Source organism: Oculina patagonica, chromosome 9 (assembly GCF_052425735.1).
Source record: "Oculina patagonica isolate OP01 chromosome 9, crgOcupat, whole genome shotgun sequence".
Taxonomy (NCBI): domain Eukaryota; kingdom Metazoa; phylum Cnidaria; class Anthozoa; order Scleractinia; family Oculinidae; genus Oculina; species Oculina patagonica.
This window is the reverse complement of record NC_135766.1, coordinates 19,927,630-19,990,569: the sequence shown is the minus strand read 5'-3', so window position 1 is coordinate 19,990,569 and position 62,940 is coordinate 19,927,630. Positions and strand designations below refer to the sequence as shown.

The window sequence follows — 62,940 nt, the reverse complement described above, 5'->3', positions numbered from 1 at the left end:
ACCCCTACCCCATTATAGTCTTATTCTATGGGCAATTATAGACCCCATCTTAGTCACTTTTGGGTAAATTTAATTTTTACGACCCCAACTTAGTCACTTTCTGGGAGCTGTTTGTCAACAGCAATAAATACAGTAACATTTTTTTCGGCGAATATTTCCGTTCATAAATTACAACTTGCCAGATTTTCGTACTCTCAAAATCGATCCCGGAAAAGTGTGACCCCATTCTAGTCACCCTATAAAAAATGCTTGAAATGGCGACCCCATTATAGTCAGTTTAGTCGTGAAAATGCGACCCCATCCAGCGGCACATCCCCATTAGCCCATTTATAGGAAGTGCCCCCCCCCCCCCGGGCAACAGACTCGGGTTAATTGGAACTAAGCTCAAAACAATGTGTGGTAAAAATCAGAAGTCATTTAAATTAAAGCTCTTCTTAACAGCATACTAACTTTTCTTCTTTTGTTCTTTTAGGGAAGCACTGATCACACGAAGCTACCCCGGCAATAAGTGACAAACCACAGTAATATCAGCACCTACTGTGATGAGTGACCACGTGTCAAACAATTCCAACACGTCTACCAGCTTGGAGACCGAGCCTCTGCAACCTACTCTTCACGGGACAGCAGCATCATTCGTCAGTGCTTCATTAATTTGCCTTCTGATAATTGGCGCAATGGCGGCGAACGTTTTTGTTTGTTTAGCTGTTTATAAACAACGCTCCGCCAGGCGCATAACTCGGTATTTTATCATCAACCTCTGCATGGCCGACATATTCATTACAGTTATCAGCATGCCTGTGTGGTTAATATTCCTGCTGTACGACAACAGGTCAGCGGTTCACCTCCTCGGGGTAACGTTTGTGACTATTTGGAGGCACGTGGATATTCTGTGCGGGACAGCCTCGATTCTGAGTTTGACGTCGATCAGCGTAGATCGCTACATCGCCGTGTCCAGACCGTATTCCTACGTGCAGTGTATAACGTCTAGAAGAGCGCTGCTCATCATTGGAGGGGTTTGGAGTTATTCCATCACCATTGCTGTTTTGTTTAAACCATTAAGAGAATTTCAAGGCGGTGAGTAAAGTCACGCAAAGTAATGAGCTGTTCAGGTCGGGTAAACTGTTAGAAATCATGAGAGGGGGTTTTAAAACATCTTATAAACCACCGATTAATTTTCGCGAGCCCTCATTGGACAAAACGCATGACGTGCTATAAAATCGGACAACGGGTATTTAACAATTATTCCACGAGCGCGCGTTGGCTATAACGATTTCATATCCAACAAGTGCGAGTGGAATAATTGTTTTATTAAAAACGCCCAAAGAAATGCAATATTTGAGCTCCCCAGCTGTTTCCGTTGAGGCGTTTCGGCTACCATATTTGTGGTCAATGGTATATGAGCTCATATACCATTGCCTGTAAACCAATCAAAACGCAGGAATTGCAATATACCATTGCCAATTTTTAATAAAAGACAATATACCCCGTCCGATTTGATATCCGTCGCCCGATTTTATAGACAAGTGCAAAACAAACGAACGAAGTCATCTTTTTGGGTTTAAGTTTTGAATCGAATCACAGTGTTAAAAAATAAATGAATCTAATCAACTTGCATTTATTTTAACCACAGTTACGCCGTGATTATCACTGAAGGCTTTTCTCCTATTTACCGTCGTTAACGTGCGTTGTAAAAATTAATCAGAGGGTTATAAAATGAATAAACTCCTTTCTGGCTTGCTGGTATATTGGAGGGTAATGCCCTTGGCTGAAGGTTTGTCGTTAAAGTTTCACATTTGCCCTCGAAGTAGCCTGCGTAGCAGGCGCCGTAGTTTCAAGCGCGCGTATGGGAAACAAAACGCAAAAAAAGTACACAGGCGCCTGCTACGCAGGCTACCCTCCAAGCTTCGCTTCTTGGCCAACTCTACATTTTTCGGACAACCTTCAGCCTCGGGCATTATCCTCAAATATACCAGCCGCCTGAAGGGGTTTATTTCCTAAATATTCGCAATCGGGTTCTACCTTTTACTTTCAAGCTTTTAGCATTGGAACTACACTGCATATCCAGCTGACATATTTCTCTCTTTCAGGTTACGCCATATTTGTCATGTTTGCAAGCTTTCTTTTACCGCTGTTCATAATCATCGCAGCTTACGGGAGCATGTTTCGCGTTGCCATGCGACACACACGTGACCCGGCCCGCAGACAAGAATCGAAAAATCACCATTGTTATAAAGAAGTTAAACGCCACCTCAAAGCCGCCAAAACCATCGCTTTTGTCATAGGAACGTTCTTGTGCTGTTGGGCGCCGTTTATAATCGTTAGTGTTTGTTATGCATTTTACGAGTTGGATCCAAACGGCGCAAGTGTCGCAAAGTGGCTAGCATACCTGAATGCTGTCTTAAATCCAGTAGTTTATACGTGTGTGGACAAGCAGTTGAGAAGACTGGTGTGGAAGCGTCTTTCATTTTGTCTTCGCGGAAGGTTTTGGAGTTTTTCCAAGGGAAACCAATGTGCTCACACCAGTACGGAACATTCTTGTCCAATGAGTTCAATTTAAGTCAGTTTTGTGGTACGTTTAACAACAACAACAACAACAATAATAATGACAAAAGCAAAAACAGCAACAGCAGAAGCAACAACAACAATAAATCAACAGATTTTAAAAAATGATCTTGAAAGAATGACAAAGGACGTTGAAGATCGCGATACTCTGTGGAATCCGAAGTATTTAACAGCTAGAGAAAATCCTTACGGCATAACATATCCTACGCAAGCTATACTTTATTCATCGTTACTCATACAGAAATCATTCGTAATACCCAAGATGGCACGCTGATGGACTATATCCAAGCCGGCTTGCATTGTAAAGAAAGGACGCCGGACTAAAGAAATAACAATGACATTTTTTAGCGTAGTAAAAAGTTAAAAATATACCGTGAGATTCCTACTCAGTTTACACTACATTGACAGTCTTTGAGATCAACGCGCAATCTTTTCTTAGTGAAGAATCCTAAGAAAGTCTGTATAGGAGGCTTGAAATTTATTTTTAAACGTTTGCACATTTTCTTAGGCTGTTGGCTTATTCACTAGACTCGCGAGACTGTGAGAAATATTTATTTCGTTTTAAAGCCCTCGCCAAACGGAGACGCAATTGGACGCAAGTTGAAAGCTTGCGTCTATTTGTGTCTTCGTTTGGTCAAGATTTGCATGCACTTGTGACTTGCGTTCACTTCAAATTTGCACTCACATCAACGCATTTAGCTTTTCACCGTTTGGCCACCCGGCCAACGCAAGTCAACGCAATGCAAGTCTTGCTGTTTACTTCAAGTACTGAATTGCAGAGCGCGCAGTAGCATTTTCTTACGTGCACTTGCGAGGACACTTGCGCGTCCGTTTGGCCAACCAACGCGACTATTTGCGTCTACTTGCGTCCACTTGCGTTGTAATTACCATTTGGCCAGAGCTTAAGTCTAGAATAGGCCTTTCTCGATTATGCTAGTAAAACTGGCATTTAATGCTACTAGAAATTCTCGCATAAAGCCAAAAAAATGCTAAAATAATGCCTGATTTCCTTAAAAAATGCCACTTGAATTCCAAAAAATGCTTTGTTTTATTTCAAACAAAACGTACAAACTCTCACATTATATGCTCATATCAACAACAGGTGATACTTAATAATTGTTTGTTTATATAAAACAAAAATAAAAAAAAATTTAAAAAAATAATAAAAAACACACACACAAGTAACACAACGCACAAACAGTCGAAACAGACAGAAAACAATCAAATTATGTAATCAAAATTGTGAAACTTTAGGATTATCTATCCTTCTGAGTTCTGAGTGCTGAAAATCTGGATCACAGTCATGAAAAGTGACAGAAAATGCTAGCAATTCTTTTTTGAAGAAAAAAAACGAAAAAAATGCTCGTTTTCCCAAAAAATGCCGAAAAAAATGCTAGCATAATCGAGAAAGGCCTAGTCTAGAACACATCAAGGTTGTCATGTCATTTTACCAGTTATTTTGTCAACCAGTGTGTAATTTTATTGCTGGGAAGAAACGAAACCGAAGGGAGGGGAGGGAACGAGACGGGGATATGGGGGAGCATTTATTCAGGGTGGGGGGAATATAACCGGATGTTTATTTCTTTGTCTTCAGGCAGATAGGCCTTAAAACCAGAGGGGCTTATATTACCCGGAGGCTAATAACCCGGGTACGGTATATACTTATTACAACTTTTAATAAACGGAAACAGGTAAAGACGGATATGGTATCCGAAACATGTGTTTTTTTTTTTTTTTAATTAAATAGTGTGTTATTTTTTTAAAAAAATGTTTATTTACAGGCGTTCTACTAAGAAATTTCGGTACTAACAATTAAAGTAACAATAAATATAAGATATGATGGCACAGGTACCCCAAGCCTTATGGGAGATATAGACCGTGTGACCTTTGTTCAGCGTTGTGTGAGTGTTGTAATTTGAGCATGGTATACGAGCAAATAATTCCTGCACAGGCAATGGGCGTAAAAAGAATTCGTGTAAGCCGAAAATCCCCCCCCCCCCCCCATATCACTTTTCTAATGGTCCGTCCCTTATTTGACAATGCTTTCTCCTTCGATGTTTTATCCTTAAAACTTTTTAATAGGTACTCGTATGAATAACATCCTTGATGATGTTCCAGCTTGTTTTGTGCCAATTTTCTGCGAAGAAAACCGGTCAAGGGCGGCGGAGTGTTTTGAACCGTTGGGGGTGTTAGGGTTTAGGGTTGGGGGGAGGGGTTCAGACTATTCCAAAAATACTCGGCAGGTTGTCATGTTTGGTTCAAATTTTTTTCCGTTCCAGTGACGGTTTGTTCGATTCTTTGAGCAGTTTCTAGACCAAAGATTTCCTAAGATTCTCCGATTGTTGTTCGAAGGCCATACAAACGTTTCCAGTCATTATTCAAACTTTTTTCGAAGATAAACGAAGTTTCCGAAGACTTCCAAGGAAACTTCGAAGATGTTTGAACTCACTCACGAGGCGGAATATCTTGACAAACCAATACTGCCCCCCCCCCCCCCAAAAAAAAAAAATCGTTTAATGGGGGCTACAGCTCCCTGCCCCCATGCTTCGCCGCTTATTCCTGTACTTGAAATGAAAGAAAAAGAGTTTCAGACCTCTGCAACGCTCGTCCGCTATCATAGAACTAGAAATATCTATTTTATATGAACATAAACCTAATTGCAATAACGTTGTCATAGAAAAAAAGAAAAAGGGAAAAAAAAGGTGAAAAGGAATTTATTAGCGAAGCCTCATAAAGCCTGGTTTTCACTAGCGACGCAAGCACAAGTGCAAGCACGAGAAAAGGGAAAACATTGACCGCTTGTGATTGTGCTTGCCGCAAGTACAAGCACCAAAATGCAATGCGTTTGTGCTTTTGCTTGCGTGGAAGCCGTTTTCACGGTGAAATAAAGAGCTTTTATCCTTGCGCTTGTGCTTGCGTCGCTAGTGAAAACCAGGCTTAACTGGTTGCATTTACAGAAAACTCACGAGTTTTTATCTGCACACTTTGAGTTCACTTTTTAATGCTGTAACAAGATAAATTGATATATTCGTATTTTGAGGCATTTCGAGGCTATTTTTACGGAAATTCTTGCATGCGCTTAATTAATTCCTATTTGACTTTTTCCTTTTTCCTTTTTTCTATTATATGACAACCTTATTGCGATTAGATGTATCTATTTTATATAAAATAACTATTTTATATGAACTTGAATTAGCATTTTTTTATTATCTCTTTCCCGGATATATTTAAGGGGGTCAGCAGGGAGTCAGTGTTTTATCGAAGCCCTCTGTAAACAAGCGACTGGCTGATGTTTCGAGCGACTTTCAAGGGTTGATGAGCGGGGTGGGGGATATTTGTTTGACCAATGTTCTGATTAACTAATTTAATATGCTACAACCAAAATGAAAGAAACAATCGGACCTACTGTTTTTTAAATAAAATTTGAAATAGTGTATGTCCCAAAACTGCTGACTCCGCAAACTAACATTCATCCTCGGATACCCAGGGGAAGTAAGTTAGTGGGGCGAGGAAAAGTCTATATGACGATCGTTTGGAACTGATCCTGTAAGAAGTTGTCCTCAGAGGCTCCTCTTTTCGTTCTTTAATTTTTTTCGCCCGCGATACACTTTCCCTTGCCCCCAATAACTGTCCCTGGGTATCCGAGGACGACTTTAACATTAGGGAAGGACCATTATTTGCTTGGACGAGGAGGGGGATTATGAAAAATTTTCCTCTGCAAACTTTTTTTGTAGTTTATGCTTGCGCCTCTGCAATTGTTTTTCTTTTCGAAATTCCACCTATGTTTTGTTATACATATCGTGTTTGCAAACAATTTATTGTCTTTCTAGGCCCTGCAACATTTTTTTTTTTTTTCAAAAAAATAATGTTCCGTCCCTTGGAAACCTCACGGTAGTCTAAAAGAAGTACTTAATTGTAATGAAGAGCCCGCTGACCTGACTTTTGGACCTCTTTTCTCTCCAACCTCGTCCCCAGGGCCTTTTCAAAATGGCGACGAGCCGCCATTTTGAAAACTCGTCCCGAGAAGGCCCTGGGGACGAGGTTGCTTTTCTCTCTTCCGCCTCGAACTTTTCTAAGAATTTGACTCGCTTGTGTGCAGCAGATCATGATATTGCATTTATTTCCTGGTGGCATAATTGCTCACTACGCAGCTCGTAGGAAATCGTTTTTCCCGATCGAAAACGTTCCTGTTCGATTTTCTAATTAAGCAGCTTTGCTCTCCCCTGGGTACCCCCGTAGATGAAATCGAAAGCGACTTGAACACACTGTGGTAATTTACCCGGAAGTGAAATTTCCAGTCACGCAATCTGGGGGCAATTATTCACTGATCGTGTTTCACTATTGCCGAAAAAATGGCCGTCACTTAAATGTTTTGGATTCGGATCTCATTCTTGATGTTGGGACCTTAAAAGAAGTAACAAAATGGAGGTTGGTTTGCGAGTAGTTCGTGGTCCTGATTGGATGTGGGGAGACCAGGACGGAGGCGAAGGAAATGTTGGAACAATCGTCCATCTTGGAGGAGACGGCAATGTGCCTGATGAAACAGTTTTGGTTTATTGGGACAGTGGAAAGCAGGCGAATTATCGGGCGGGATACTCTGGGAAGTATGATCTTCGAGTCTTTGACACCGCTCAAACAGGCAAGTACATTTGTTTATATACTTTTGTGGTCAAGAATTCCCATAACACATTTGATAGATGCATGTTCGCTTCGCCTTCGGGTATTCATGCCCGAGCGAATTTTGAAGTTGTTGTTTATGGTCGCGTAAGCTTTACAACTCTGTTTCCTTTCTTTCCACTTGGTTTCATTTAAGACTCGCTGATTCTTAAAACTTATGGTAACGAAAATCTATCGGCGAAAAATCGAAAGCTTCATGTACGTCAGAACTAATTATAAACAAAGTTGATTCCAACTAACCTCGGACCAACTTTAAATACAACTGATCATGAGTTCTAAAATTACTGTAAGTAGTATTTTTGTCTCTGAATAAAAAGCTGGATGTGTAGATTAATTTGATCGACTGTTAGCAAGAGATCTAGACATAAATTCAGGAAGTTTTGTGGAGTCTTGTTTTTAAAAATTATATAATAATAACATCAGGTTATTTTGAGTAAGAAATTTGGGGTCAGCTAGGGATTTTTGCATGTTTCATTCACGACAAAATGATAACAAAGGAAATTAGTATATTTAGGAGGCCTTCCAAGGGGGGAAGCCGTGCCGCAATGTTGCCTGTTTCTGAGAACCATGTTGCCTAGCCAACAGCTGTAAATGTCGCTGTCGTTTTCTACCCTATTGTGTTGCTGTCGCATTTCAGTGCTGTAATGATGTCGCTTGTCGCCGTTGAGATGTTCCTGTGCCGCCAGTATTCAGGGTCATGTCGCTTGTCGCTTTTACCCCTTGGAAGGCCTCGTTTATGGCAAAGAACTGCTAAAAAAGGGAAAAGAAGGCCATGGTAATGTACCCCCCCCCCATCTCGGGCCATACCCTGGGAATTTGACTTGTCAATTAATGTGCCTTGGGGAAAGGTGGATTTGAAATCAGTGGTTGTTGTTGGGGTGGGGAATTTAAAAGGGGTGGGAGGGGGTATTTCAACAAATTGCTTTGGTGTTGTGTTTATAACTAGATCCTCGTGGCTTCCTGGTTATGTTTGCAGCTAATCATTGTTTCAGGTTTATCTGATTTGCACAAAAAATGCATAATACAATAAAAAGAAATACACTAAACATTTTCTAGATTTGAGTAGTATTTAATAATAAATACCGTAAAATTCCGGTTATAAGCCCCCCCGCTTATAAGCCCCCCGGCCCCCGGTTATAAGCCCATCTACCTGGAAACAAAAAAATACATCCGATTATAAGCCCCCCTCTACCCGATGACAGTACTGAACAGGGCTAAATGTTGCTTTATTATGTGTTTTTAACCAAAAACCGTATTTCGATCAACACTCCCGAGGCTCGTTTTGAAACGTTTTTTTCATTCCGCTTATAAGCTAGCCCACCCAGAAACCCTTACAAGTTGTATAAGCCCAGGGCTTATAACCGGAATTCTATGGTATAATAATAATAATAATAATAATAATAATAATAATAATAATAATAATAATAATAATAATAATAATAATAATAATAATAATAATAATAATAATAAAATAAAATATAATATAATAAATAAACATATTGATACGGGATAGTAATTCATAATAATTCATTTCTAGGGCATTACATTAAAAAATCTCAATGCTGTTACAAGTAATATATCTAATATATCTAAGTACTATATAAAAAAGAAAATGATAACGAAAACAATATTAAGAGAAGTAAATTAAATATTTTAAATTACAATAGGATGATAAAATACTAGTTTATTGAAATACTAAAATTCATTATAAAATACTAAAATCCATATAAAATACTAAAATTCATTATAAAAAATTAATATTAATACTAAAATTCATTAAAAAAGGATGACCATTTCAGTTATAAAAAATGCTATCAACATGGGTCCTCCGTAAAAATAAATAAATGAATAGTTAAAAGAATAAAATACTTAAAAAAATAGTAAATAAAAAGCGACTAGTATATTGGAGGATGCGGAGGCTGACAGATTGTCCGAAAAATGAACAGTTTGGCCAAGAAGCGAAGCTTCGAGGGCAACTGTGAAATTTTGAGGACAATCTTTCAGCCAAGGTCATTATCGGCCTCCAATATATCAGTAAGCCAGAAAGGGGTTTATTTATTTTATTACCCTCTGATTAGTTCCTACAACACGCTTTATCGTCAGTAATTAGGAAAAAACCTACAGTGGTAATCATGGCGTAACTCTAATTAAAAATAGTGCAAGTTGATTGGTTTATGTAATTTTTTAACACTGTGATTTGATCAAAAAGTTAGACCTGAGAGGGTCACTTTGTTAATTGTTAGTTTTGTACTTGTCTATAAAATCGGGCGACTGATATCAAATTGGACATGATATATTGTCTGATGCCCGTTGTCCGATTTTGTACCACGTGATGCTTTTTGTCCAATGAGCGTGGGCAAAAATTAATTGGGGGGTTATACATAATTACAGTCCCCTTGTGTAGTCCATTGAAGTAGTCCATTTGTCTGCATCCCGCTACGTTTATGACCTCTGCAGTGCTTTCAGTTCTTATATAGCTATATTTCTTACTGCTGTCATTGACTTTAATTCTGTTGTAGTGACTTAATTACCGTATTTATTCGATTAAGCGCCCTGGGCGCTTATTAAATTTTTGGACCTTCAGGGTGGGCGCTTATTCGAGGTGGGCACTTATTCGAGGCTGGGCGCTTATTGAATTTTCACCATTTTCAGCAAGTAGTATGTTTATTTTGCAAGAAAACAATGTATAACAACTAAACGTGAAGGTGTACGAAAGCTGAATTTTAAATGTTCATTGAAAGTTTCGGTAAAAAAAAAACTAAAAAAACTCGGTCTTAGTTGTACTTAGTCAATTTTGATCTCAACTTCAACAATAATCAAGTTTCCTCTTATGTTCTCATTTTATTGGGGTGGGGGTGGGCCCTTATTCGAGGCTGGGCGCTTATTAACTTTTTCTACCTACAGGCTGGGCGCTTATTCGAGGTGGGCGCTTATTCGAGGTTGGGCGCTAAATCGAATAAATACAGTACCACGTGTACTATCGAACCTCTCCTTACAAAAACATTTTTTAATACGGACACCCCCGGCTCCCTATTACTGAGACAGCTTACTTGTTCCTGCAAGTGAGACCAAAATTTATGTACAAGTCTACCTCTGTTATAGTGGACACCACCATAATAGTAATTTTAAGAAACAGAAAATAAGTGTGGAGATAAGCTTTTAGGCTTGCCTAAATCTTAATATATTAGTATACAATGTTGTTACTTTTTGTTGTTCGCATTTTATGCTGATGCATCAAAAATAAAAAAATTCCTCTAAATTAAAAATAAAGATTATTTTTGCCTTGAGTACTGGCGTCTTTGAGGGCAAAGCAATGATATTAAGTCTTCGTTTGATATACATTGCGTCTAGTGGTGCATCAGGCAAGAGCTTATCCCGATTTCCATAACATAAAGCAACAAGGAGTATTTCTTCTCCCCCCTGGATGGGATGCTACTCCATCATGATTGCCGGGCTACCCCCAGCATTAAATTTGCCATTGGAATGGAAACATTGTAAAAAGTTTGTTGTGGATTCACAACACTTTGGTAATGTTATGTTGCAATTAATCATTAATAAGAGGAGAGAAGCATAGAAAACTTACGTCAATTTGTAAAATTGAAAAAGGGATAAAAATAATAATCTTGTGCCTAGTTCTAATCTCTTTCACAAAACTATATTGTAACAAGTTCTGTTGTACTTGTAATTAACTCATAACACTTTATTTTCACAGTGGGAGGTGCAGTGCCCTAATGGTTAGCGAGCTTGACTCCGAGTCGAGCGACCCGGGTTCGAGCCCTGGCCGGGGCGCTGCGTTGTGTTCTTGGGCAAGACACTTTATTCTCACAGTGCGTCTCTCCACCCAGGTGTATAAATGGGTACCGTCGAATTTACTGCTGGGGGTAACCCTGCGATGAACTAGCATCCCATCCAGGGGGGAGTAGCAATACTCCTAGTTGCTTAATGCTATGGAAACCAGGATAAGCTCCGGCTGTACGGGCCACTTGGCTCGGACACAGACTTTACCTTTTTTTACTGTATTTTCACAGGTTTAAAGCACGGCCGTATCACTTGCGATGGTTGCAGGCAAAATCCTCTTGTTGGAACACGATGGAAATGTGCTGATTGTCATGACTATGATTTGTGTTCAACTTGTTACATGAGTGATGTCCATGATAAGCAGCATGCATTTCTACGTTTTGACCAACCTCGTGCAGATGGGTGGGTGCATTTACTTATTTATTTTTCTTTCATTCTCCCTCCCTCTCTGCACTCCTCCCTCCCTCTCTACACCCCTTTTCTTTTTTTTTTCTTTTTTTTTTGTACACCCCATTTCGCCCCTCCTTCCCTTCCTTCTCTACCCTCTACCCTCTCCACCCCTCCTTTCTTCTCTAAAACCCTTCCCTACCTCCCTCATTCCCTCCCTCCACCCTTTCATTCCCCTTCCCCTCTCTCCGTCATTCCTCACTCCCTCCACTAACACGCAAAATTCTAATTAATATCCAGACTTCAAGTCAATTTCGTCTCGTAAACATGACACTTGGGTCAGACAACTTTTCTTGAAATATAGCTCCACCCAATGTTTCTTGCTGAAACAATACACTAGTGAGGCGTTTTTTAACGTTACTGTTTGATTACAGCCATTGTGGTTTCTAAATGAAATAAAATATGATGCAGGTTGTGAAAAGTGCTCTAAATAACCCTTAAATTTCCTTTTGAGCGTAAATATAAGCCCCAATAAACTAGAGAAAACCGTCAAAAAAGGACATACAAAATTCAATTACTTTGCCAAGTTTTAAAGAGGCATTTTTCACTTTTTTAAAGGATTCCTGTTGGAAAACGTACAAATTTCACTAAGAAGCAATCCAAAGGCTTTTTCGCTGGAGCCAAAGTGTCGCGCGGAAGAGACTGGAAATGGGGAGACCAAGATGGCGGCAATGGACGGGTCGGTACACTGGCTGAGATCACTGCTTGGAGTGGCTTGGAGAGGTCTGGGGCGAAGGTCATCTGGAACCTTCTCAGAAATAACACTTATAGAACTGGATATCAAGGTTCGGTAAGTTACGTTGTTAATTTGAGCTAATTTGGTATTTTCATTTGTTTTATCTTTATACCAAACGCCAGAAGAAAGGAGAAAATCAAATTGTACCACTTGTAAAACTGAAGAACCACAACATATATATTAGACCAATTGCGAACGAAAGAAAATATTTCATGGGTTATATTGCTCACTGAGACGGCGTTAAAGGGACTAGGTCACGGTATTTTAGGCAATTCTATTTATTTTGTTATTAAAGAGCTCTAAACTTCAAATTGGCAAAATCACGGCCACTAACAGACAAGGATGATTTTTTAGGATTGTAAGTGACACTTTCGTACAAATTGAGATAAACTTTCCCCATTTAGCCCCTTTTTGGCTTTTCTGTGTTTCTTTTAATTTCTTCTGCAGTTTTAAGCTGTTGTTGTGATAGTTCAGTTAATTCTATGACCGGTTGGACAGGTGCCGAAATTGCGTGACATAGCCCCGTTAATGTCTTTCCTTTTATTAAAGGTGGATCTCAAATGTATAACTCCAGCGAATGGACCAACTTATTACCGTGAGTGTTTAGCGAAAGTCGGAGAGAAACGACAACAGGCCAATGCCAATCGATTGCAGGTCGGGGACCGCGTGACTGTTTGCCTTGAAGCTGAAGTACTAAAGGCTATGTCACAAGGACATGGTGGCTGGATTGACGATATGGCACAGGTGAGAGTGTTAATCCCCTCCCCCCCCCCCCCCCCTACTCCCTCAACCTTGTCGTTTGGACGTTCTAACATTGTTATTCGTGATAGGCACTGTTCTCAATGAGAAATAAAAATGTCAATATTTACGAATTCTTTCAGTACTGTTCCCTTAAGGTTAGCCTTGTTTATATTGCTTGTCCGTTTGTAATTATTGTCCAGTGTATAGGAAAAGTTGGCAAAATCAGGAAAATAGACGATGATGGTGATGTACACATTGGCTATGGGCTTAAAACGTGGGTGTTCCACCCAGATGCCGTTACTAAGGTAGGTACTACAGGGCTGCAAATAATTTTTTTTCACTTGAAAGGACAGATGTCCTACTAGGACACCATCTTGGTCGGACAAAACAAAATTGTGGTCGGACATCACCAAAAACAAAAGGTTGAATTTTATTCATTATTGCCGTAAAATGATTTACGATCAAAAGATTTTGTCCGGACATTATGTCCGACAACACTTGGGATTTCGCCGAACATATGCAAATTTTGGTCGGCCAATGTCCGATGACCGACTGTTATTTACAGCCCTGGTATATATCCGGTGGCTTAAAGTTTGTAAAATATCGCAAAATTAAATAAAACCAGCTCCCACAATAAAACTTTACCCCCAAACCCCCCTCCCCGTGAGAGGGGCACAAACCTTAAAAGCGTTTTATAACATACAGTAACCAGCAGACCCGCGCAATAAAATTCAATATACGTAGCATGCACCATAGGACACTAAATCCCTTCGCCAGAGTGTTTTTCTCGTGCGAGTTTTTGGTGCGGGTTTTGATGTACATTTCCATCGGCAATGTTTTACAAGCAATTGCAGGTTAATTCTTTTAGCTGTGCACTATCGAGTTATGGTGCACTTAGAAAGTTTGGAGAGCACTCAAGAAGCTAGAGTTGCGGCCCTCGGCTACGCCCCAATCAACTCTTACACTTCTTTTGTGCTCTCCAAACTTCCCAGGGAAATCTTCAACTGTTTTACCGCCAGTACAAGCAGGTGAAGGAGGAGATCTAGCTGATACACTGGTGGATAAAAGTCATAAAAAGACCATCTCAGCGCTAGGGCTGCAACGAAGTTAGCACGCTAAAATGTTCCATTTCAAAATATATCGGAGATTCAACCCAAAATTGTAGACACTGATGACGTAGCTTTATATTTATCCGTGATTGGTTGAACTTGGGCACGCAATTTTAAACCCCAATAAAAGCCGCTCAGAGACAGTGCACGGTTCCCTCTAAAAATACGTCATATAAACGGAACTTTTCGTGTCAAATTTCTAATGGACGTCAACCCAGCACTTCCGGCAGTATACCTCATTTTAGGAAATTAACGCTCCATGAAATAAACGCGAATTCTTAAAATTCGTGTTAATTTAAGTTGCGTTAATTTCCGCGACATTATTTAAGTAGGGCGTTAGTTTCCAAGGCCTTAATTTCATTTCAAATTCTGGATACTGTCCGAACACATAAAAAAAAACAAAGAACCTTCTCTTTTCTGTACACTTTTTTCAGTTTTACAATGTTAAAGCCTTGAAGATATGTCATCTGCAATATTTTAAATTTATTCTTCCTTTCAGAAGAGCGGCACAACAGCCAAATACCTTAACCCCCCTTTTTTTTTCCAAAAAAAAAAAAAAAAAAAAAAATTTTTTTTTAAACAAAAAAAAAAAAAAAAAAAAAAAAAAAAAAAAAAATTAAAAAAAAAAAAAAAAAAAAAAACCCCACCCAGACGACTGGAAATCAGCTTTAAGAGACATCAAAAACCGCGTTGACTTTCTCCACTTTGAGAGTTTGCCCCGTCGCTTACGTTAATTTCCTTTATTTAAAAGAAATTTTTCTCTCCCCAGGGCCGTAACTAGCAAGAGGCAAGACGAGTCACTTGCTTCGTCTTGATTTTAACCCAAATTAAAAACAAGACATGTTTAGTTAAGAAAAAAATTCCCCGTTGAACAAAATTGATTTACTTTCAAGAAACAATCTATAAAAAAATGTATTAAAAAGTGTTTCAGAGCTCATAGATTTCTACATTTTCTAAAGGGTGTGCCCGCATAACCCCCTAGTACGATCTTGCCTCGTGTATGCCAAAAGTCTGGTTACGGCCCTGTCTAGTTCGCGTTAATTTCAAAGTCCTTAATTTGCAGGACCGTTAATTTCCTTTAACAAGGTAGATACTAAATAGCTTTTTAAGTTTGTAGTTTTAATTTTTTTTTTTTTTTTTTGGATTTCCCAGTTGCCAAGTTTTCAGACAGGAGATAAAGTGAGAGTGTTAAACGACAAACAGCTCGTTCAAAATCTACAGCAAGGACATGGTGGCTGGAACGAATCAATGACAGCGGTAAGGCACCCAAGATTGAAACATTTTAATGTGTATTTACTGCCGGGACCCAAAACGACTTCACATTAATTCAATTGGTTTTCATTTCAGAAGTAAATCCAAACCCAAATTAAGTATTATTATTATTATTATTATTATTATTATTTGTCTCAGTAATTTCATTCCCCACTTTGAAATATCAACAAGTTAATATGCGACTATGGATAAACGAATGTTCGAGCCCTCTCTTTGGCAACCTAAGTGGTCACGCAGCATTCCTCTTCGCAGCTTTGTGTGACTACCCAGGTTACAGATTCATAAGAAGACTGGAACTCAGGGTAAAGTTGGGGAAAAAAGCCGTCTCTCTTCGCTGCTCTTGTTAAGACTTTTTCGAGTTTTTTTTTTTTTTTTTTTTTTTTTTTTTTGGCCGATCCCGCTGCGAAATCTTGAATATGAAAAATGTTTTGCTTTACTTGTTTTGTGTTTGGTAAAAAAAAATAGTTGCGCAACTTTCTGAAACAATCAGAAGTAAAACCAAACCCAGTGGCGACTTGCTTACACGCGTTTTCCTGCGCTTCGCGTCTGCAACGTGTAATAGCTTCCAGTTTTGATTGGTTCACTGTATTGTCTGTGTCGTTTTTGATTGGCCCGAGTGACAACTTTGGCTTAAGTGTACTACACTTGATAAAAGCCATTCTAACACCAAATTAAACTACGTACGTTTAACTTTTCTTTGCACTAATAAGGCTCGTTCTTAAACAGAGGTAAAAAGCAACTCAGGAGAAGCATTCTGTCACCGATTTGTTTTTCCACGTTGCCGTTTTTCCATTAACCTCACTTTTTTCAAAGTAATATGAAACTTCTTTTTACTCAGGCATTGGGAAAAGAAGGAAAAATCGTCGAGGTGGATGGCGATGGTGATGCAGTTGTTATGGTGGGCACTGACCTTTGGCTGTTTAACCCGGCCGCGTTGGAGGATTTGTCGGGAGGCGAGGCTACAGCGCGGCGAGGCGAAACCTCCCCAGGGTCCCCAGGTAAGAAACTGACTTAAAAAGGTGCTTAATTTCTTTCCCTAATGGTTGACAGAAGTGTTCAAAATTAGTTTTCATTATTTTAAGAGTTAAAAATTAATATCCATTGTTGTAAAAAAGCTAAAAGTTAATTTTTAATTGTTGTAAAACATATGTTAAGGTCTTGGGACCATTCTGCGATGAAACAAATCCAGCCTGCTATTATATTTTAAACTGTTTTGCCGCTAATTTACACGAGGCGGTAAAGTTTCAGGTCAAATGTGTCCTGGACGAACTTCTTAGCTTATATTTTACGACTATTGCTCAAGATGTTTCAATTTTTACATCAAACGGCTAAGTGTTTGTCCATATAACGGCCAACGGTTAACCCCAATGAGGCCCCCTTACGAAGATGAGAACGCTCAATTGAACCATAATAACAAGAGACTACTTCTCGGCGTAACCGGGATTTTTCTGGCGTATTTTACCTCTTAGATTATTCCGCGATTGAGATTCGAGAGTCAGTTTAGGTCCATGGCAAAACCTTTAACAATTCGATATATAACTCACTTAGCACCCATCCTCTTCGCCTCTAGCTGGTGAGGCATAAGGGCCGCGCTAATATATATAATTTAAGGATACTGCTTATTAAGAACACATGTACACAAACCAACAATCAGGCAAGAATGCGCAAGTCAGAGTTAATTTAACTATGTTGTGATTCGTTTTCGCAGCTAAGGATTTAGATGACCTTCTTAAGATGCTGCTTCATGGGAGTCGCTCTAAAAGGCGGTGTTGATCCCGGGGACAGATTAGTGAACGCATCATCAAGTGGTAACCTGCAGGACGTCCGCGAAATCCTGGAAGCGAATCCTGACAAAGTAAAGCCCTTAATACGTTTTAAGTCACAAAGCAATCAATTCTTAATAATATTAACATTATTCAGTTGATGGATCGAGGAAAGGGCCAACCTTTGACAGTTTTTAATGTTAGCATACTTGGCCTTTCAGTAACACGTGAACTTCCAAGTTCCAAAACCCAGCTAACGATTGCGGTTTTCGCTGCCGTCAAACACAGTGATAGCGAAAGGTAGCGAACTTTGAAAAAAAACAGAAACAAACAAAGTGGATCGAAATCTACCTACCACAACCGACAGACATGACCTTTTGAACCGGTTGAAGTAAACTTGTCTTTCCTGAAAGGTCCGCTTGAATGATTCACGGCAGCGAAAAACGTAACGTTTAATTGAGCAGAGTGCACCTGTTGACAGGCAGGGTATTTGAAATTCATTTGTCTTAGTGACCTCGTAATTTAATTCAAGAGCATTCTCGAGAAAATTAAAGTCAAACCTCGAAAAAGTGTTTAAAACGCGCGCCATTTTGTTTTGAACTGGCGTAAAACGTCCATTACCAGGTCTCTTTGGTAACTTTATTTTTTGACTGTATTGCTCGAATATATGTAAGGCGGGAATCATCTTAACACTCAAAGTACTTCAAAGTTTGTACATGTACTGTGTTTATTCATGTGTAGATTAACCATAAACGAGCAGGGAAGACAGCACTTCATGTAGCGTGTCACCAAGGTCGCTCAGAAATAGCCAAGTACCTCGTAAGCAAGGGAGCTGACAAAGACGCTAAGGTAAGAATAGAGAAAGAAAGAAATGATATTATCTGTTAATGCTCCCAACAAACTGGGAATATTCTTAGTCGCTTGATGGCACATGGACAATAACTGGGATAAGCTCCGGTGGTATGGGGCACTGTACTTTACATGTTACCTAAACAGTTGAATCTCGATAACTCGAACCTAGGAATAGTTCGAGTTATTGAGGGTTCGAGTTGTCGAGATTCAACTGTACCTAACTGTGTATAGTAAATATATTTTGTACTCTAATTTGTATGGTTTCATTTATTGTTATTATTGTTGTCATGTTGTTAGGATGAGCAGGATTATTCGGCGTTGCATCATGCAGCTTACGGGTAAGTGTGCGTCTTTTTTGCGATTGGAATAAACGATAAAATGAATTGATTTAACTGATTGACAAGTTTAATGAATTTCAGTGCGAGAGAAGGTGGCTACCACAACAAAAGATTTGCAAGAAAATCGCGGGCAATCCCGAGCGGGCAAAATAGGCCCATCTTGCCCGCTCTGGTAGCCAATCAAAACGCAGGGTCTACCTCATCTTGCCCGCTCGCGGAGCCAGAGAGATGTTAAGAGATGTTACTGATGTAGCAAGAGGCCCGTGTTAGAAGAGCGCAGATGGATGTTTCAAAAGAAAATCGTGAGCGTTCTATCATAGCGCTTCTGATTGCAAAATTCCGACAAATCCAAACTAGACTAGTTTGCCAGTGTTCAATAAAAGTTATTTCCATTTCGCCACTTTAGAAACGATAAGTCAGTGACTTGTGGGACCGCTACTGGGGGCTAAATGGGTTCTCATCTTTTGTTTTGTTCCGAGTAACGGTCCCACAAGAGACTCTGAGGTAAAACCTGTCCCCGTTTTCTTCTCGTTTCTAAAGTGGCAAATAGGACTTCCGGTTTTAACATTATTTCCGTTTGTTGTATAGTGACAGGAGCGGAGAGACTGTTACTGTGATGTTAAACACTGGGACAAATGTGAATGTCTGTGACAACAAGAACAAAAGCACGCCGCTACACTTGGCTGTCAATCAAGGCAATGACGCTGGTGTCAAGGCGTTACTGACGTCACGGCACTGTGATGTGAACTGTCAGGTACACTGTATAGGGCGATCTTTGCTGACGTCATTGTTTACATTTTGCCTTATTAGCGTACAACTTTGCGTAGTGAAGGCAAAATTGACTACCGAAGTTTAAAGAGCTTGTGAAACTTAACAATCGGCGAAATTTTCAACTCCTTAGTGTAATATTGAAAGAGATACAATTAGCTTTCAAAAACTGCAAAAAAAATAAAGTATGTATGCATCAGGCTCAAATTTATAGCAAAAGTTTATCGTGCCATGCTCTATTTTGTAGCTCAATCAGAAACTGAAGCACTTATGCTCATGAGGCAGATATTGCAAACAAAGATTCCCCTATATGTATCTTTATGTTGAATTTCACTTCTTCGTCTGTAAATTTAATACTTTTAGAAAGCAGTTTAAAGGGACTGTGTCACGAATTTTAGCTAAAATTAGGCATGGGAAATGACCATCAAATTCGGTGAAATATAAAAATAACCTCTAAAAACAGTGAAGGAACCTTTTAATAACATACCAAATACAAAAGAATGTACGAAGATTGAAACGGATTGCGATTTTGAAATATTGTTGGGCTAAACAGTTTTCAAAGTTAAAAACTCGTTTGCTTGTAACTTCCCGGGAGACACATTTGGTTGCAATGAAGTTATGGTTTTGTCATTTAGATCCAAAGAAGTAATTTCCTTGTAAACATCAAGATTTATAGCGAGAATTTGGCAAAACTTGATAAAATAAACTTAACTCAGCCGTGATACAGTCCCTTTTATGCACAGTCAAACCGGACTAACCAAAGGTTAGACAAGGTAATTTAAACAAGTAACCAAAGCGTGAACATAAACATGTATGCTAGAAATGTGGCACTGCGGCCATCGGCAGGAAATCTACGAATTGTCATTTCAACATCATCCCTCCCACCTCCCCTTTCGCCACACTTTTGAGGTACTTATTGCACCCACAAGAACCTGTCAGAGGTGTGCCACAGAGCTGCCAAGGAAAAAGGTTAAGATAACTTTGTGAAATAGCAACGCGGTACACCGCTCCGCATCACTGTAAACTTCTTTAGAAGTTTAGTATGCAAAAACATCGTCTGTACACTGTCTCTCCATTTGTCCAGGATTTAGCTGGAGACACGCCTTTACATGACGCAATCTCTAAAGAGAAGAACAGCATCGTAGATCTCATTCTTGGCTCTCAAAGACTCGACGTAACTGTGTGCAACGGCAGAGGATTCAATCCACTCCATCAAGCTTGCATGAAAGGAAATAAACAGTAAGTATTTCTTACTTTAATCAGAGAGGCGCGGTGACCTCATAGTTAGTGCATTGCATTTCGGATCGCAAGGTCTGGTTTTCAGGCCTAAGTAGCGTTACTGTGTTCTTTTTTTTTTGACAAGGCATTTTACTCTCACAATGCCCTTCCCATTTAAAATAGATACCGGCACTTTGTTTGAACAGCCTCACAAAATACTCGGCTTTAGGGCATTAAACTGATCAGGGGGAGGGGGTAGGGATGGGGCGGCAATATTACTCTGGAGTGAACAGCCTGGCTGATGAAGTAAGCTCCAAAAAAAGAAATTTTTTTACTCCAATAGCGTTAATTTACTAACGGTAACCAGGCTGGTTTTGTTGTTGTTGTTTGTTTGTTTGTTTGTTTGGGTTTTTGCGGGCTTGCCTAGCTACATTACGCATTACTTAATTCAACGTTTATTATTCCTACGCCCTGAATGTTAATTGGAAAATAAGAAAAGCCTAGATTGAATATTCTTGATTTATTCTTTATTCGAGGTTGGCCATGATTTGACATTTTAATCGTCCTTTCTTTCTGTTGCCATTTTAGTGCCGTAGAGAAAATCGCTGCCAAATTTCCTGGTCTTATTGAGATTGCGAAAGAAGATGGCTTTACTCCTCTCCACCTGGCTGCTTTCAACAACCACACAGAAATAGCAAAAGTTCTCCTGTTGTCGGTATGTAAGTTAAGCCGCGTTAACACAAGCAATTTTTACGTGCCAAGTATATTTGATCGTGTAGATGACACGGCAATTATTTGTCGGCAGTTCAATGTTTAGCGCGCCAGAGACACGCACAGAGAAACGCGCGCACAGTGCCCAGTGGGAGAATGGGAGATTTTGGACCACATATGATCATGATGACGCAATATTTGCCACATTTTATGTGACGAGTCGTCTACACGAGCAATTATTCGTATGTGAAAATTTTTATTTGTGACATAAAATCTTCGCAATAAATATATTTGTCACCTAAAAATTGGCCATTTTTTCTCACATACACGGGCGAATAACAATTGTCACATAAAAATTGCTCGTGTAAACGATCCTTTAATTTTTTTTTTTTTATATATTTTTTTTTTTTTTTTTTTTTTTTTTTTTTAGGAACTTTACGGTAATTAAAGACTTAACCTGAGTATCAGGCCTTCCCTACCCCCCTCCCCTTAGGAAGGCCTGATACTCAGGTTAAGTCTTTAATTACCGTAAAGTTCCTAAAGTAACAAACACATTTATTTTCCGATTTAGCAATCTTTTCTATTTCCTATTGCTAGATAATTTTTTGTACCTTTTAGGTTCAATAATTTTATAATTTAAGGAAGCTCGATGTAGTTTTTTTAGCCGAAGGGTGGTTGTTTTGAAAATTAAAATTATCTAGGAAGCCAATGTTCGATTTTTGCCAAAATACACCATAATGATCAAATATGACCAAATTTTAATTTTTTACCCGTCACTTAGTCACAAAGGTTACCATAGCAACGATTGACGTTTTCTTTTGTTCCCAAACAAGCTTGGTTTTCTCGAAATCTAGACTGACACTTGGTATTCATTTTTTGATATGTTCAAGTACAGTAGATTTGCTACCTGTGCTCAAAATTTTAGGAAAATCTGTAAAAGCGTTTTAGAGTAAATCAAGAATGAAGTTTTTGGTATTTTCTTATAATTTCTTACAATCGGCAGTCGATATATTTTAACAAATTAAAGCAAAAAGTCTTTCGCTTTTAGTTAATGGTCTTTGATGGTGTAAGTATTTATATTTCAGTGAGAGAAACTGTGCTCAAATAATACGAAACAATTTTAAGGCGCCTATTTTATATTAAAACGGTGTTTTTCTGAAAATTTCATTCTTGATTTACTTGAAAACGCTCTTACAGATTTTTCTAAAATTTCGTCAACAGTTAGTCAATCTACTAAACTTTAACATATCAAAAAATAAACACCGAGTGTCAGTCTAGATTTCGAGAAAATCAAGCTTGTTTGAGAACAAAAGAAAACGTCAATCGTTGCTATGGTAACCGTTGTGACTAAGTGACGGGTAAAACATTAAAAATTTGGTCACATTTGATCATTATGGTGTATTTTGGCAAAAATCGAACATTGGCTTCCTAGGTAATTTTAATTTTCAAAACAACCACCCTTCGGCTAAAAAAACTACATCGAGCTTCCTTAAGCATATTTGATTAGAGACACAATATACAGAAATAATTAACAATTATTCACCCAGGTGGAGGTAAATATCCACCACATTCACCGACACTGAGGTGAATAATTGTTTTAGTATATACCTCACAAGTTAAATAACTAGCGGACCAAAACATTACTTTCAGTAACCAAAGCGACACGGGAAGCCATTTTGTTTCTCTTCAGCTACTTGGAGGTGAACAGTACTTTGCTAGTCACCTCCGAGTTAACCAATCAAGGCACGTAAAAAGCGCTATTCACTATACTTGTGTGGTATATATCTGTTTAAGAAACCTGTTAAAAGAACCTGTTCAGCCTAATTTCCCAGTAGACATACAAAAAACATTTCAGACTTTTGCCGAAAATTGGGGGTGCTTATATGTGGGTTTCTAAGAACTGCATTTATCTTGTATCGTTTATCTGTGAGTGAGTTATTCGTCTCAGACGAAATGCGATGTAGCTATTATTATTTTTGGTCGTGCTGCAAGTAAGTCTCTTTCGCAACCGTTGTTTGGGCTCGTCACGCAGCACTCCTTCCTCCTTGCGTGACAATTCAAATAACGGCTGTAAAGTAGACTAGCTACAAGTGGACCTAAATCATTTCCGCGTCACGCAAAACGTCCTTTGTTTCACTTTTGTTCAAACACAGGGCCATTGTGACATCAATTTGCGTAACAACAAGCGCCAAACCGCCCTGGCTCTTGCAGTGTCGGAAACGTACACTGGTATGATAGAGCTGCTAGTTGAACATGGTGCTAACGTGAATGCTGATGACGAGGATGGCGACACCCCGCTTCACCTGGCCATCATTCATCAAGCTGTGGGAAGCACTGGCTTAAGAGGGGTGAGTGCATATTAGCATGCAGGGCCGAAGAATGAAGGATGGCGTCAAGTCAAATGATTTGCGTCGAATGATTTGCGTTATTTACCCATTTTTGTACAGTTTATCTAATAATTGAAATCGCCCTGGATTCATGAAAATTGAAAGGGGTAAAGAGTATTTTCGTGACCCGTGATCGGCCCTTAATATTTCCCGTGAAATGTGAAATGGCCATTTTTTTTCTCGTTTCTATAGTAGTCGTGAACAGTGACTTTTCAAAACGTTCTTCTTTTATTTTTCGCGAAGCGTGAAGTGCCAATATTACACTTTTCGTGAAATGAAAGGGCCATTTTATTTTACGTTGAACGTGATCTATAGCCCCCCTTTACCACCCTCAAAGTTATGGTCATTTCTTTTTTCCCGGCCTGACCAGTCGATGAAACTCGATGATCGGAAATCAATCAATCAATCGATATCAATCGATGATGGTCAGTTAATTGATATCGATTGGCATCGGCCAATCGATGACCAATCGATAGTCACAAATAAAATTTCCTTAATTACATCGATTGTCATCGATTGCTATCGATTTTCATCGATTGTTATCGATATCTTGCGGCGCACATGGGCATCCCCAGGATAATTCTACAGGACATCCGGAAATAGATTTTTCTAATCCTAAAACGACTGATCGTGAGCTGAGCGCATAATGTCTGAAGAAGCGGATAAAGCTGCGGATAGAGCAACGGACGTTACACTTGTTATTAAGCGCGTAGTCAAAGGCTACCATCTTCTCAAGTAACCTATACGCTAGTGTAACCTTGCCCCTTTTCTTAATAACGTTGTTTTTGCTGCATAACAGACATAACAGTATATCACGAAAATGAATAAATGAGGTATTGACTTTTAAGGGCCACTGAGTTGATGTAATAACACCCATATTGAATCAAACCAAATAAAAAACGATCGATGAAAATCGATAAAAATCGATGAAATTAAAAGTCACAAAATTTTCCGTCATCGATTTCCAATATCAATCGATTAATTGGCATCGATTATTATCGACTGGTATCGATTATCATCGATTATCAGTTTCATCGATTGGTCAGGCCGGGCTTTTTTATTATTTTGACTTTCTGACTTTCAGTCATTTATACACTGACTGACTGACTGACTGACTGACTGACTGACTGACTGACTGACTGACTGACTGACTGACTGACTGACTGACTGACTGACTGACTGATGCACGGACGCACGGACACACGGACGGATGGACGGACGGACTGACTGACTGATGGCCGAAAGGATCAATTGATTTAGTTACTTATTCTTCTAACGTACCTTATCGACTCCTTAAAAATTACGTTTAATATCAACTTTCTATGCAGTAACAAAGACTGCCATGCATAATGCTTTATCCAATCATACTCTTAATCATTTCAGCTGTTACAAGGCCTAGGACTCAATCTCCCAGCCGGTGACACGGATCAGAATACAGGGTCCGCCATAGCTGTTTACTTAGCTCTTCATGGAGCTGACGTCAACTTCTACAACCACGAGGGCAAGTCTCCTTTGGACTTGTGCCCAGACCCCCAGACTGCCAACTTAATCAAGCAATTTGCAAGAAACGTGCCAAGGTACAGTGTTCGATTGATTCAAAAGTCTTTTAAATGAGATAATCAACCTGTCCTTAAATACCGTAAAATTCCGGTTATAAGCCCGAGGCTTATACAACTTCGTAAGGGGTTTAGTTGGGCTTATAAACGGAGGGGCTTATATCCGGAGGTGGCTTATAAGCGGAATAAATTAAAAACTTTTGGAACGACGCACGGCAGTGGTGATCGAAATACGTTTTTTAGTTAAAAAGTCGTAATAAAGCATCATTTAGCCCTGTTCAGTAATGTCATCCAGGAGAGGGGGGCTTATCTTCGGGCGGGCTTATAGCTGGATGTATGTTTTTGTTTCCAGGTTGATGGGCTTATAGGCGGGGGGCTTACAACAGGAATTTCACGGTTTCTCCCCCCCCCCCCCCCCTCGCCTTTTAGATGGAAATTTATTTAACACTTCTTTAGTCCATCCTGAAATCAGCATTTCATCATTTTAGTTGCATACCGTATTGGGCAGTACGTAGACGTTTCATTTCATTTTATTTTACTTTTTTGGTTATTTTATTTCTTGTGTCAAATTTGTACTTCTGTCGTTGTAGTATGTGGGATATAGCTGTACACATGTATTGTGTGTAGGACTACTACAGTATTTTGGCGAGCGCGTAGTGGGCTAGTAAAAAATCAAATGACGAGTAAAAATGAACGGGAATACAACACACTAAAACGTGTATCATTTAACGTTTTTGTTTCCCGACTACCAAACTTTAAACTTTGTTTTGCGTTGGGCATGCTAAGAAAAAAACTTCTCGAATTAGCTGCGGTAGCCTAATTGTGAGCAAGCTGGTCTCTGGATCTAGCGATATGGGTTCGAGCCCTGGCCAGGATCCTTTTATAGTGTCTCCGTCCACCCAGATATATAAAGTGTATCTGTTCTGGTTTATCTCGCAGACAGAGCGCTACTCCTCGTCCAGCTACGTTCACCCAACCTCGACCCCAGCCTGTGCTCTCAAAATCAATCCCTCGACCACCTGTGGCCGTGAGGGAGAATGCACCTGCACCGGCGGCTGCCCCTAGACCATCGGCGGCAACATCAGCGGTAAATAAATCTTTAATTTTGTTTGTTTGTTTGTCTGTTTTGATGTCTGCAGAAGTCATTTGGTTTAATGAGCACGGTTATAAAGTAGACCAATAAACGAACAAATTACACTGATTGGAATTGCATGTGGAATGTAGGTACTATAAAATTGTAGAAAACTGTTGCTTGAAATTTCTTTAGAAATAATTGCAACCATTTTTTTCTCTTTCCATTCCACAAACATCAAATCAAATTTTTTGCTGCCTTTGTTACAATCGTTTAATTCCAATAAATTTAACTACCTTATTCTCACTAAATTTCGCGAGTACTTAATTTCGCGAAAAATCAAGAGCCATATTTCGCGAGTACTTAATTTCGCGATTTTGAGAGGAAGGTACAGTTGGAGTGTATTAAATTTCGCGATTTTTATCTATTCTTCAATATGAAGCTTTGACCTCGAAACTGTAACAACATAATTAATATGAAAGTCATCGTAAAAACAGCAAACAAAACAATATACACATGACAAAACATAAGGTATTAAACAGTCTAAATCCCTAATAGGTTCATCTACGACTGCAAAAGCGAGATTTTGAGGAACTTGGCGGCAGAGAACAGTTCAAACAGTGCGACTGATATAGTGGGAGATAACTAATGGACAAAATTAAACAAAAAACTTCTAAACATGAAACTCAGACATGTTAGAATAACTATGATAAAACACATCGAGTTTTATCAGAGTTTTATATTGTCAGTACGATATTAAATTTCGCGATTTTAAACTTCGCGTGTCCTATATTTCGCGAGTATTAAATTTCGCGTTTTTTTCAAAATCGCGAAAATCGCGAAATTTAGTACTCGCGAAATTAAGTGAGAATAAGGTATAACAAAGGTCTTTTTGTTTCTTTTTATTTTCTATTTCATCTCTATTTTTTGCTGTTCTTTACTTTATTTTTTGTTCATTTCTACACCCAGACATTATGCTGTCGAGTTGTTTGGTGTTGTATTAATAGTTATTTTTCAGACTTTACTCAATAGCTAATGTCAAAACACGACCATGGATCGGAGAACAAATTATTATTTTTCTTTTTGAATTTCAAATTGAAGGCTGCTGTCGTCTTTTGTCTCTTCGTAAACAAAAACAAAAAATTCCATTTCACTTACATGTAAACGCTCTCCGCGGCCTTATCCTTCTTATTGCGGTGTCAAAGTCGTGTACCACTTAGTTTATTTTAAAGTGTATATGACATGAAAAATATTTTCTGCTTATTTGAAAGGCCTTTCTAAATACAGAAGAATGGCGTTTTTCTTTTCGAAATATCTTTTTTCGTTTCAGAGATATTGACGTTTTTGTATTATGCAAATTATATCAGTGATGACGTCACAAGATTTGACTCTAAAAATGGTAAAATACTGAATAAACAATATCTCTAAAACTATTGAAGCGGTGTTCTTGAAACTTGGCACCACAAATGTACATCACAAAAGGAACAAAATGACACCCTTAGTATTGTTGCCATAGCAACTCTTTCAGCTCCAGTCTCTCTCTGTCAAAAAGACAAATATCCCCATATCTGACCTCTAAAGTGAGACAAAGGGTCCTGCTTAGAACAGACATAGTTCCCATATTGCCTTAAATCCCACCATTGGTTTGGCTGCGCTTGATGGTTTTTGGTTTAAGACAAAAACTGGGAATTTCAGTTTTTATTGAGACAGCACCAGCGGCAAAACTGTTGTCATGGCAACAGCCCTAAGAGTAACATTTTGTTTCTTTTGTGATGCAAATTTATGGTGCCAAGTTCCAAGAATACTGCTTTAATAGTTTTAGAGATATTGTTTATTCAATATTTTACCATTTTTAGAGTCAAATCTTGTGAGTCATCACTGATCTAATTTGCATAATACAAAAACGTCAATATCTCTGAAACGAAAAAAGATATTTCGAAAAGAAAACCGCCATTCTTTTGTATTTCGAAAGGCCTTTCAAATAAGCAGAAAATATTTTTCATGTCATATACACTTTAAACCAAGTCCGTGTAAAGACTGCTCTGTAAGCTCGCTCCATGATAGTAGACCGACCTCTATTAAAAATAAAGCTTTACTTTCTGAACAATTTAAACAACGACGTGGTTTTCTTTGTTTTGCTTGCCCTTTAGATTATGTTTGGATTTTTTGCTTCCGTATTTATTAGTCCTGTGGTCTCACCTCTATATTTCATTCAGAAAAAGACTCAAGACGCTGTAAACCGAGCAGACGCTGCAGGAGTCGATTGTATCATTTGTTGCGAGAACACTGCGACCGTTACATTTCAGCCGTGCGGTCATAAGATAACTTGTACAGGTAACACTGGGGTATTTACTTCCTTATGTATTTTTTCTGTGTTTGTTTTGTTTCTGTCTGTATGCCTGCCTGCCTGCCTGCCTGCCTGTCTGTCTGTCTGTCTGTCTGTCTGTCTGTCTGTCTGTCTGTCTGTTGTCTGTCGTTTCCTGGATTCGATGTGAACTATTTACACAGTGGGGGCTACTATCCAATTAAAAGAACGCTCCCTACCACAATGTCGACACGTTTTAGTATAAGCAAACAACCTGGTAAAAATATGTTCTTCAAATATCGAAAAGAAGACGCCAAGAAGACAAAAAGATATTAAGATTTATTTATTATCTGACGACTGAAAATTGTAAAGAGAGCTCTTTCTGTGTTTAATTGCCATGTAAATAATCTAGCTATATTTTGATATGGCAACAAAATTTCACCAATAAGAACGCTTGGAAAGGCAAACAAACATAGGATGTCTGGTGTTTGCTCGCACGGACGAATGACCGCTCAAGGGCAAATTGAAAGCAAAGCGAAGGGCAAAGGAATTTGCTCACGGTTGGTAACAAGGCCGCAGGATCTAATCAAAATTTCACAAACCCACCTTTCCTTATAGTTTCCCGCCCCTTTATCGTTCTGCGATCCGAAAACGAAATATTATTTCCCTTTGAAGTTCCCTTTATTATCGAATTACTTTGTAGCTTGTCATGTCAGCGGCTCTCCGCCCTCAGTTAAACCCGCCTGGGATTAGGCTGAAGGTGTGGCACGACTGATTTCAGGCTACCTTCTTTGTTGACTTTCTTTCAGGTTGCTCTCTTAAAAGGAAGCGTTGTCTTTCCTGCAACGCAGAAATTAAGCAAAAAATCGAAGCAGGTATGTAAGCATGATTTTTTTTTTTACAACAGCTAAGCTTGCATTCAGGTTAAAGATCTATCGTGCACAGCACAATAAACTGTACCACATGCTAAGTACTGCATAGAAGCTTTAATAGAAATGTTCACACTAGGGTTTCATCAAAGACACACTAGGATTATAAGCTAGAACCAGCTTAAACAGCACAACATGAGAGTACTTTACAATATGGCGTTCTTTAAAATGGTCACACACTAGTTTAGAATCATCCTTAGACAAATCAAATAAATGAAAATGCTACACTGTGAACTCTGGCCACTGAAAACGTTCAGTGGCTCGAGTGTGATTCGAACAATCGACCTTCGGGTTACGTGTACACTGCTCCACAATCTACAGAGCCACGATGGGAACAACGCGCGAGTGAATCCCATTTGTGCAACGTAAAAGGTTTTCATTTACAAGCATTTACAACTAGAACCACTTTTATTCACCCATCGGTGTCTATTTACCCATGGGTGTCTAGAAGTGCAAGAATTAAAGGACGGCACAAACGAGGAGACTAGTCCCTCCCTGTGAATTATCCCGGGACCCAAGTCCCTTCGTGTGAACTACCCATTCTCGACAAAAAATATAGTTGCTCCGACTAAATTTTGGTCCCTGCGCCAGGACCCACGAATTTAAACTGATTTGAATTCGTGCGACTAGTCGTAGAGACTAGTCCCATAAAAGTTTGCTTGTCCTCTTGTGTGTACTGTTTGTGCGACAACTCCCTGCGACCAAATTTTAAAGTCATCCAATCCAAAACCATAGCGGTCTATCCCTGCGACTAGTCCTTTCGTGTAAACACTACAGGGGACCCGTCCCTGCAACCAGTCGAACGCGAATGGGCGTGACTAGTCCTTTCGTGTGTACTCTGTGTGTAATTAGTTGCAAGGACAAGTCCCTGCAACGAGTCCCGGCGACTAGTTTTCTCGTGTGTGCCGACCTTAATTATTAACACATTTGTATGCATTCCATTGCAGAGGGAGCCCCAATCAATGCTCCAACTTTGATGGACTCCATAGACTACAACGAGCGAGTGCGTTCACTGGAGAATCGTTTGCGAGCCATGGAAGACGACCGACAGTGTCCAATATGCATGGAAAGGGACAAAAATATGGTATTTTTATGCGGCCACGGCGCGTGCGAAGAATGTTCGGAAAGACTGGCGGTTTGTCATGTTTGCAGAAAAACAATTCAGAATAGAATACACACGTATTAGAATGTCAGATTAGAGAAGTTGATTTTGGAGCGAACTCGTGATAAGAAATCCGCTCCTTTATGTCACACAGAGAACTTCTCGTGTAGATCTATGTGCAGCCTTGTTTTCACATGTGTCACAAGCATAACTGCAAACTTAAGCATAGTTATAAACACAAAAAGAAGAGTATGTACAAGATCCAAGAGACCCAAGCGAGGTTACGAGGATCCCAAAAAAATAATGATCTTGGGTTTGGAGCTTGCATTTTTTACCGGCTCAAGTACATTGCTACGTTACGGGTGGCGTGTGTTGGTGGCCTTAATTTATATAGTTTGGTGTACACAATTTCACCCAAAGGAACATATCACAGGGACATGAAGCAGGAACATATCACAGGGACATGAAGCAGGGACAAAATCACACTATGCACAAACACAAAAGGTTTCAACGACACGTACCCTGAAAGTATCGGGACACGCGAGGGGTCGTGTGCGCTACATTTCCTTATGTGTGTACATATTGCGATTTTGCCCCTATTGCACGTCGATGCAACATGTGTAGGCAATGTTACAAAATCCTAGGGGTAGACCGCGATCCGCAAGTGACCCAACTGCAGACAGGGCCTTAGCTTATACAATGGATACGACTGGATCCAGCGGATAAAATTAATCTTGTGTATCAGTAGCCTAAATTACACCTTTAGTTCGCGCACTTTGGGCTTTTACTTCGCGTACCGAACACAAATGCGAACACATTGTTTAACCATTGTTTTGTGAGTCATTGTATCTTGGTCTGTATTGTTGGCTGTCTTTTGTTTCTATTATTTTACGTCATCTGTCTCCGGTACACGAAGTAAAAGCCGCACTTTGCTCCGACGAAGGGCTGACGCTCCAAAGCTTTTCAAAATCAATTTCCTGGGGGTAATCAATTGTGTCTCTTGTCTGCTGACGCTGCACCGCGGTTTTTTTAGAAACTAACAACTTTGTTTAAATTAGGACCAACTAAAATGCCTTTTTTAATCTAGTAATACCATGCTACGTGGGGTCAGGCTGTTTTCCTTTAAACTGTAAATCACAATGAGACGCTATAATTATTACAGAACCATGAACAATTTGCATTGAATTCAACTTGTTGTAATTATTAGTACTGTTTTGAGACATCCATGCAATGGATGGTTCACCACTGAAAAGTACAGCAAAGTTCAGTTGTAAAACACTTCATCTTCTATTTCTGCACTAAGGAACAAGAAACTTCGCCTACCTAATTGGATCAGAGGATAGAGCAGGGGCGGATCCAGGATTTTTCAAACAAGGGAGGGAGGAGGGGACTGGTGGCTGATCGCAAATATTTTGTTTACTATTTAACAATTAGACTACGAGCCCGTTTTCTTGGCATAGTCCGGGCGCGCCGTTGACTATTTGCTCTCTCGCTCGTTCTATGTTGAACTCTGGATTGCAGTCCAACCTACATATTGTGCACTGGACACCGTCGCTGAGCTACTCTCGCGCCTCTTCGGCGAATGAAACAGTGGGGACATCAGATTCGCGGATTTCCAATGAACACACTGAGTTTCTACTAATCTATTTTAGCCACCGGATTTTGTTATCAACTAGAGAGGGATGGAAAAGGATGTAATTTATTTAAGCTGCATTTTGAACACTTTTCTTACTCGGTGTCATTGTCTATTTTTTTACCACTTTAATGCTTGTATTTTTTATTTTCTTCTTGGTGGGCCTATGGGGTAGCTAGCCACACAATCCCCCACCCTCCTCACCCCCCTGGATCGTCCCCTGTAGAGACGTAGCGCTAAATATAAGTTAATGAAAGATGAAATGAAATGTGCTTAATATGGCAAACATATGCATGAGGTAGATAACAGGTTGCAAGATTAGTTTTAAAATTAATCAAATAAACAAAAACAAAAAGGACTAGTGTGTTGATTTATCTGCCGTAAACTTTAGAACGTAGAAGTATAGGGACTGTCGCACTAAAAAGGCCTTTGTATCTTTTCTGTCGCCACTTTTGGTTGGTGAGCGAGATGGGGGAGTTAAGATCTCACTTCTTACTGGCATGGTGGCTATAGTGTGTGCTGTTTTGAGACAGTTATGAGTACTTAAATAGTGTAAACTGGAGAACAACAAAGAAACTATTTATTCTTCCCTGTATTTTCCCTGAGCCTAGGAACTAAATTTAAACTTATACATAAATAGGCCTTTTAGTAAACAATGCACAGAAATTGAGATAACCAGCAGATCAACATCATATTTTTTAATTGTTAGTGTTAATAAAAAAGATCACTTGCTTGATTACACACCGAATAGGAGATCTATCCGATCTTAAAAAAAAAAAAACTATCTAATTTATTACCATTATTTATTTTCGCCACTTATCCATATGGGAAGCGTTTATTTTGTAAAGAATTTTCATCTTTGGGAATTAACCGCGTCAATTTTACTTGTTTCTACTGCTCCACAGTTAAGATTTTTGGCTTTAAAATTAGCGTTTTAAAAGAAGATTGCTGTTTACTCTTATTGTGCAGCTTCGTAATATTGAAAGCCTTCCTTTCTTACAACACTTTCGGGATGGCTTTTCGCAGTTACTGTATTTAGTTCACAAAGTTTAGATCCATGACTATCCGAGTTCTCCACTGTAAATGATGCGCATGCGCTGCGCTGGCCACACCTGAGCCCACACTCCGTAACGCTCGCCACCTTTGTTTGAAGAAGCAAGAAGCCTTTTATTGCAATGTCTTTGCCTGACTCCATTGTCTGAAAGAAGCTCGGTCTTACTGTTGAAACCAAAGGAAAGATATATTTTTATGTCATAGCACTGAACATTTTTTCCACAAAATATTCTACTTAATATTTATGTTGTATTGAATCATTATTTTTGTTGTTTTATTGGGTAGTTAGCGCTATACCTAAATACCCCTTCCCACCCTTAAGCCATCTTCTCGTCTGGCCTTTTAACATCTGCCATTTGTTACATCGCGATTACATTTCAAATGCATTTCATAACTCGAACTTGAAGAAGACAAAAAGTGACCAAAACAACAGTGACTGACAAAGGAAACGAAAGTCGATGACAAAATGTGTAATTTCACTGGGCGCGAGAGTTAGGCGAGCTAGTAGTGCTAGTAGTCTTTCCCTTAAGGCAAAGTTTATTAAATATAAGTTCATTTACCGTGGTCTGTTTACTTAACTTTGGTGACAGTGTGACAACAGACTAGGGCTTTCCACAAGTTGCTCGGCAACTTTTTGGCAACTTTTCAGGATTCGAGCAACTTTTTCCCCTTCGAGCAACTTTTTTCCTCTCGAGCAACTTGTTGCATTTTGGGCAATTTCCAGACCGAAGATCTCCGAAGGTTATCCGAGTGTTGTTCAAAGGCTAAACGAACATTTCGGAAGATTTACGAAGTTTGCCGAAGACTTCCGAGGAACATCTGAAGACGTTTCAACTTTCTGCTCTTTCTGCATTAAAACATTACAAAACTCGTCAGCAAACATGACGTCATCGATATCTTCACGATTTTTTCTCAGTTAAAGAAAACCTTGTTATTTTACAAATTTTCCCCTTAATATGTTATTGAGATGCTTCTTTTGCCGTAAAATTGCACAAAACTGCTTAGAAATCCTACTAAAGGGAAATTAGCATATATTTAGAAAAATTATCTTGATTGGAAGCAGTGTTTTGGATTTTTTTGGAGCAACATTCGAGCAACTTTTCTTATCAGAAGCAACTTTTTTGGTTTCTGGAGCAACGTTTGAGCAATTTTTTGAGAAATTACGGGCAACTTTTTGGGAAATCTCGAGCAACTTGTGGAAAGCCCTACAACAGACTTAATGAACAAATTCTGGTGAACACACCAACAACTTTACAGGTGCACTTAGATGATGAATAACTTACCTTTGGTGCATGGCTCAACAAGGTTGCGCCGACAGTAAATCTCAGTGTCCATTTTATTATCTTTTGTCCAAATCCATTCAGCCCTCTTGTCAATACTTGGTATGTCTCCCCAAGGAAACGTCGAAAGATTGTTGGGTCCAATTGAGGTCGCCATCGGCCAATCACGGTCTTGACAAGTTCTCATATTCCATCCAAATGTAGCTGATGTGACGCATTTCCAAGAGGTATCGGTGACCAATCCGTTATCAAACGAACCCAAAACCCCGCCATCCCAGGGTGGGGTAGACGCTTTGCAACTTAGGGCAATCACGTGACTTCCCGCCATTATCTCGTAGACAAGGAAACCTTTTTTCGTGGCATTTGTAGCACCGCCACCCAGATGCTTGCCATCCACGTACAACTGCAAGTAGCTGTCGCAGGTTATGTTGACCTTAATTGCTGAGGACGTGCCTTAAAAAAAAAGTCACAAAAATGATATGTATGAAGTACCAACAAGATAGCTTTTTTAAATTTCGTGAGGGTCTGTTTACATGATTCCGAAGTTAATTTCAGTCTGGAACGAAATTTTTTTCCGGAATGAAATTCGTTTTGCATTCGCATGACAGAGTCGACCGACTCATCCTAAGGTGTTTTCACGTGCATGGCTTTGGCGCGAGATCAAAAACAAAGATGACGAAGGTTTCGACGAAGATAATAGAAGAATGACTTTGTCTAACCTTATTGCAAAGAATGTTTCCTTTTATATCGTGCAAAGGGTGTTTTAAGTTTCTCCAAGGATATATAAACAATAGCCTCTATTTGGCGCGAACATATGCACGGTTTTTATTCAACAAATGCGCGCGCTGCCCAAATATGGACAAAATGTGATTGTTATCTGTCATCCGTACATGACAGATATTTAACAATTATCCTACGAAATCGCGCGGAATATCGCCTGATACTTAGCCGACGAGGCCGAGTTGGCTAAAATCAGACAATATTCCGCAAGATTAAGCAGGATAATTGTTTTATTATTCAACAAATTGTCAACGAAACACATTTTGTAGATAGAAAAACTGTAATTACGCAGCGCTTTACAAGATTTCGGACGAATCTTCGCAACCTACGTATATCGCAGGATATCTGTTATGTACAGATGACAGATAACGTTGACCATATATGGGCAGCGCGCGCATCTGTTGAATAATAATAAAACAATTATCCTGCTTAATATCATAGGTGACAAATTACTCCTTAATTTTGGCGCGAAATTTTAACGTTAATTTATAGTCACATGTGAAATTATAAAATTGCCATGGCAACGTAGTTAGCGGCAAGATGGCGTCCGGGATAAAAGATGTTTTAAAGCTCAGACTTTGTATATTTTTGCTTGAAATTCATCTTAGCCAGGTAGCCTTGGCCATGAAATAAAACTTTTGATGATATTTTATATTTCAACGTCAAAACGACTTCAAGACTTAAGGCAATTACAAAAAATGGCATCGAGCGGATTTTTGAGCTTTTTACAAGGGCGCCATTTTCAGTTCATTCAAGACGAACTATGGTCATAATTTGAGGAATAATTGACGGTTGATTCATCTTTGAAACTTTTTGTCAACAGTTAAAAGGAACTTCTCAAAGGTTTTCCTCAATTACTAAAAAACTTGCGAACTTAAGCAAAATGTAATGCTTTCAACTTTTCAAAGCTCGGAGTTCGCGATGCAATATACCAGTCAAAAACCTACGATTGCAAGCGTAATTTGTCACCTATGATATTAAAATGTAATCAAATGTTATACTCATGAAATTAGGAAATAATTTCACTTGCATTTTGTCAAAATTCTTATAATTGCCCTCGCCTAAAGGCTCGGGAAATTATTAGCATTTTGACAAAACGCGCGTGAAATTATTTCCTAATTTCACTCGTCACCATTTGATTACCCATACTAATCTTGCGGAATATCGTCTGATTTTAGCCAACTCGCCCTACGGCCTCGTCGGCTAAGTATCAGGCGATATTCCGCGCGATTTCGCAGGATAATTGTTAAATATTTGTCCGCGGATATTATCTGTTTCGAGAAGCGAACAGTTTTCCGAGAACGAAGCTTCGCTCTCGGAAAACTATGTTCTTCAAGGAACAGATAATGTGCAAGGACAAACATGAGCGCATATTTTTGAAGCCAAATGGAGGCTATTGTGTTTATTATCCTTTAAATATTTTTACACAAAACCGCTCATTTTGGGAGATCTTTTCAAAAGTCGTTAACGGTCGAAGTAATTTTGTCGGCGTTCAAAATATCATTAGCCTGTTCAAAATGTTCTGTTGTATCCAATTTAACAATTTACACGGGATGAAAACAAAAGGTGAGAACGTAAGACGTTTAGTTGTTAAACTGGGGAATAACTGGGGAATAGTCTTTAGAGCAATCAAACGCTCGAAAAATATTTGATGGATTAAAATTAAGTTACTGAAATCAAATTATGAGACGATCCATGGCTGATATTGTTGTTAGCCACAGTCTATTCTACTTATTACCAAACTCCCACTTTGCACCATCTGGGAGGCTTACTCGTTTCCATGTTAGTTTTTCGCTCGGAAACTCGATCCATGAAATGTCAGTCGTTTTCACGCACGGGGTTTGGGTCGAGTTACACAAGACTACTCACATTTCAGGCCGGCTTGTTTCCAAGTATGGCATTAAAACATTCAAAAAGAAATTTTAACCAAAAAAGCGATATTTATCTAGGGATAATGAAACACTGTGAAAGATGTACGCTAATTGTATACCCACATTTCTCACAGTAAACATTCATTCATTTCAGTCCTACATTGTACATGTAGGTGGAAATAGATGTCTGACAGTACAATTTAAAAGCTAGTATAATTAGCATTCCAAGTCTATCTTTTATTTAAGTTTACGGACATCCCTTAATACAATAATGACCTGAAAAAAAATCGAAGAGTATTATTCTTGAGAATTTTGTAACCAATGTAAGCTTAAAAAAGAGTTCGTCTTCTTAAATATTTCTAGCGGCATTTTAAGCAAGTCTTGTAGCTAATAACCTTCCCTGAAACAGACACTTGTTAGTAAGTAACATATATCCTAATTATTCAAACATTTCGCAATATCCAAACCTTTATCGCTGCAACATGAAGAAAGTGAACATTCCGTGAGTAAAATGAACCCGCATAAGACAATTTCTGACAGCTTCGAGGCTTTTTTCATCGTGGTATGTATTGTATCGTCTTTCATGGCGCTAGAAGGGTGGATACAGCCATTTGTTTATCCTAAACCTCGTATGCTGTTGGCAAACAAAACAGGATAGATAAGAAACCCTTGTAGTGCACAATCGCATCAAGAAACTGACATTGTCACTACATGAACCTCATTACTTGCCAATTGTGAATGTCCAATCGGATCTTTGTCTCACTTCTTTAAAAAAAAGTACAAGTGAAATTGCTAATTAACAAGTGTGTAACCAATAGGCTTGAAGCAGCAAAATAAACAATGAAACCGCTTAGGTCCACAGGAATGAAAGCTTCCTAAATATTTTCATTTTTCTTCTCGAAATAAAAAATGATCCCTTTCTAAACTAGCGCTTTGATCGAAAGTGCCACCCTAACAAGCCAGAACGCGTTTTTCGTCTTTAAACTAAAAACAGAAGTACTTTAATTAGTCTGTTTAATGAGGTGACGAAATAGTTTTCAAGAAGCAATTTATTACTTTTTCCTGATGTTTACACAAACCGAAATAATTGAAACACGTCTCCAGCTCAAAGATTATTGAAAACCGTCTTTAAATCATTGTCAACATAATTTTTAATCCGTAAATGGATCTTATGCATAATTCCGAAGTTGCTACCTGGGATTTGTTCATTTCCTTTTTGAGAATGAGATGTCAAACTTGTAACATCTGTCAAAATATTGATGGTTTACTTTCCTACACTGAGGAAACGCAATATTTTTAATTTGAAAAGATGCGCAAAATGCAAATTAAAATGTACGCGCGTACATGTGATTTAAGTAAGGAAGAACAAAGCTCTGCGACATTCACCATGTTCGATTCACGGGTAACTTTTTAATTTTTATTCTGTTTCTCCTTTTTCATGATCCTTTGAATATACTTCGTTCTTGTTATATGCTAAAATTTTTAGGCATATAGATACAAAGATAGAGTAATTTTTTGGAGTGTCGAAAGGTGTTTATAATGCACAAATTGATTGGCAAAACATTAACCCCGGTAAATCTAATACTGAACGAAAGCGTATCATTTCTCTAGCAATTATGAAAATATAGATATGAAATGATTGCTTCAGCCCCACTGATACCGGTTAAATATAAATACATCGACAATTAATGAAACACCGACTTTTGTAATCACTGCTCGAATTAGTTCGGCGAAATTGCTTCACGAGATATTAAGAAAGTCGAAGGAAACGATAAACTCGCAGGAAATGGGGCAGAAAAGAGTATTAGAAAAGACGATACAGTCGACCTGGCAAATTGATATATGCAAAGTATGTTATTTTCGTTGTACACAGCTAATTCGAGAAAAGTTGTCGGAAAAAGTACAAAAGTGCACGCGACAAAACCGAAAGGTGGTCTGGGTATTTATTTGAATTTTGCATAATGGCCTTGAGGAAATTTACAAGTTTGTATTTTTGCACGTAAAGATTTTGTTTTTCCACTCAGGAGGCCTTTTTCTGTAGCTTTACTTTTTGTGTCGCATATTTTTGAGTTTTGAAAATTCTTCCCAAATTCAAAGTAACCCTGTTTCCACATGTCTGAAGAGAAAGAAAACGTGCAAATTCGCGTTTGTCATGTCGCCATCTTATTAGTATTCAGCACGTGCAGTAGCTCTCTAGCTACTTCTACCCATATTACCTTTCGGTCTTGTCGCGTACACCTTTGTTCCTTTTTCCCGACAACCTTTCTCGAATTAGCTGTGAATGAATGTCTTTCAAGTAGCTCTTACAAAAAACTGCTTCAGACCCATCGCTGCAGTACAAAATTACACTTTTCTTTTTATAAGAATATTGTTTTTCCGGGACAAGCTGAATATTCTTATTTTTCTACCTTTATTAGGCTGAAAATATTGCTGTGACTATTCTTAGATTATAGCCTATGACATCTCCGTTTGTGCTGTATACCATACACATGAATTAGTATACATGTACCGTTCATCGAACAAGTCTGCGAGTCATTTTAGCATCGAACATTTTGCTAGTGCGGGCTTTTTATCGTTTTATTGGCTTAAAAAGTTTTGCCATTTAGAGAAAAGAAAACCTTTATACGACAACAACAACAATCTTTAATATACTCTTGTCCTTACAAAATATTTAATACAAAAAATATTTGAAATAAAGTAATTAAAACAGTTTAGTTTAACATATAAACTTGTATTGCAGTTTCAAATTTTCAACTTAACACACGGAATTATATTCTTTTCAAAATCTCAGCCTCGGGATCGATTATTCTTAAAATATTTTTAAAATTTCGCCTCAATATTCCTATAAAAAAAACTCTTATAGAAAAAAAGAGTGTAGCCGCTACACAGAAATTTTACGTCGTAAAATTTCTGTGGTAAACATGGGGAGGAACCCAGGGAAATGTATTTACATACGTTAGTTTGAAACACACATTACAGCAAGCAAATAATAATTGTAGTGATGTGTTATGCCCTGACATTTTCAATTTCGCATAGTGTTGCGAACATTCACACGACATCATTCTTTTTCAGTTGTACCGCTGCTTGTTTGCTGAAGTCGGCAAATTAACTATCGGGACGGGTTAAGCGGAATTCTTTGACAGTAGTTGTCAAGTTAGCTTAATTATTATTACCTTAGCGCACGTAAATAATTACTTCACGAACTGATTCATTTAGAGCTTGAACATTGTTTGGAGAAAATGTTTTTCAGGGCCGGGTTGTTTGAAAGGATTAAAAGCTGATTTATGTTTTGTGGAGTTTGAGATCAATCCACGCGAAACTGATGAACAACAAATGTAAACAGAAAACCTTCTAAAAAGTTTAGAAAAACCCTAAATCAAACTTTATCAATGATCTCCTGACTTTATATGGTACTTAATCGTACTTTGAACAACCCGGCCAGTGGTACTTGTAGTGCTTTTCGTCCGACTGTTGTACGAATGGCTATGGGTTCGACTGCGGTTTTTTTCTCTTAATTGTAAAAAAGTGTTTTTACTGCTACTTTCAGTTGCCCGCTTTACGATTAGTCACAGTCAAACCTGATGAACGTTCAGAAAGCCTCACTGAAAAGTTACAAACCTGAAATCAAGACTCACGTTTATAATCATGCTTTTAACAGCCTGTCTTGTCTTTTCTTCTTTTGTTGGCTTGTGGTTTTGCTTATGCTTTTGCTGTTCAGCAAGAAATATTTTAATTCAACCTTAAAATATGACCTAAGAGGGTGTCCCATTAGTGCCAAACTATAATCAAAATTCTGATTTACTATTTTAAAGATAAAATTAATTAATTAATCGATACCTTGCATTTGAAGACTTCCAGGCTGCCGAATGGCTGAAGAAACACGCATTTAACAATTTCTTTATGTCCTTTTTCTATCTATCTTCTACGGCGCTTACGCATGTGAACTGTAGGAGGAGATAAGAAGTGAACTGCTGTAGGCGGGTGTTGAAAAGTAGCGCTGCTTTTGACATTTGTTTTGCAGTTTTGTGCGCAGTTTATTTTTGGTTCCAAATCAATTAAAGCGAGGGCAAGATTGTACATTTCTTTTATTACTTTTTCTGACAACGGAGCGCTTTGTTATGTCAAATTCTTTTGGGTTAAATTAAACAAGTCCTTAGTTCACCTGCACACCTTATTTATTACTTAAATAGAGTGCGCGTCTTTCCAAAACAACCCAAGTTGACTCAGTTTTAAAATCACATCCACTTTCACCTAGTTTACGAGGAGGCTTTGAAGATAAGCCGCAATAAGATTTTGTCTTCCTGAAAACCTAATAAATATAATATTTTTGACACAGATAACGCTTTTAGGAATTCTGCGCACTATAAGGATATTTACCGTTTCGGCTTTATCTAGTTTGTTTACACGTTTCGTTCCATATCGGAAGTGATTCATTACACATGACCGTTTAAAAGTGTCCCCGATTTGTCAAAGCTAAGAAGAAACGTGCATAAAGCGGTTTTCACTGGAGTGTCAAGAGTAATTTGCTTTAACTTTGGTTTTGCATTACTACGTTCATTGATTGGCTAAAAAAAAATTGCGCCACTTTCTCAGCCAATGAGAAGTAAAACCAAAACCATTTGTGAGTTTACGCGCGCACGTTTTCGCGAGCTTAGTGACGACTACATGAAATTACTTTGAGTTTTGACTGGTTTACTGAATTGTAAGTGTTCCTTGTGATTGCTCAGAGTAATTACTTTGGTTATGGTTTGACGGCTTTCAACTGAAAACTGCTGTATCCTTTTACAAATAATTCTATTCTTATTAAGACGGTCTTTTAACGAGTTCAAAGATTTGTCAAAGATTGGTGCTTAAAAAACGTACATATCCTTTTACAAAAATGTCTTTTCTTTTTAAGACGGTCTTTCAACGAGTTCAAAATTCAAAATTCGGAGATCAGTTTAGGTGTACGTGCTTACTTCGGGGGTGGGGAAGGAGGGAGGGGAAGGGGAGTGGAGTGTTGCTCTTTGGAAGTTCTGGCGGAGGTTTGCCACCAAGTTCGTAGAATCCTGACAGAATTTCAGAGAAAAAATCATATGATTACATATTTTTCCTCAGTCCTGGCCGTACCTGAACAAACTATACTCCAGATTTTCCCAAAATTGTAAAATCTAAGACCATTTTTTAGACCAGAATAGTTTCAAACCCATTTCCTTTTCAGGCAGCACATAACAAGTCTCTTTCCTCCCTCCCTGGGATGCCTATTAACGCGCGCAGTTTATGGCCTTTTTTCGGACGAAAAAAGTGTTTCAATTTCCGGTTTTGCTTGCTCTAAGTGATGGATGACATGCGAAGTTTTAGATTTAATTGTATGTATTGACAAAATATTGCCTTCAATAGTTATGAAATCGGTGGCAATCTACATTTTAACATACTGTACATCCGAAAAAATACTGACAAACCCGCCGGAACCATAAAAACCAAGCAGATACAAACACGATGACTAATGTCAGTGGAGACAAATTCTCTACAATTTCTGTAGCCTGTTTCAGGCCCTCGGTTTCTTCCCCTCGCTTTTTCTTCGCTCGCCCCCGTTTTTTGCTTTCCAACTACCGAGAGCCTGGAACAGGCTACAATTTGTTATAACCAGACCCCTGGTAACAGCTTTGAGCAAATTGTAGCTAGCTGGGGTAAATATAAAGGTATCTTTTTTTAAAAAAAAATATTTCATTTGTGTTACTTTAATCTCTTCACTCTACTTTTCTTGAACAGAATGGGAACTACAGTTGCGTGCTGCCATCAAATTGGCAGTTTAATCAGCGGCGAACGATTTTTTATTAGTTACTTTTTCTCCGGATAAAGCATGATTCTTTGCGCTTCAGCAATGACTTACTTGTAAGCTGAACAACAAGAAATTAACGTTGAAAACTTCACAATAAGCTATTAAAACGTAAACATTTATAAAACACTACCGAAGTCAACAAGTAAAGTCGAAGAACATGGGCGCGATCGGCGTGAAAAAAACGAAAGATTTGTTGCATTTCTTAGTGCCAGAGTTTGTTTCCTATGTGAGAATGACACTTCTCTTGTGGAAAACACTATAGGACGGCCAGACTAGCTAAGAAATTTAAACATCCACGCTGCACTTCTAGTGTAAAGAAGACTTAAAGTGATTTAAGCCCAATTTACCTGTTAGTTGAACGTGTTCTTGGAATTCAAAACAGATCGGTGTCAAAATGAGAAGTCGCGTCGCGAAAAAAAAAGTCGCTTTTCTGAGGACCAAAGATTAGACAAGGAAATTGTTTGTTTAATTTGAATTTGTACACCTAGGTGAATAACTTAGCTTGTGATATCATTTTCCTTTTTAAGCCTTAAAACAAAAATAGAGCCTAACAGTAGATCGGTATATAAACAACCTTCAAGGCACACTAAAACTAAATATGTACAGTTCTTCTCCGTTTTAAATTTTAATTTACTTACATATATACAGTCAACTCTCTCTAAGAAGGACACCCTTGGGACCGGCCGCAACTGTCCGTCTTATAGAGGTGTCCGCCTTGTAGAGAGTCGAGGTAAGGTGACACCAGTAATTCAGAGATAATAAAGCTAAACCTTTTGCAAAATACAACAATCATTTGCAAACTGCAAAAAGACTAAAATAATAAAAGGACCGTATTCGCTTGCTAAAGCAAAGGTTGAGAGCTTCTACAAACTGTAATACTGTAAGAAGAAAATTACCTCTTTAGTGCCCATTTACGTAAGAAGAGAAATAATCCGTTAAAGCGTCATTGTTTTTGGTTAGTAAGCTTGGTATATACTTATCCTGAGGGCGCTGACTACGAAGTTTGGAAGTATTTTCACTAATAAACATGATAAAAAACACTTCTCAAGTGTCTGTTAATGATTTCAAAGTGTCCACCCCCCCCCCCCCCAACAAAAAAACAACTAAATTCCGGTTGTCCGTTTTAGAGAGGTGTCCGTCTTATAGGGAGTCTAGTTACAGTTAAATGACTGAAAAACGGCAGGGGCGGGAGCAACACCAGGTGTCCGTCTTATAGAGATGTCCGTTAAGAGAGAGTTGACTGTAGTTAAAGGAACAGCGAACAAAATTCAGGTGTTTCACACTTGTGTCAGAACCTGTCTTGCTTCTGGGTTTTACTGTATTGTTATGATAATGCGAAAAGTTAATCGTGACTATTTTGGCACTTTTATTCTCAACTGCCAACTGTCAAGGTTTAACCCAAATAAAACAATTTGCTCACAATTAATTTTTACAATGCTAATATTAAGCGTTTTCATTTTCGTAGTTTTGAAATGTTCTATTAAAGAATAAAAAAGCTAAAAAATGACTATTAAAATGAGTTTTGTTTCTGTCTAGCAAGATAAAGTATCTCAGTTACAGGACTATATGTGCTTGTGACGACTGAGATGCATTCTAAAGCCTGGTTTTTACAAGCGACGCAAGCACAAGCCCAATCACGCAAAAGGGACAAATTTTGATCCTTGTGCTTGTGCTTGCCGCAAGCAGCAAGCACAAGCATCAAAATGTAATGCGCTTGTGCTTTTGCTTGCGTCGAAGCCGTTTTCACGGTGAAATAAGAGCTGTCATGCCTGCGCTTGTGCTTGTGTCGCTAGTGAAAACCAAGCCTAAAGGCCCAAGAGACATCAGAATCAAGACCGATATGAGCTATTATAAACCTCATTCAGTTATGCTGTTACAAAGGAAAAAGAACAATCTTCCAAGAGAACTAAGATACGATGGCTGGAATCAGCAATACACTATTAAATTCCGTTTTTGCTTCTAATTATAATTAAAAAAAAATGCAAAATAAATATGTTAGAAACCTTGGAAGTTTAAGTACTTTTTTACTATGATCTTTAAAATATTTTCTTGCTTAACTCTCTGGAAAAGAATTTTTTAGGAGCGTTTCTATGATATCCAAGAACCCGGACATACAAATAGACCAAACAACTGTGAATAATCATGTTTATGATTCTGATATTCGGTTTTTGCCCCAAGTTAGTCATGCACTGCACGCTAAATGAGCTTCATTCCGAATGAATACTATATTTTTACAACATTATATAGATAATATGTCTCCAAATAGCAGAGGGTTGTGCCCTCGGCTATGCTTTTTGAGAAATTAATATTTTTTGTCATACGCTAAATTTTCTTTTTGTCTTTTTAAATTTGTTTAATTTTAAGTTCGCAAAATAAATAAAGAGTAAATGTCGTCAATTTTGACAATTTTTTGACAGACAAGTGGCGATTAGTAGTTAGTTTTTAGCAGTTAGCGCGGCGAGTGATGGACGGTTTTTGCGCTTTGTTGCGCACTTGAATTCGTCATTTGCGTGAGCAATTTTAACCCAAAAATTAAGCTGTGCGGTATAGGTTCAAGGGTCAATTTTCACAAAAATTAAGACATTTAGTGAACGTAATTAACGTGGTTTAACCTTTCAGTGGCACAAAAAAAATTAACCCAAAACCCTTTTGTTTTTTTTCATTTTAAAGTTTTTAGACATTTTGGGCTTTACACAAAAACAATTGCAGTCAAAGGTTTCGAGCTGTCAGCTAAAACAGACCTACTGGAAATTAAATGTAGAAGTGTTTTCCTGCCGCGCTTCATAAAACAACGGAGCGAATTGTTAGCTGCTAGCTTGTTCGCATTTTCATTATTGAAAAGAAAATTACCCCCGTTTGCGACATATTTAAAACAAATAACTTCTTGTTTGCGTAGCGGGCCGCTAATGGAACACATGTCATCCCCGAAAAAAACTTTACCTTTTGCTTCTTAACCCTTCTCAAAACGCATTTCATTTTTTTCATCTTATATCTATTTTGCGATGACAAAAGATGTGACGCCATTTTCCCGCCAGCTACCAGTGTCTTTTGGCGATAATCCGACTGTTTGGAAGGCAGACATCTGCTGAGTTGTCAAAAAATACGATGTGCGCTTTCCGCTTTAAAAAGAACATTCCATTTGCACTTCACCGATCGTTCAAATTTCGCCAGTCGGTTTAAAACATTTCAGCGACATTCTTGGTTCTGTAAACTTTAACCTGATGTATATCCACTTTTCTAAAATTACGCGCTCAAGAGGACGGCATTGTGTTACGTCTTGCATCGTGTCACTTTCACCTACCCCAGTAACAAACCTTTTCATAAAAGAGAACCAAGCTCAGTCATTTCGGCCGATGAGCGTTATAACAATTTGGACCAAAATCGTAGGCTAATAATTAACGACAATCTTTCCGTTTGCGCTCAGAAGCGAGCGAAATAATTACAACAACTCCTCTATTTAGAGAATATAGGGCTGAAATTACAGTGTAAAAGATAGCTTCGACAGCAAGGCTACTGAACGATTATTTTCACTCGGTTGTGAAGATCATCAAGAATCTACGTACAATTTCTAAATGTATAGCTGAAGATTTACAATGATTTTCGAAATACTTAAAACTATACCTAAAGAGATTTTGAAGACAGTTCGAAGATCATTTTTGAAAATATTTGAAGTAGAACTCAGATTTAACCTACAAAATACGGGAATGCGAATTGCGGATAATTGGTGCTGAAGATTGTTTCAGAACGTTAAAAAAAATTTATTCATCAAGGATCGCTTAGAATAACTGTTTAAAATCGAACCGCTTTATTCAGCGAGGACGCCAAGACTGAGCCAGCCTTATGATGCAAAGAAGTCCATCTGACTTTTAGTATACAACCGATAAAATAAACGTAAAATAACAAAGATATAACGTGGGTTAAAATTCTGTCAAAAATTCTGTTTCCAAAGAAGTGACCTCTAACTGTTATGAATGCCATGAATGTGTTGTAGTTTTCTTAAAGGAAAAATTCGTATAAATCGAACATTTATTATCTGAAAAGAGTCACATCGAGGATTACTTCAAAAAGCTCATCATTAATCAAAAAACTGAAGCCGAAGCGTAATATCTTCAGTGTTAAAAAAGGGTGAAAAAGAAGTCTTTCACAGCCGTGCTTTTAACGAATAAAATTTATCTAGGAAAGGCTCTAGAGCTTGAACAAGAAATGCAAACACTACAACAGGAACGTCTACTCTGAATCGAAAATACACCTAATTGCAATAACGGTGTCATAGAAAAAAAAAAGGAAAGAAAAAAGGTAAATAGGAATTAATTAGCGTAGTTTCATAACTGGTAGCATTAACAGAAAACTCACAAGTTTATATCTGCACACTTTAAGTCCACTTCTTCATGCTGTAACAAGTTTAATTGATTTATTCTTATTTTGAGGCATTTCTAGGCCATTTGTTCGAATTTATTTCTCACATACGCTTAATTAATTCCTAGTTGACTTTTTCCTATTTGACTTGTCGCTTTTTTCTATGACAACCTTATTGCAATTAGGTGTAATAAAAGAAATGAAAAAAAAAGAAATGTTGAAATGTAAAAGTTGTGACTTATTTATCCCCTCGATCAGTGCCAAAGCGTTTGTTTCCTACGCGCGAATAGGATTTTTGTGGAAAAAACTACAAACAAAGAAATAGCTAAGACTTACTGAATATTTTTAAACATCCACGTTGCACTTCTGACGACGAAAAGCTGAATTGATTGAATCTTTGGTAATTTAAGCACATTTTACCTGTTAGGTTATAGTTTTCTTGGAATCCCAAACACTTCGATCTCAAAATAAGAAGTCGTGCGACGAAAGCGTCCGTTCCATTTCTCTAAAAACCCAAAATAAGACCAGGAAATTTTTTGTTTAATTTGAGTAAGAGCTAACCCACGTGGTCCATAATTATAGACATAATTTTCCTTTTTAAAACCTAATAATAAGGAAAGCCTAACAGTGAATCGCATTAGCGACAGCAGGAGTGATTGCTTAATGACTTTTAAAAAAACTGAAACAGCTGTATCTGTAGTTTTTCCCCGTTTTAAAAATGTCTATTTACTTGCATATAGTTTAAGGAACAGTTAATAAAAGGCAGGTGTTTTACAGCTTGTGTCAGAATCTGTCTCGCTTCAGGGTTTCCTGTATGAAGATGTCACAAGTAAATCGTGAATATTTTACTTTATTATATGGCTACAATAGTACGCGCGCTCTGATTGGCTGCTGAGCGGGCATTATTTTCTTGTAATGACCGGGCATTATGAAAATTTTTCTCGGCTTGACGGTTTTTTGAGTTGTGAGTAAAAGCTACTAGCGAGGGGGCAAAAACAACAAGAAAATGCCGACAAAATATAATTATCTTTTCAATAACTGAAAGAAAAATATAAGCATACCGATACTTCTTTAGTATGAGCGACGAAGAGAGCCACAGAGAGTGAGAGCGAGTTTTACCTCCAGTGACTCCAGTGTTTTCTCCCTTGATTATACTCTTTTTTTGAATAGTGCTTAAAGGCCATATAATAAATAACTTATTACCCTCGTCCGTTCGGTCATTACAGGGGAATCTCAGACCTCGACCTTGATGTATTGACCTCGCTGTCGCTCGGTCAATACATCAAGGCCTCAGTCTGAGATTCCCCTGTAATGACCTCACTCTCGGTTAATAAGTAGTATATCATTCTCAACTGACAACTGTCAAGGTTTAACTCGAATAAAAAAATTCTCAAAGGTTATTTCTAAAATTATTATATTAAGTGTTTCATTTTTTAACGTATCGCAGTTTTGAAATTTTCTATTTAAAAATGAGTCTTGTTTTTGTCCAGTAAAGAAAAAGTATAGCAGTTTCACTACTATTATGATTGTCATGACTGAGATGCATACATTCTTGTCCTCAGAGCCGTTTGTACCTCTTAGCCGGTTGAGCCTGGGGCACGACGAATAAGTGGCTCTGGGAACACATGATTTGATTGGCTAGAGCTTCAACAAAGAAAATTTAAATTTAACGAATCAAACCAACCGTTTTAAATTCCTCTGCTGTAAGGAATTTTACTACGGTTGATTTGATTGGCTAGATTTAAATTTTCTTTGTTAAAAATCTACCCTATCAATTCATGTGTTCACAGAGCCACTTGTTCCTCATGCCCCAGACTCAGCCGGCTAAGAGGTACAAACGGCTCTCCAGCTAATATGCTTCAGTCGATAAGACTGAATACTATCGAAGCATTCATAAGAATTGATTATAGTCGATTTTTGTCAACTGATAACAAGCAATAATAATTATTTCTGTGTGTATAATTGTTATCGATTGCCGATATCAATCTCGATACCAATGGGCGATCGATATCGATTGCATCAATTGCTATCAGATAACGATTTTTACCGATTGACGACGAGAGTCCTACGAAGGCAATTCGAAATAAGCACTTTGAAATGAAGGGTTTTTATTACATCACGATATTCTGCTACAACAAAGCTAAGTCTGAATCTCCCTTCTTGGTCTCGAAGTGATTTTAATTTACAAATGCATCGCCTTCTAAGAATTGTACCACATCCTTTTCTTCTATAGATCTGTTTGCTTGTCGTTGGCTCGAAGTTTCCTTTACAGGAACCCTGCAAATAGAACAGGTAAAAGGTAAGATAAAAAAAAGTCGTTCTTAGTTAACGGGATTAGGGTATGCTTTTTGGCGGTTCGCTTTTTACACAAAGTACGACATCTTTTCCAGAACTCAAACGAAATACACCTTTTTCCAAAATGGCGGAAACAAGTATGTATTCCTTTGTCTTCATGTTATAATTGGCCTTCATGGCCTCGTTTTAATCCAAAGATTTTTTTGACTTCTGCAGATGTAATCGAGGTCACGAAGGCCAATTAACATGCAGACAGATTAAAGAATAATATGTATTTTCGCTATATTGGAAAAAGATGTATGGATTTGCTAACAAGTAAAGAATGTCTTGCCATTGAATAGGTAAAAGTGGATGCAAATATCTGTCAGAACTTTGGGTACCGGTATTTGAAACGACTACAGGACGCCATTTTAGGTCTCAGTATGCTATGTAAAGACTTCCAATAAGTTCCAAAACGAATTATACATGTCGACATTTTCGCAAAATGTACTTTCTGTCCTAACGGCCTACCCTCCCCTTACCAATCAACATCATACAGACTATACAGGATCACCAACAAAAACAAAAAATATATCATATGAACTCTTGTTCTTAGGCCATCGTAGCTTGATTGAAAATATAAGAAAAACTGCGTAATAAACAAGGTAAAACACATCTTTTCTTAAGGAGGCTCACAACGGTTTCCAGCACTTTCCAGCCTTTATACTTTGATGAGTCCGAACTACAAATATTTATCAGTTGCTGCTTAAATAATGTTATCAAACAAACGTTCAATCACTTCTGAACAAGTTGTGGTTATTTTCATGACATCCATGACATCACTGGTTACCATAGCAATAGTATTATCTATTAAAAACTCCCTTAATATTAACTTTATATGCTTTACATTCATAAACGAGCTCGGTCAGCCCCTTTTTGTATTACTGAGTAATGATCAGCATGTTAAAATACACCTGTTTGCAAAGTTACAAAATTCCTCGGAGCGGTTTCAGCGCCATCTTAAATTTTTAAAACGTTCAAAACGTACCTCAGTCTATTTTGTAAACAAAGTTGGTATACTCTCCACCAACCGCCCCTATGCAGGGCCTTTTGGGGTTGTACTGTTTGTAGTTGTTCCCAGAGCACCAGCAATCGTCTGACTCTCCATGGACGGCGTAATTGTCAACATCACACGCATCTTCGCCAGACCAACATTCGCCATAGAATTGGATTCCAAAACATTCATATCCCTGGAATAAACAATACACAAAGGAAAAAAACCTTACCTTGAAAGCTCAGTTATGCCCCATGGGAGAGGGGGGTATATATCTTGAAGACCTTTTAAGTGTGGGGATAATGTGAGTTTTTTTAAAGAGGGAAGGCTATTTTGAAACTGTATATCAGTTAGCTAGGGTGTATATAAAAAAGTAGTTTTGTTGAACTTCGGTGAGGAGACCTTGTGATACCTATCGTTAGGAGTTTGCAACTCATTAGCGTTGACCATCAAATTTGGTGAAATATAATAAAACCTCTTAAAACAGTTAAGGCACATTTCAATAACATAGCAAATACAAAAGAAGGTACAGATGGAGAAGATTGAAACGGATTGCGATATCGGTTTTTGAAATATTGTTGGGCTAAACAGTTTCCAGACATAAACTCGTTTAGTAAATAATAAAGATGATAAATTTCAAGCTCGGTGATAAATAGTGAAGAAATTATTCAACATGACACGAGCGTGGGACAAAGAAAAAATCTGAGTCCCCGACGGGAATCGAACCCATGGCCTCCAGATACCGGTTGGGCGCTCTAACCAACTGAGCTAAGAGAGACTCGTTGTGAGCTGGGTCATTTACTAGGTTGATATATGACACGCGTCCTGCATACTGCTAGGATCAGCAATGTCGAAATCATCAAATGTCTAGTAAATAATAAAGATGGTAAATTTCAAGCTAACGAGTCTCTCGTAGCTCAGTTGGTTAGAGCGCCCAACCGGTATTTGGGAGGCCATGGGTTCGATTCCCGTCGGGGACTCAGATTTTTTCTTTGTCCCACGCTCGTGTCATGTTGAATAATTTCTTCACTCGTTTACTTGTAATTTTGAATTATAACGCCCGGAAGACACATTTGGCTGTAATAATAAAGCTATGGTTTTGTCATTTAGCTTCATAGAAGTAATTTCTTTGCAAACATCAAGTTTTATAGCGAGTATTTAGCAAAACTTAATAAAATAAACTTAACTCAGCGGCGACAAAGTCCCTTTAAGGAAAGTAGGAATGTACACGCGATTTTAACACTCCCAACTAGTAAAAATGGGTGATCGAAGGAAACCAGATTTTGGCCAACAAGAAGGTTGATGATACTTTAACTGCACGTGCATGCGTACGGAATTAGGCAATAACGCCATGGTTATGAAAAACTTCCGAATTGAAGAAAAGCGCTGTCGAGTGCTAGAGCAAGTGAAGCAACAATGATAAGGGTTTCCTCAAATTGCAGAAACCTGGAAGATATCCTAAGTCCAAAAGGGAAGCCTTGAGCCAAGTTACTCATACTGCCGGAGCTTATCCTGGCTTCGATATCACTAAGCGGCTAGAAATATTTCTACTAGCTCCTGGATGGGATGCTAGTCCATCGAGTTACCCCCCCCCCCCCCCCCCCCCCCCCAGCATTCTTTCGCGGGTACCCATTTATACACCTGGGTGGAGAGAGGTACTATAAGAAGTTTAAATGAAGAAAACATTCTCGCAGTTATGAACTCAACTTAAGTAGTTGCGAAAATAAAGCCTGAAAAAATCATCTTCATCTTTCCCGGGTATACTACGAACCAATTTAATGACCAGCTCTCAGTTGGCTTGTTAGCTCAATTGATTAGAGCGCTGCACCGGTATCGCAGAGGTCAGGGTTCGAGTCCGGGCAAGCCTGATTTTTTCAGGCTTTATTTTCGCAACTGCTTAAGTTGTGTTCATAACTGCAAGGATCTTCTCTTCATTTTTTCATCACCCGCAGTTCATATATATGATTTCATATATTCACTATTTTATAAGACGTTTCTTGCCCAATATGACACCCGGACCGCTCGATCCTCTCATTATAGACATGATATAATCAAGAGAACATTACTGACGTCCCGCATAAACGTTATTAACTGCTGATCATACCTTTTTCACAGCCTCTTTCTTGCAATTTTCAATGACAGTACCTCTAAGGTCACGCCAGTTCATGCCTCCTCTATAGGAATGTAGTAGTTCTGGTAAAGCTCTATCATGTTCTTTGTCTTGGTAGCAACCTTTCGCGGTTAACTGACCTGTAAAAGGGACATTTTTTTACCAGTCGAGATAAGATAAAGGGTAAGAGAGTGAATCCACGTTTAAGGCTGTTTTCTAAAGGTGATCCCTCTTAAGTTATTTTTAGACATCATGGTACTTAGTACTTCCGCAGATTTTAACGCGCCTTGCGTGGGTGTCCTTGCGTGGATGTCCTCCTTTCGTGGAGACGACCAGAGTTATCCCACTCCCTCGGCCACGGAAACGCACGAGAACATCCACGCAACGCGCGGTTTTATCCGCTGAAGTACTGGGTACCATGTCCACAAATAACTTAAGAGGGATTACCTTAATCTCGTACCCAAATGTCGACTTACCGCGGTAGTACACATCTGGTCAAGTGCGTTCAGTTCGCCAATCTGATTGGCTGATGAAAAGCTTCAGCATTTGTGCGCGGAAGATGCAAACTTTGTTTCGCACGCGCGCCGTACGTTAGCTAGTAGGAAAATATTTCGTTTTAAAGGCTTTTCTGCAAACGCGTTCGTGTTTTGAACGTTACTAACGCGAAAAAGCTACAGATACAGTTTGTAGTTTAAGCTTGTTAGTACAAAATGTTTTAAAATTACGATATTTGTGGGTAAAAAACTTTGCAAATCTGACGCGTACAGCTAGCTTGTACGCGTCAAACACAGCGCGCGCTTTTCCCCGCCGTTGAAAGCTGGGTTGAGTGTTTTAATTAATCAGCAAAAAATGAGTGGCGGCTCTTTTCTTCCCCAACTCTATCTCAAGATTGTGCTACTTGTCTTTCCTTGTAACGAAAAGAAGTCCATGAGCTATTTACAGCGGCCAAGTGAGCTTTTCATCCACTAAATTGCCGAGCATGCGTAGTCGCGTCGTGTGTCACATTTCTGACACATTTGACGCGAGCAAAATCCGACTTTACCAGATGTTCTCTCCGAGGGTTGAGAAGATCTGGGTACGAGATTAGGATTACCTTTAAAACAAGGCCTATATGGGGAATTCACTCTCTTACCCTTTATCATCTATATATTGCACCAGTAAAATATCGTTACAGTGCAACTACTCCAACCAAGGCCATCTGAGAAAAACTGTCTATGTAAACAATCAGATTTTTCACAAATTGTGGATCTACACCAGCTTAATGCTACAGAAGCAATAAATTTGTTACCATTTCTATTGTTTTAACATGCAAACACAGTACGGCTCAATTTGTGAAGAATTTGCTTAGGTGGCCTTGGTTGGAATAGTCACACTGTAACAATATTACGTAGAGGAGATTACAGCCAATCAGAAAGCGAGGCGGACTTATTTAAAGGAGAAGTTCACTCCAGAATGGCCATTTATTTTCTTTACGCCAAAAAAAAAGTTTATACAAAGATATGTTATTTACCAAAATTTTAGCCTCCAACGTGCGCTATAACCCTACGAAATCTTTCCCAAAACTCGAGAATTGAACGCCGCCATCTTGGAGCTGGTAATGTATGCGTGACGTCAAAGAGCTCAGTATGAAGTTTGGCGGGAAAATTTGAATAGTCGAAGCTCCTTGTTTTTTGTATTTCTTGAAGCTCTGTTTGAGCAAAATGGAGCTGCACAAACAGGCATTTTGACAAACAAAAGCCACTACGAAGAAACAAGGAGTTTCGAGTATTTAAAGTTTCCCGCCAAACTTCAGGCTGAGCTCTTTGACGTCACGCATACATTACCAGCTCCAAGATGGCGGCGTTCAGTTGCCGAGTTTTGGGAAAGATTTCGCAGGGTTATAGCGCACGTTGGAGGCTAAAATTTTGGTAAATAACATATCTTTGTATAAACTCTTTATTGGCGTAAAGAAAATAAATGGCCATTCAGGAGTGAACTTCTCCTTTAAATACGTTTTGTCTTTAGCGTGATGGGACGGATGTGTATAGACCCAAATACGTGGAGGAAAGAAAGGACAAAAGCCCCAAACCCGACGCACTTCTCCTCCTTTTCAACTCAAGACGAAGCTTTGACAATTTTGACGTCTTTAACATTATAACATTGTATTGTGCTGTCAATTGCTGTAACATTACAACAGCGCTGAACTTAATTGAACCGGATAAAATATGGAAATAAATACATTGAATTTAACGTAGTAAATGGTTTGAACCAGTAGTTTGCGTACTGAGTGTGTTCGTTTTGGTGAGAGTGGTACAGAAAAGGTCTCAGTGTTGTAGGTGACTGACGTTTCGGCAACCTGAGCTGAGCATTTGATCTCCTACTGCCAGGCCTCCTACATCGGAGAGACCGGTAGAAATCTTAACATGAGACTGACTAAACACAAACGAGCGACCGACGAGAAATGCGATAACTACAATCACATTTCTAACCACTATCGACTGCGACTCTGCTGAATGCTTAACCTAGAGTACTTAGTATTTTTAACGACTGACTCTAAAAAACTGGTAACACAGAAACTAACGGCACCTTACAAACGACTCATTCACGACGTAAACAAAACCGACAAACGTACCGCAAACAGAACGACTTCATTTGACAATAGAGGGATCAAAACTGACCAATTACTGTTGACAACCTTTACACGAGTCTTACAGCCAATAACATCACGGCAAAACTGACCAATTAGCTTCAACAGACCAGACTTATATCATCATCGACTGACAACAACTTTTCACTTGACTCTGAAGATGACTTCCGCTCTTTTCAGTACTACTCTAATCCGGACGATCACACACTGTGATACATTGAATTTATTACACGACTTAGGTAGTCAGAGGGCAAATAACTGAAAAGCAGCCAATCGGATTTCTCTATCAAAGTGTTGGACCGGGTATTGTCCCCAATGACTGCTGCGCTCGGTCCGTACTGTCAAGAGCCCGGGCCGATATTCCCCTAATACGGCCCTTGCGCTTGGTTGATAAGGTGTATATATCTATTGGTACCAACCTTGCACTTGCCGAAGCACGCAGAATGCAAATGAAAGAATCAGGAACGGTTTTGCTTGGAATAACTGCATACCTGAAACAAAAATAATGATGATGAAAATAAAACAAAGCAAAACTTCTGTGACTGGAAAAATACCAAAAAAACATGGATAATCCATGAAAAGCAAAGAAAAAAGTACGTGCAAGGAATAAAAAAGCAAACTTGTGAATGAAAATCCTTTAACTGCTAAAAACAATTCATCCTCAATTTTTCCGCAACAAGAGCCGAAAAAACGGAAGCTCTCGCAGGCTTTATACGTCGCCTCGCCTCAAAGGCATGATAAAAACGTGGATCTTTAATTTACATAAAGACACATGATGCAAGGCTATGTTAGAATATTAAAAACTTTAAAAAATCACCTCCTGCCCAAGATTTTTTATCCCTGCAACAAACTTTTTTATTCATTTCTTATGATTCAGGTAATACTGCCATGGAAGGCTTGCAAAACGTAACTTAGCATTTTTTTTAATTCCACTTTTTATCTCACGAAGGCAAGTCACGGCATATGAGAACTACAACATTTAATCTCATCGCGAACAATATCATTAATTCTACTAGCGAAATTGCAGAACATTTTAAGAAATTGCAGGGAAATTTTTAAGCTGATTCTAGGAAATGAAACGGTAAGCATGTGTCCAAGAAGTGCCTAGTGTCTGTTGAATTAAATTGTTTGTGCAGTTAAAGCTTTTGCAAACTAAAATGATCGAGTTTTAGCTGTATTAAAGCTGATTCCGAAAATCTCGGTGATTTTTAGTTACAACGGGTTTACTTAACTAACTGAAGTGGAAATAACGAGTGACAAATAAGATAAAAAGCGATCAGTAAGAAAAGGTATCAGCTAAGAAAAAATATTTTTTTTTGTCTTACCGTTAGCTTCTTGACGTTGCAGAAGAGCGCAAGATTAAAGTGAATAAATCAACTGGGTTTTACGCGACAAAACAACTGTCTTTTATACCGCCAGAGTTTTGTCCTAGACTAAACGTGTTGACCAATACGCAAAATGAAATTTTTAACAGGCAAAGAAAACGTTCAATTGAGCACAAAGCAATCAAAACCGGGAAATTAAAACTTACCACGGGCAAAGTTAAAAGTTTTGATAAAAGGTGGTAGATGTCCAATCAAATGAAAATGGAACTATACGACGAAGCAAGGGTTGTAAAATTAAACATTTTCTTAGGTAAATAAAAGCTGTCTTTTACAATTGCACTTGACAGGATAGATTGAGTGCAAAGCTGGCACGATTCCTAGTGTTCAAAAGTGTGATATGCAATTATTTCAGCAACAAAAGGGAATAATTTAATCGGGGTAATTTCGAGAGAGGGCATGTGTACTTTCGAAACGGAACTCAAATAGTTTAATTGTCAAAAGTTATTTTAAGCTTTAAGCTTGAGGGTCTGTTCTTGAAACATCGGAAGTTAGGGAAGGAAATTGAGAATGAAAGACATTTGGGATTTAGCAGTAGCTGCTAGTATTTCACAATATTGAAAAACGACTAAAGCAAAACATTTGCATTAAGCAAAGCTTTCGGAAGAAACATAATCTTGGCAACTTGTGCAGTGTGGCTAACGAGCAAAAGGACATGTATGACGGAATACCAATCAAACTCAATTAAAAGGAAACTGAATGTCCTCCTCTCTGACAAGTTTCATTTCCTATAATTTTCCTTTGACAGTGTCTAATTAAAAACTGTTGATAACTAAAAATTGCTGTCTGCGATGAGAGAGATTTGTAGTTCAGTGGTTGGTGATGTCCATATAGACTTTACCATCGAATTTTTTTATCAGCTTGACGTAATGTAGGTAGATATCAGATGCCTCTTTCTTATCAAATGTTATTAGTTTTATTCAACATTTTTATCTTCTGGGCTTAATTAAAAATACCCAACATCGCTTCTCACGCCATTTTTGCTTGTTTCACATTGCTTTTGCTCCATAATTCAGATTTCTATGAAAAGAAGCACATGTTGAAAGAAATTATCATTTTCAGTTAAGCAAAAATACTCAAGATCGCTTTTCACGCCAATATTTTGCTTGTTTCACATTGCTTTTGCTCCATAAATCAGATTCTATGAAAGAAGCACATTTTGAAGGATCAAGTACTCGAGCTCGAGATCACGAACCCAGCCGGACACAGAACGTGATATATCACAAACTTCTCAAAAGCGAAATGACCAAACGTTTTAGAATCTGCCATCAATTTCCGAACTAAGGGTGACATCTAGTATTAGTAGCAAAAAGTATTCAACAGGATTTTGTCGGGGACCAGGCTCTCAACGAAATCCCCTTTCTTTATCAAGATCTATATCTGTTATAACATTCAAGGTAAATACAGAAAATGGATTCCAAGTGAGAAGGAAATTAAAATTTTACAAAATTTGACTTGTATTTCGATTTTGTTCTGAGGAAACTAAAAGCAGAAACGAACATCCAATGGGTAACCGTCCTTTTCTATTTGCAGCTGCGCTCGTTATGTAACCAAGCCTCATCCTTTAGCTGCGCGAAAAGGCCTGGGAGATAGTCCCACCGATACTGGGCAACTGTCAAACACAGATGTAACAAAATCAACAGTATACCGCGCTTTGTTATGAATTTACTATCACTGATACTATAGCTACAATACGGCTACACACGGAGAATAGTAAACTTTGTTTAGACTGGCTTTGTATTTAAGCGGTATATTACAATATAAAATCACAACATATTGAACAAACAGATATATACTGAAAGAAATTAAGACGGAATCCATCAGGAAATCGTGTAACATTTATTTTAGTTGGACAAAAATCGAGTACCAGTTATTTTCTACCCTTTTTTAAAAGCTAAAGATGTAATTTATCATCTGTGATAACACCAACAACAATTTCAAAGCCTGAGAAAATGAAATTTTAAAGTTCACAAGAACCATGTAAACTGTAGGTAAAATCTCACGTGTTCCTATTTTGTAAAATCGTGGAATTCAGTGGAAGTTCCAAACTTGTTTTCGATGTTTGGTGTTATTAGAAACACGATTATTTTGATAAGATATTTGAAACATTAACACAGACGTTTGCAATAAGATGTAAATAATTTTGATACATAATTTTGACCAATTAATACTCGAAGTCCTGACCGATGCTGTTTTTAAACTGTGGGGTATCTTTTTCAATATAAGCCACGACGCGTTTGTGTTAAATAAAAAAGATTACGTTTGATAATATATTTCGTTCATATCCAATAATCATGACAATGCAGATATAATGTTGTCACAATCATTCTTCGTGTAATTTTTCAGCTAAAAACGTTAACGCTCTGAATTAAACGGCCGCATATTCTTGCAAAGAAATGATTTTTAAAAACTTCAAAAAAAACTTCAAAATATTTCTTATTATCATTTCTTCGTCTCTTCCATCTAAAGGAAAATTGTAAAGATAAACATCGAAAGTTGAGAATTTCCAGGGCCGATTATTCAATAACAAAGGGAATTTTTCATTCACGGATCACTTTAAGGCAGGCAAATTAACAAGCCCAATAGTAAAATTATATATGTTGCTCCGGACTTCATTATTTTTACGTGCAAAAGCCAAAACTGGATAGAACGTCGGATTTCATACCGTGAAAAAAATGCCTTACTTACCGTAAAAAACTGTTTCAGTTTCCCCTATACAGTAATTCTAATTTCAAGTCTTTTGGTTAACTCGTGTCGCTGATTAGCCAACAAGTCTAACAATGGCACGTCGATACGCGGACATACAAAGGATTCTTTCTCCGGACAAGCAAAGCTGAAAAAACACTTCCGGGAGAACCTTAACAAAGTGCCAATATGTCCTGAAACGTCACGACCTGATGACGTGCGATGTCAAGAGAAATAAAACAAGAAATAGAATAATCACCGTAAAAGATTTAATAAACGCCCGGGGCGTCTATTAAATTTCAGGAGTCCTACAGGGGGTGTTAAATAGATATGATGCGTTTATTAGTGAGAGGCGTTTATTTCACTTTAACTGAAACAACATCAACAAAACAAATAAGACACAAAGTTTGCTCGCGGGGTAAGACAGAAAACAGAGTTTGTGGCTAGGAGTCTAATCTATTCTGCGCTAATGCAAAGCCTGGAGATGTTGTTCATAGTTCGATATCGATGTTTTCATCGAGATCGCGGTCAACTAACCATGTTGGTATCGTTGGCCTCTTCGATGTTCGAATCAGGCAAGAAACTGAATAAATTACGTGATTTTACTCTATGGAGCTATGCATTAATTTTGAGGCGATCCTTGGAGGGGGGCGTCTATTAGACACAGGGCGTTTATAAGAGGGGGGCGTCTAATACAAAAAAAAAACTATTTTACTTTACACCTCAGGGGGAGCGTTGATTTATTAGATACGAGGCGTTTATTTGAGAGTGGGCGTTTATTAGATCATTTACAAATACGGTATGCCATATTAAATTTTGCGTTTGTCTTTTTATCTTTAAACGAGACACGGTGCACAATATTACCCCCTCCCCCCCCCCCGGGGGGTGGGGGTGGATATTGCCATAAATTCGGATAGGGGTGTGCCGCAAAGGTTCTTAAACCCTCCCATTTGAGGATAAAGAAAGTTAAAATTGATACCCTTTTTAAAGCCAAAAACTGAAAAATGACACCCTATTCGAGGCGAGGAGAAGCGTTCCGTGTGACGACCCAAATAACGGCTAACTGTGCACGGCAAAACACAAACCTTTATAAAATCGCTTTACTAATACTTGAACGGACAGTTCAGTTTTAAGATACCTTTTTCTTTTTTCGTTTAGCTTGGCGTTTATTTTAGCTGATAAAATTTAGATACCCTATCTAAGGATCACACCGGGAACACAAAGCCAGAAGGAGCAAAAATGATACCCTGTTTAACAACCTTAAAAACTATACCCTGTCCCGCGGCATATACCTATCAAACCCCCCCAACCCAACACCAAACATAACTAATAGCCCATATATTGGAGTACTCCCCCCCCCTCCCCCCGCCGCCCGGGGATCTTTCATACGTAATTGAGTTTGATTTGCAAGACGGCGAACGCATTAACCCCAAAAAAGTGAACTAGTGAAGCATGGGACCGCGAACGAAAATGCTGCTGGTTTACGTCGGTAGAATCTGTGAAAGATCTAATCAGCCAAAAATAGAAATACAAATCAGACAAAATTGCAGTTTAAAGTGATAAAACTCATACTGCTAGTGCCTTTGATTTACTGTTTACTGATGGGACGCGATTGGTAGTGTGGGTCAAGTGTGTTTGCAGCTAAATAGTTGATAGGATTGAGTTGAGGCTGTTCGAGCGGTACGTGACAAATTAGAGGGGTCCGGAGGCATCCTTCCCTGGGAAAACTTAAATTTTCAAAACCTCAGAAACGCTATTTTAGGCGTTCTGATGGGCGTTTTGGACTATGTATAGATGCCATCATACAACACTTTAAGGTAATTCCATTGCAGGATTATTTTTCATGCACAGCCACTGCACTTGCAGGATTTTCTCCCTACAAGTTTTCCTTGCAGGAATTATTTTTGGTAAAAGTCACCCCCCCCCCCCCCCTTCCTTCTTCCGGTTGTTTCTAATAGCTTCTAATGTTCCATCCATAAGCTGAATTAATAACGAAACGTTAGCGCTTTGGTGGTGGATTCTATACAGGACGAGGGTGGTAAAGTGTGTTTTCGTGACCCGTTATCGGCCCTTTTTATTTCCCTTGAATTGTGAAATGGCTATTATTTCTCCTCGTGAAACGCGATTTCCATAGTAGCCGCGAACCGTGATTTTCCAACAAGTTCTCTTTTATTTTCCGTGAAGCGTAAAGCCCTGACAAAACGGCAACCCAGGTAGAGTCTCTGTTTGGCCAGGACTTGCGTACACTTGCGTTGACTTCAAGAATATCAACTTAACGCAAGTTTTTCACCGTTTGGCCACCCATCGCAAGTCAACGCATCTTTTGCAGTGTACTTCAAATACTGAATTGCATTTTAAATGACTTTTTTCAAACTTGCGTGCACTTGCGTCGAACTTGCGACTAAAAAGCGTGCACTTGCGACTAATAAAGTTGCGAATCCGTTTAGTCACCCAACGTTAGTCTGTACACGCAAGTTGAACTTGCGACTACTTGCGTCCACTTGCGTTACCGTTTTTCTGAAGCATCTCTCCCGTCCAGAATGCTCGGACTTGATTGCCTTTTCACGCGCGTTCCGTCAGTCCAGTTTTTTCCTATGTACCGGCTTTGCGAATTTTTTCCCAGGTTGGTCGCTGGGATAATAAACACATGAAAGATTTGCTCTGCAAAATCGAAATAGCTGTTCACCAACCGTTGAAAATGTGAAAGGACAAAATTGCAGTGGAATTCAAGGCCTCGAAGTTCTTCAAAAGGCGAGTATTCATTTATTTATTTTTCGTGAATTGTGCAAGGGCCGTTGTATTTAATTTTCCGTGAAACGTGATCTATACCCCTCCCCCCTATTACTTCGCTCAGAAATCTATAATAAGAAATAAATAATTCACATAATACCAAAAATAGAGTGAAAATTTCATCATCTAATATTCTATTCACATTTAATTAAAGCTAAACAGATCAGGTAAAACGCTTGTTTATTTATGCAATATCACATGGCAAATATCGCATTTTTGTGTGGACTTTAAAGTCTACACATTGTTGTGATGCAGTTTTTTCCGATTGGGGGGTCACTTTCCGTGATAACTCGGGTTAGTGCGTTCGGAAGTTTTCGACAGTGATCGGAGAATCCGAAGTTTCGGTGAGATGGGCAGCCAAGGCAGTAAACCCAGAAATTCGATCAGTATCGAGTAAGGGCCTCTTCACATGAGCCCGGTTTACGAGCTGTCTCAGTTACCAGGACGGATTTTGGCCTCTGTTCATATGGAAAATTTTAGCCCGGTTGACGGGGATAAAATTCAAGAAACGAAGGCAAAATGGCGACACATAAGTTGCATCTTTCGCGACTATCGTAGCTTTATTGACCCATGTAACTTTATTAATAAAGCTTATTCGCATATTTCTGAAGTGGAAATATAACAAGGCAAAATTAAACCATTTGGACCGCCCAATTACGAAAGGGAAGCTATTTTCTCAAAAAAGTTGCGTCCCGGCGACCGGGCTGGAGCGTTCATATGGGAAAATATTCTTCCCGGTTGTCGAGATCTCGGTTGCAGAAACCGAGATATCGGTACCGGGCTGCCACCTTCTATATGAACACATCCAAAATTTTACAAGAAAATAGAGTGAGCCGAGATCTCGGTAACTGGGCCAGCCCGGTTAACCGGGATCATATGAAG

At 38.6% G+C, this 62,940-nt stretch overlaps 3 protein-coding genes, 1 long non-coding RNA gene, 1 other non-coding gene and 1 pseudogene across 7 annotated transcripts; 3 read left to right on the top strand and 3 right to left on the bottom strand.

Annotated features, from left to right (window-relative positions):
• Nucleotides 1-542: 542 nt before the first annotated feature.
• LOC144666393 (alpha-1A adrenergic receptor-like) lies at nt 543-3,470 on the top strand. The gene is made up of 2 exons (XM_078527825.1): nt 543-1,074; nt 2,088-3,470. The coding sequence occupies exons 1-2, from the start codon at nt 543-545 to the stop codon at nt 2,555-2,557; spliced, it is 1,002 nt and encodes a 333-aa protein (XP_078383951.1). The 3' UTR covers nt 2,558-3,470.
• A 3,408-nt stretch (nt 3,471-6,878) lies between these two features.
• LOC144666325 (E3 ubiquitin-protein ligase MIB2-like) lies at nt 6,879-31,397 on the top strand (annotated as a pseudogene). The gene is made up of 19 exons (XR_013573167.1): nt 6,879-7,201; nt 11,268-11,439; nt 12,043-12,274; nt 12,770-12,964; nt 13,162-13,266; nt 15,223-15,327; nt 16,181-16,340; nt 17,051-17,197; nt 17,847-17,954; nt 18,255-18,295; nt 18,884-19,049; nt 20,148-20,302; nt 20,870-20,996; nt 23,146-23,340; nt 24,763-24,956; nt 25,875-26,022; nt 28,224-28,341; nt 29,122-29,187; nt 30,189-31,397. The product of XR_013573167.1 is annotated as an E3 ubiquitin-protein ligase MIB2-like (transcript).
• A 256-nt stretch (nt 31,398-31,653) lies between these two features.
• LOC144666480 (uncharacterized) lies at nt 31,654-32,752 on the bottom strand. The gene is made up of 3 exons (XR_013573194.1): nt 32,665-32,752; nt 31,983-32,583; nt 31,654-31,762 (listed from the first exon to the last, which is right to left on the bottom strand). It is a non-coding gene; the product is annotated as an uncharacterized LOC144666480 (long non-coding RNA).
• A 22-nt stretch (nt 32,753-32,774) lies between these two features.
• On the bottom strand, nt 32,775-40,857 carry LOC144666410 (uncharacterized). 2 transcript variants are annotated; one of them, XM_078527842.1, is made up of 4 exons: nt 40,798-40,857; nt 37,428-37,594; nt 34,313-34,762; nt 32,775-33,194 (listed from the first exon to the last, which is right to left on the bottom strand). In XM_078527842.1, exons 2-4 carry the CDS (start codon nt 37,543-37,545, stop codon nt 32,935-32,937), a joined length of 828 nt encoding a protein of 275 aa, XP_078383968.1. In that variant the 5' UTR covers nt 37,546-37,594; nt 40,798-40,857; the 3' UTR covers nt 32,775-32,934. The 2 variants fall into 2 exon arrangements, with proteins under 2 accessions (XP_078383968.1, XP_078383967.1); XM_078527841.1 differs by lacking the exon at nt 40,798-40,857 and having other exon boundaries at nt 37,428-37,627.
• Nucleotides 40,858-49,225: 8,368 nt separating this feature from the next.
• On the bottom strand, nt 49,226-56,774 carry LOC144665558 (uncharacterized). The gene is made up of 5 exons (XM_078526809.1): nt 56,733-56,774; nt 55,621-55,692; nt 52,570-52,715; nt 50,460-50,661; nt 49,226-49,414 (listed from the first exon to the last, which is right to left on the bottom strand). The coding sequence occupies exons 2-4, from the start codon at nt 55,688-55,690 to the stop codon at nt 50,461-50,463; spliced, it is 417 nt and encodes a 138-aa protein (XP_078382935.1). The 5' UTR covers nt 55,691-55,692; nt 56,733-56,774; the 3' UTR covers nt 49,226-49,414; nt 50,460.
• On the top strand, nt 51,371-51,445 carry Trnat-ggu (transfer RNA threonine (anticodon GGU)). Its single transcript has one exon. It is a non-coding gene; the product is annotated as a tRNA-Thr (tRNA).
• Nucleotides 56,775-62,940: the final 6,166 nt, after the last annotated feature.

What these genes read in the sequence shown, in the direction of transcription:
- LOC144666393 (XM_078527825.1), top strand. Translation starts at nt 543, where the DNA reads ATGAGTGACCACGTGTCAAACAATTCCAACACGTCTACCAGCTTGGAG. An exon ending in ATTAAGAGAATTTCAAGGCG is followed by an intron (nt 1,075 to 2,087) that starts GTGAGTAAAGTC and finishes TCTCTCTTTCAG; the next exon opens with GTTACGCCATATTTGTCATG.
- LOC144666410 (XM_078527842.1), bottom strand. Translation starts at nt 37,545, where the DNA reads ATGAAAGACGATACAATACATACCACGATGAAAAAAGCCTCGAAGCTG. An exon ending in TTCATGTTGCAGCGATAAAG is followed by an intron (nt 34,763 to 37,427) that starts GTTTGGATATTG and finishes TTTTTTTTTAAG; the next exon opens with GCACGTCCTCAGCAATTAAG. An exon ending in TGTTGAGCCATGCACCAAAG is followed by an intron (nt 33,195 to 34,312) that starts GTAAGTTATTCA and finishes TGGTTTCAACAG; the next exon opens with TAAGACCGAGCTTCTTTCAG.
- LOC144665558 (XM_078526809.1), bottom strand. Translation starts at nt 55,690, where the DNA reads ATGCAGTTATTCCAAGCAAAACCGTTCCTGATTCTTTCATTTGCATTC. An exon ending in CGTGCTTCGGCAAGTGCAAG is followed by an intron (nt 52,716 to 55,620) that starts GTTGGTACCAAT and finishes TCCCTTTTACAG; the next exon opens with GTCAGTTAACCGCGAAAGGT. An exon ending in AGAAAGAGGCTGTGAAAAAG is followed by an intron (nt 50,662 to 52,569) that starts GTATGATCAGCA and finishes TGTTTATTCCAG; the next exon opens with GGATATGAATGTTTTGGAAT.